The sequence below is a fragment of the Pseudomyrmex gracilis genome, unplaced genomic scaffold, assembly GCF_002006095.1.
Source record: "Pseudomyrmex gracilis isolate BER0280 unplaced genomic scaffold, ASM200609v1 scaffold_130, whole genome shotgun sequence".
Taxonomy (NCBI): Eukaryota; Metazoa; Arthropoda; class Insecta; order Hymenoptera; family Formicidae; genus Pseudomyrmex; species Pseudomyrmex gracilis.
This window is the reverse complement of record NW_018020714.1, coordinates 270,314-342,402: the sequence shown is the minus strand read 5'-3', so window position 1 is coordinate 342,402 and position 72,089 is coordinate 270,314. Positions and strand designations below refer to the sequence as shown.

General features: G+C 42.0%; 3 protein-coding genes and 1 pseudogene across 6 annotated transcripts in view; 1 reads left to right on the top strand and 3 right to left on the bottom strand.

The window, feature by feature from the left end:
* Nucleotides 1-3,895: 3,895 nt before the first annotated feature.
* On the bottom strand, nt 3,896-8,009 carry LOC109856676. Of its 4 annotated transcripts, none has more exons than XM_020432214.1 (7): nt 7,826-8,009; nt 7,605-7,727; nt 6,249-6,311; nt 6,048-6,110; nt 5,923-5,964; nt 5,750-5,824; nt 3,896-4,247 (listed from the first exon to the last, which is right to left on the bottom strand). In XM_020432214.1, exons 1-7 carry the CDS (start codon nt 7,886-7,888, stop codon nt 4,173-4,175), a joined length of 504 nt encoding a protein of 167 aa, XP_020287803.1. In that variant the 5' UTR covers nt 7,889-8,009; the 3' UTR covers nt 3,896-4,172. The 4 variants fall into 4 exon arrangements, with proteins under 4 accessions (XP_020287803.1, XP_020287804.1, XP_020287806.1 ...); XM_020432215.1 differs by having other exon boundaries at nt 7,804-7,884; XM_020432217.1 differs by lacking the exon at nt 5,750-5,824.
* A 13,028-nt stretch (nt 8,010-21,037) lies between these two features.
* On the bottom strand, nt 21,038-25,953 carry LOC109856678 (annotated as a pseudogene).
* A 2,225-nt stretch (nt 25,954-28,178) lies between these two features.
* Nucleotides 28,179-57,490, bottom strand: LOC109856664. The gene is made up of 13 exons (XM_020432193.1): nt 56,398-57,490; nt 55,939-56,164; nt 49,047-49,162; nt 44,802-45,038; nt 42,030-42,181; nt 35,677-35,893; nt 34,618-34,779; nt 34,085-34,282; nt 33,387-33,496; nt 31,741-32,105; nt 31,334-31,594; nt 30,834-31,140; nt 28,179-29,650 (listed from the first exon to the last, which is right to left on the bottom strand). Exons 1-13 carry the CDS (start codon nt 57,220-57,222, stop codon nt 29,470-29,472), a joined length of 3,357 nt encoding a protein of 1,118 aa, XP_020287782.1. The 5' UTR covers nt 57,223-57,490; the 3' UTR covers nt 28,179-29,469.
* Nucleotides 57,491-65,474: 7,984 nt separating this feature from the next.
* Nucleotides 65,475-72,089, top strand: part of LOC109856654 (icarapin-like) — a 32,635-nt gene continuing 26,020 nt past the window's right edge. Inside the window, exon 1 of the mRNA XM_020432177.1 lies at nt 65,475-65,722. Within this exon, the coding sequence (XP_020287766.1) occupies nt 65,662-65,722 (61 nt within the window). The 5' untranslated portion in view covers nt 65,475-65,661. The remainder of the gene's footprint in view (nt 65,723-72,089) is intronic.

The following is a 72,089-nucleotide window of genomic DNA, read 5'->3' as shown; positions in this document are numbered from 1 at the left end:
GCCGATCAGCATGTATACGGCTTTGCCGGGTATATAACCGATGCGCGGCAAAAGAAGCCGCGCCGGATCGTATTAGGAGCACAAACATCGATCAATCCGCGCCGCGCGCCCTTTTTCCCTCTCCCGGTCAATCGTTATCAATTTCGAGTTTGATATATACTCGACGTGCGTGTGTGTGACAAAAATGTCTCGCTCTTATAAATTTATAAGCACCGCGTTCGTATTATAGTTTTTCTTTTTTGGTTTTCACTCGTTCACTTTTATATTTACTAAATTCTGTGTGTTGCAAACTAGCTTTGGACTCTCTACACACAACGTTACCATTCCCTGGCTATACTAAACTTAATTACATAGACACGCGAGATTTTAGAGCGTACAGGAAGCATGCAAATTATACTTTTAGACAGCTATGCAACACGCGCGCGCGCTCGCGCGATAGCGTACGACGGGAGTTCTCCCCGTAAGGTTTCTTCTACTTTAAAAATTCTCCGCGCACGGTTCAGTGACCACGTAGTGTGTACGGGGAGATATAGAAGCTACTCTATACCCGATTCCCCAACGTCAACACTAGGGCTGCCATTTCACGAGGTTTAAAAATCCGGAGATCGTGGCGCACGGCGTTATAGAAATGGAGGGTGAGGAATTGAGGAGCGGTCGATTTTTCTTCCGAATTTTCCAGTCAAACATAAAAGGCAGAGACCGCGTCGTTATTTTTTTACAGGCAATATATTTCAAAAAGGAGATATTCTTCTCTCTCTCTCTCTCTCGATGCGCACATTACAGATGGTTAAAGAAATATTTACTCGTATGTACTTCCCGAAACGTGAAATGTTATACGCTTTGATAAATATTTCTTTGCAATATATGTTGGCCGCGTGATATGTGGCTCTCGCCGAATGTTTTCGCACGGAAGAATTAGCTCTAAGGTCGCTTCTGAACTTCATTCGCGCGAATATCATCCATTCATCACCATTATATTAAGCAGAGAGAACGCGGGAATACTCCCTCGCGCCGTCAGTTCCCACAAACATCAACACGACTCCATACATCACTACTTTAAAAACATCAAACCGTTCCGTTTCTCTTCGTCGAAGTACGAAGTACCTACCATCAATCGAAAGCTCGTCCGAGAATAACTTTTTTTATTCTCGTTTTTATTCGGCGTTTTTATTAAGAAATGCGGTACATCTCTCTGGGGGGGGGGGGAGAAAGAGAGAGAGAGAGAGATCAATTTATAAATCTAAGAAAACGATCAGCGCGAAGAAAACTCGACATTAAAACCAAAGTTTCTGAATTAGTTTCTCAGATTGCAGTTGATTTCGCGAGTTCTTTTTATTACCGCTCGCTCGATTGCATAAACATTGCCGAAGGGAAATCCGAGTTTAACGGATACGATATAACGATCTGACCATTTGTAACGAGGTCCCATCTCGAAGATCCATTTTCTCAGATCTCGGTCGGAATGCAACACTTTCCGAACCGTAGGCGGAAAGAGAAAAAAAAAGAGAGAGAGAGAGAGAGAGATAGATAGAGAATCCGGACGTGGCTCGATGGCCGCGACGCGGGGATCGATGACCGAATAAACAGACCGAGAACGCGCGCGGATCGATCCGTCTCATCCCCATATCGATATCGGACCGCTCCGCGTAGCGTATTCGTTGGATTACCCCCGGAGCTGAAAAGCCGGCCTGACGTAAACGAGGCGTGCGAGAGAACAGCGTCCGTTTCGAGCCGAGCCGAGCCGAGCCGAGCGGAGCGGAGCGGTGGAAAAGCGGGGCCGAAAGCCACCACCAGGGCGCATGTCGATGCCTCGAGCGGCAGCAGCCAATGGACTAGCTAAAATATTAAACGGGAGCAAAGACCCTAGTTCCCCGTATATGCCACGTATTCGCGACGGTGGTTCAATTTCTGAGCCAGTTCATCCTCCCCGCTGTGTGTGTTCGCGGGCGGGGAATGGAAGGGATGCGCGCAGCACCACACCAGTGAAAATAGACGTTCGCGAGCCAGACCTCGCCGCGACAGTCCGGATCGGCACCACTGGCGACATCCGTAAGCGCCGCGGCGAGAAAAGAAGATGGAACCGATCGGTTGGCGGTAAGTCGAATCTTGAGAGAATCGGGAATAGAAATGAGGGTATGTAAACGAAATATTTAATGGAAACCGAACCGTCTGATTTGAAAGTCATAGAGAGGTCTTTAGTACACAGTAATTCTCCTCAGTTTTTTGTCTTCGAAATTATTTCTCTCTCTCTCTCTTTTTCTGTGTGTAATAGTTCTATGTTTTTCCGAATCATTAGAGATTTAAATTTTAATTACATTGGAATATATATATATTTTTTACATTATTTATAATTTAATAATTTTTAAATGAATAAAAATGTAGAATGTTGATGAGCGAACTAGAATATTTTATTTTTCCGTTAGTATATATTTTTTCCTACTTCGTTTGTCTCGTAGGTGTTTTGGTCAGAACACAGATTTATTACTGCCTGATGATGTATCATATCTGACGAATGAGATAACGTCGCACAACAATACGATGTTAACAATCATGTGTGTGACACTAGCACGTGACATACGTCATGGTTAACATCGTCTTGAGACAACGGATGGTGGTATAGTTCAGTGGAGATTGCAATCATGCTAAATTGTCGTTTCTTATTTCCGAGTTGGATAATAGCGTTAAACTTTAACGGTCCTTGTCTCAAGACAATGGTGTGTTGTGCTCACAATGGCGCTTATTGTTGCGCACAACGCACATCCCATTTCCTCTATACATTCGAGCAACTTTTTGATCTCAATAGCTGTTTGGTTAATTTTACGTTCTCTCTCTCTTTCTATCTCTCTCTCTCTCTCTCACGAAATAATTTAAAACTGCAGAGAACAAAGGCCACATTAGAACAATCTATGAGATGTGACGTTTGACGTATTTTGCTAATTATTTTAATTCAAATTAAGGTCATTGCACGCTAAAACGTTTCGATCGCAGGCAATACTTTAGATTCGATTTAAAACACGAAATGCAGAGAAGCTTAACGTTGTCAATTATTCTGACACGCCGCAAGTGATACGGGATTTTGTCCATTTTCTGCATAACTTAAAGTTTTTTTTGCACAATCGAACAAAATATATATTCATATATCGTTGCACGATCGTGCGCGATGTGTGCGACATATTGAAAACGCGTCACGTCTTTCTGTACGTTCGACTTTAATTTCTTTCGCAATCTAGAAATGGAACTATCGGTATAGTTGTACCACCACGGCCAAAACATGGTAAAACTGCGTGAATGACGTTATGCTTTTTGCACACCGCGCGAGTATACTTGTCGTTCACGTGTGGTCAACCGCAAAAACGTTACCGCACTTTTTTTTCGGTGAATTTCGACACGCACAAGAGTTTAGCGCGCGCGCATACACGCGCTGCACGCCGACTATTTCGACGCAAAAGTTTTGTCGTAGAACCTGCGGCGCTTATACACGGCGCACAGTTCATTTAATAGGTCACGATTTATACCGTGGAGTGTGGTTTGCGTGTGACGGTGCGAAAATTACACGTGTTTGAACGAAGATACGGAATAACGTTAACGTCGATGACAAAACCCTCGTAGTTTCGTCGACGACAGTTTCTTCTTTTCTTTTTTTTTTCTGTCTCTGTTTTTCTGTTTCTCTCTCTTTCTCTCTGTTTCACTCGTCCGCAACGAGAACATTTTTTTCAACATTTCATCGAACGCGGTTGCAATTCATTACACCTCGTATATTAATTCATGTACGCGCGTGTACACACACGAGATGCGCGCGCCGCAGCGCTCTTTTCGCATATCGTCGCGTAACACACGACAACACAACAAAAACACACGCGAATGCGGACTTAATAAATTCAATTTAATTCCGAGACGTTTATCAAATCACAGCCATTATTTAATGCTACAATTAATGAGAATGTATGTAAATCTGTTACTTCGCTATATTTTGCGAGATTTATGCGGCCGTTTAAAACGTGACGCGCCGTCGTACAACGATTATTACATTTATACGGATCAATTAACGCGCAACGCTCCGACATTACCAGACAACAAAATCGCGTCGAATTTTAATGCTTGCTTTTTATTTTTGTTTTTGTTTTTCCGCGTGTGTTACACCGCCCCGCTCTCTTTTCCGTTTATTCGTATTCTTATTTGAACGTTTCCGCATTGATCGGTCGGTGGTACAATTTCGGCGATCTGCTGCGACGCCACTCGGATTGCTCCTGAAAAATAGTTTGTCAGCGCAGAATCGTAACGTAACATCCGACATAATTAATATATTATTATTAGCGACATAATCAGACGTAAATTATCATTAACAAATTTTCATGCCATTACAATATTCAATTAATTCAAGATATACGTATGTGCCATTATATAACTGTGTGTATAACTAAAACGAATTTATTGCCAAACGAGCTGATTCATAAACGACGACTCGTATATCTCTCAACGGAAAGATTCGTTACACGCACACACACACACGCACGCACGCACATATATACACACATATCGATTGAAAGAAACGAGGGCAAAAGCAGAAAGTTTTCTAAATTATCACAATTTAGAAAACTTTTGGCGATCCGCTGCCCGTGTGAATGGAATCCATTTTCGATTAAAATAGTCCAATAATTCTTTACTACGCTGTGAAGTTTGGAAACGTTTATAGTCCGTAATTTCTACAGCGATATCGCTTTTTGCCTCGTTTTGCGCCGTGCGCGCGTGCGCGCTCTCTACAATTTTCCTCGAGGACGTACTTCAAATAGAAACTTAACGCGAACACATCCAATATTAACTTCTTCTCGCGCCTCCCTTGCGAGAAATTGAAGCGCGCGCGATGTGTCGCGCTTAAATACCAACACGTCCGAAATATATACGTAGTCCGGAAATGGATTAGTCGAGAGAAAATAAAAATATCTCGTCCGGCGCGCGATATAAACCGCTCAAAGGTCCGAGCTAATAAGGGTCGCGCGCATGAATCTAATTTTACGTCTTGCCATTGAACGCGGTCAATCGGTATTTATTACGATGTCGGAGATCCAATTGTCCGACGCAACGACCGAAAGTCGTCAAGGGTATAATGAGCTTATATGTGACCTTTGGTAATTCATGGGGGTTATAGGTCGTCTCGTGCATATCGTGCATATATAAAAAAAAAATAGAGAGTGATAAAGAGAGAGAGAGAGAGAGAGAGAGAGTGAGAGAGAGAGAGAGAGAAAAGGAGAGAAGGAAAAGGAGGGAAGAGAAAGAGATAGGGAAAAAAGAGAAAGAGGGTATATATAGGATTTGCTTTTCGCTGCAACAGTATCCGGCGCGTATATACGCGGAAAATTGCGCTAATACGTTTTATTAAATCTCTCATTCTTCAACGGGTGATGAAATTTTAATTAAGAGCGAATTTTCGCGATCGACGCGCACGGTTTATATTCGTGACCTTTTTGTTATGAGTGCGCTCGCAGTTTCACGGCGTATAGTTCCATAGCGGCGGCGCGCGGACGGCCTGGGGGGGTATTAAATTATTTAGGGTCGATGATCGCGCGTAAATTCTGAATAGAGTTCTGTACACGCGAGTAGGCCACGGCTCGATGATTTTTATCCACGGTGCGTATATTGAATTAAAGCGCGACTGGCACAAAGGATATACACGCGCTCGCGTTCAAGTTGCGATATCGCCGCGGCTTTTTCACATTTCACGAGTAACGATCCGGCGCGGCAAATAATTTACCTCCGGCTTCAATAGCTTCTCGATGCACGACATCTTGCTGTTCATTATTTCCAGCTCGAGTTGCTCTTTGCATAACTAGCGAGGCAATAACAAGTTCTCCGGAAATCAGAAATATTTTAAGAAGTCCGCGCGCTAATAACCGCGAGCAGGAAATTGATTTATCGATACGTTACCGTTTTCTTTGTCTTCGTTTGGAACACGGTCATCCGCTGCAGCTGCACAAGATTCGACAGTTTTATCAGGACGCAATGAATTATCAATCGTATCTTTGACGGATCGGTAGTCAAGTTAAACTTACATGCTTGTGAATGCACTTGTACGGCGGCACGATGCTAACGACGCTCTCCATCCGCGGTAACTTCTATAAATTATTGATAGTCAGCGTGAGAGTGTGCGCACACTCTCTCTCTCTCTCTCTTTCACTCAAGCGGTTTCAATATCACACGAGCCAAACTTCATCCGGCTGTCTGCGCGCGCGTGTGTGTAATTGTCAACTTACCTTCTCCGCTCTCCGAAACAATTCGCGAAAAAGTGTGTCGTTGGACGTCACCGTATTTAAACTCTGAACGCCAGAATAAAAAAAAAGTCTTCGGTTATTCGGGGCAAATCAATAGCGATTAAATCAATCTCATTTGAATCGCGCATTTAGCTCTTTGTTGCCCTTCTCTACATTTCTGTATATTTTCCTGTGTGTGTTTGCGCCGCTCTTATTGCGAATAGTTTGAACTTTGCAAAGCAACATCTCTCTCTCTCTCTCTCTCTCTATATATATATATATATATATATTTCTTTCTTTCGCGCACGCTGTATAATCTGTTTTATCAGAAAATAAATCTCGCGGCTAAAGAAAACAGATTGAATCAATAAAAACTTTCTTCTCTTGCAAATTTGTTTGAAGTCCGAGATTGCAACTTCTCTCGAAATCTCGATAAGAATTAAAGGCGCGTGGCGTTTCGCATTTGCGCGGGAAAAATAGTTGAGATGTTCTTCGTCAAAATCGCCAAAGAATGGGAGAAGAAGGAGGAGAAGAAAGAGGAGGAGAAGACGCGGTATTTTTTTTAAGAGTCCGCGGGAATTATATTTGTTACAATGGCGCGCGCGAAAGAATCACATCGGTATTCAGACGATTACCTCGCAAAGTTGTTTACATTTTCTTTAAGCCGGCAAGAGAGTTTGGCACTGGCAAGATTTTCGGGACGATACGTGACTCGTTTTCTTTCGTATAACGATGTACGGGAAGTACGCACAAGTACACACATACAACACACACACACACACACACACACACACGCACACACACACACACACGCACATAAAACGCGGAGTGAGTATTACGTATTTAAATGCCCGAAACCACGTCGTTGACGAGGGACATGTATCGTTAATTCCGCGACTCTTCGCTTTACCGTCCCTTGATTAATTACAACGTCGAAATAATATTATTACGGTGGATTTAAAACAAACAATCAATTATAGAAACGTGTGCTCGCGTATTGTCAATGACGTTTTAATTATTGTACTGCGAGTCGGTACGGTATCATATGCAAATTAATTGCCGGAATAACAAGCTCACTTACATTTTCTCTATCGGGGACGACGTATTGTACTTACTCGGCTTTCCATGCTCGCGTGTTATGAATGAAATCAATTACACACATAAGATTCGCAAACGACTCTTTTGGTTAATTATCGCAATTTATTTGCTGTTAATTATACAATCGCGATTCAAATGACATCGAAGAGGGTGGAAATAAAAAAAAAAATGAAAAAGCTTTCCTTCTCTCTCTTCTCTTAGAGAGAAAGAGAGAGAGATCCAGAAGGAGAAGTATTACTTTCTACTCAATTCCGAACTCACCATGATCGAACAAACGGCCATAACCACCGCGAAGATGAACGTGGCGAATGTCACCGCACCGCAGTAAGCGTTCAAATTGAAGAGATGTTTGAGATGGTAATCGGCGATCAGGAATTTGTACATCTGTAACGGTTCGCAAGAAGAGAGAGAGAGTTCGTGAAAAATTGAGGCTCCGCGACGAACGGACGGATGAGATAACCTGATCGATTCGCATTTCTGACCAGCGAGTTTAAACCGTATCCGGACGCTCGATAGTACTTGTGCAGCAACCTCGTGTCGTCCATGATGGGACGGGGCGATAACCTGATAATTTGCCGAGATCGCGCGACACCACGTCGATATTTGGGGAGATAATCAGTGAAGGGAAAACGGCGAGAGAATTCACCGATTGAAACGAATATTTGACAGGCGGTCTTCCATTGGTGTGTGTGTGTGTGTACGTGTGCGCGCGATCGATCGACGACCAAGTGACGGTAAATAGGCAAATTGCTTTGACGTTGGTCAAACAATCGGACAGTTCGACACTCTTTCGTAAAGTACGGGTAATGGACATTTATCTTTGTCTATAATTGCGGTTCTTGCGTCTAACGCTTTTATCAACGACAACGGAGCTAACGATTGTAATTAAAGACCTGAAATTAATTATTGAGAATTTATGTCCAAAAGTACAATCTTTCTTTGTTCTAAATCGGAAAAATTGCGAAAATCTCGGACTTTTGAATTTTTTTTCTTTTTTATTTTTAATATAAACGTCTCTGTGTGTGTGTGTGTGAAAACAATGGAATTCTTTTTTCAAAGACGGATTAGTCTCTTTCACGGAGAGAAAAAAGTGTAATTAAAAAAATGTCAAACTTCCATATATTACGAGCCATCGTTCGCCATCAAGTATCAGTCAAAGATCCCCTCGACACGCTTCGGCATAATTAATTTTCGTACTCGACCACCCCTCTGCGCAATATCGCACCCCCTTCCCTATTTCCTTGCATTTCTCTCTGTTTCTTCAGTATTTACACGAGAGATCCGCCCCTCGCGTTTTCAAGTTGGAGCATAGTTCGTGTCAGCCGCGTTCGTTACGTGTCATTAGGATCCTCGTGAAAGGTTTGTTTAGTTTTGCGTGCACCTCCAATATTCTTCCCGCGCGCGTCGAAGTTTCCTGGCGTAATTTATAACCCCAAACGCGGCTTTTTCGGTTGCAACACGGAATGTGCTATTGAGTTATAAGAGCGCGATGTCGGACGGAAATACTTACTTACTTACTACTAACCCGTCGCTGAGCATCCTATCTGCTCTGATTACGTCAAGTTCTTTGAGAATTAAAAAACAAAATTGTTTATCTTGATTAAGAATTTCTTTTTTTTTATAAAAATCACTTTTTGTATACATGCAATATCTGATTTTTTGCAGTGTTGCAAAGAAAAATAATAAAACGTATTTTAAAATACTCGCAGAGTATACTTTAAAATAATCATATGTCTTTACATATTTACACGACATTCGAGTGGTTCTGATCTTATCAAGGTTAAAGATATATGTAGACTGAGAAAGACCTCATAAAATATAGATAACACGCGAACAAAATATCGCGAAGCACATCTGAAATGTTAATTACATCAGTTAAATATTAACAGCGTCTACTTCAAATCGACGTATGAAGATTACTTGTCACTAATACGTATAATTAAAATTTAGATATATGAAAAAATAAAACGTCAAACTGTCATAAGTTAATGCTTTTCAGTATTTTTCTAGTTGAATTTTGTATAGTCATTTATTCAACGTGCCACATACAGAGTCAAGTCAAGTAAAACTTGTAGATTTTCAAAAGCTTTTAACAAATCTATTAACTTCTGCAATTAAATATTATAACGGATTTATATATACATATACATATTAGATTACCATGTTTGATTGAAATATAATTCCGAGTAGTTTCTGAAATATAAATCGCGAATAATAAAGTTGTTATGATTGTTATTATTCATTAACAGCGGTCAAAATAACAAGTTATTTTAGAGACTTTCCATATTAATTTTTCATCGATTGTTCCAGATATGTCTGTTAATTATCTAATTATTAGCGACAAGAACTTTTGATTCTTTAATAACAAAATCTAATCGCGAACATTTTACGATCACAAGAAAACAGACATATTTTCGACCAGAAAAAATTCAATATTCCCTAAAACTAATATACAAGGTTTTTATTTCGTCCAATTTAATTACGCGAGAATTGTTTACTTTATTACGAGATAAGAAAAGAAGACGCGGAGAGAGATCGTACTTATATTGGCAAACACACGTATAAAAACCCTCGTATTCCCCTATATATATATCAAGATAATCGCGTTCGTAGACACGATCGCGTCGTGGGTCGCACGAAATTTTTCGCATATTCCTTCCCGCGCGAAGTGACTGCTGCGAATGTCAAGGAGGAGAAAGAGAGAACGAGAAGCACGTGAAAAAATATGTAATTAAAATCCAACGCCGTGGATGAGATGCATCTCGAGCACGAGCGAGTAAATCAGGGCGAGGAGACGAGAAAATTACCGGGATAGACGGAGGAAGAGATAGGATAGAGTGGCTGACGGGTTGGAGGAAGACGAGTGTGCGAAAAAGAATAAAAAAACCGAGAACCATGTTCAGGAAGGGAGAGAGACGGAGAAAAAAATGTGCGACCAGCGGTCGTGCGCTTGCCGAAAAAAGGCGAGCGCTGCCAGAGCGAACGATGACAAACTGAGAGCGAGAGAGAGAGAGAGAGAAAAAGAGAGAGAGAGAGAGAGAGAGAGAGAGGGAGAGAGAGGAAGAAGCTTACGTGAAGTTCATGCAGATGAAAGATCGAGTGGGTAGTACGAAGCATATTCTTCCTCCGGGTTTAAATTCGTCCGATATTATTATCCGACATTAAAAGAACGTGATCTCATGAAACCAAATTTTCGCGAGAGAAACTAAAAGAAAAAAAACGGTTTTTATTCGAAAATGGAAAGTTTTTCTTTTTTTTTTACTTCTTTGTGACGCTCGAAGCAAACGCTACGTATCGGAAATATGTGCGCACGACCGCGCACATATGTGTCAACCGTACATTTTATTAATAGCCGTGCACAAAAAAAGCGGTCGGTTCTAAAACGAGCGGACGAGGCATTGACACTTTTCGATTTAGAGACCGTTCGAATGCAAAAGCGCGAGAACCAAACGGTAAACGATACTTCACATTTGTATTAAGAGACACAAAACTGGTGCTTTATACTCGTTTTCTCTCACACACGAGGAGAAAAAGTTTTGCTTTTATACGACCGGCAAGAGAAATTTGCTGAGTCTACTGAAGTTTTTTGTTTCATCAATAAAACGTTTTCTTGGCAAAACAAAAGATCCAATAGGCTTGGCAAATTATTTTTGCTGTCCATATAGTAACTAATTTTCTTGCTGTTCTATCAAACTTTTTTTACTTTAACAATTGAAGACCACAGAAGAAGAACTTGATAAGTCAATTTTTTTCTTATTTTTTGTTTTTGATGTTACTTGATAATTAAAATGGAGTATTTGAATTATCCAAAGCGAGAAAGAGAAATTTTTGATAGATTTCGAAATATAAACATTTTTATAAAACGTGTAACACAGAAATACATATATCGAACTTTAAAATCGCTTTCCTCTAAAATTACGAAAATGTGACTTATCAAGTTCTTCCCCTATGGTCTTCAATTACAATATAAATCCCCGAAGAAAAAGTTCTTCATTTTATCTATACTCTATAATCACACACAAAAGTATATCCCCTTCACGACTTTCCGAGTTTTACATATATATCACCATAGAGTAGTTCAATTTCGTTTTCGAGCAACGACTGCTCCTTGTTCCGAAGACACGCGCGATCACTCGAGCTTAGCCCGCGGGCGATTCCACTTCGTTCTGAAGGATCCTGATTTTTCTCCCAAGCTTATAGACACGTTCGATCCCGCGGCTTACGACGTCCTCGCCCGAATTGTTCGATCGGCGATCGACGTAGTGCGGTTTCAAGGCCAACGATGGTCATTCCGATCCGAATTGGATCGAGTTGAAAAGAAAAAAACTGGATAATCTCGATTCCAGGGAGAGGCGCGTGATCTCGGATTCGTCGCGCAGAATTGATCAAGGATTATTCCGCTCAATCCCGTCGCGAAGGAGATTCACTATCGCGAGTTGAAGCGGAAAGCGAGAAGAAGACACGCAGCGGTGGATTTTTACAGAATCGAGTGCTCGGAACTCTTTGAGTCATTTATGTAAAATCGTAACTATATTTGTTTCTGTTTTACAAAAAAAAATTGCTCGCTAAAAATTGGGAAAAAAACTCGTTTTCTCTTTGTGAAAACTTGAAAATAAATTTTGTCTTATCTCGCGTCTCTTCGCTGTTCTTCGGAGAGGATAGGGAGTCGAACGAAAGACGGGTCCGTAAAATGTAATTTGTAAAATGTAAATGTCATCTCGAAGCACTAAATCCGCCACTGCGACAGAAGATGGGGACGCAGCTTATCTCAAGAAAATAATTTCTACAATTAGTTTTATATCGCTTAGTGGTGTGGCGAAAGGAGAATTAAAGCTACCATAAGAGTGAAGCTACAGAAGATGGCTTTTATAACGCGATTATCTTGTGTCTGTAGAAGAAAGAGAGAAAGGGAGGGAAGGAAAGAGGGAAGAAGATAGAGAGAAGGGCTTTAACTTCATTAAAGGAGAAGCTCAAAGGAACCTATTACACGCTCAGGAGCATTAGACAAACAGATCCCGGACAACAATTACTGGACGATCATTTTCCGTTCAAGGCAACGACGGGGATGGATTTCTAAAAGCGGCAAACGCGCGCCCAGATTTCAGTTTGCCAGTAAGCTTTTATACAATGTGTATATATATACATATATATAAATATATAATATATACACACACACACATACACATACAATAATATAAAATTAGATAACAGTAGAAATACAGTATATGTATATCGTATACAAGTGATTTTAGTCACGTGTTGTTTTTCCTCTTTTCTCTGTCACGTGACATTACTTTAGTCACGTGTCTTTAAAAACGTGACTTCAGTAAAATCACGCGAGAGAGAGAAGTGGAAAAACAACACGTGACTGTACTTTAATTACGTGTCTTTAAAAACGTGACTAAAGTACAGTCACGTGACTTTATAATATAATAATAACAACATTATCTTTTTTCTCTCTCGTTTAAACCTCGCCTATAATTAATTTCCACGTGACATTATTTCGCGTATATCAAATTGTGCCCAAAGTAAAATTTACAAAGTAAAATTATCTTATCCAAGGCTTTAGATACGTATACGTCTTCACGAACGAAATCGTACGATGTTTCGAAGTGTACTTCCATTTACGTTTACCGTTGCGCCAAGAGGCAACTTCGAGCCGACGTATTATACGGGGGGGTCAAACTTCGTATATCCCGAGCGTAGTTACTTCCGTTAAAACATTCAATTACAATGTCTTAAGTTCCTTTGGTCTGCTCGAAAACATTAATCCCCGGTAAGCCAAACGCCCCAAATCGAGGGTTTATGTTGAAACGAAGATTAAACCAAAACTTTGACCAAGATTAAAGCCAGCGCGCGCGCGCGCGCGCGCGCTAGCAATGCAGGGAAAACGAATAAGCGAAACGATTACGTCGGTCGGTCGAGAGCGAGCGGTTCCGATCCGCGAACCGCAGCGCGCATTTTTAAGCGGCTTCCTCGATCAAGGATTTTTATCCCGCGCGTTGCCAGGGTATGTTTTAAATCATTTAACTTACAAATCCGCGTGCCGAGGCGTTCCCCGTGTAAAACGATGTTCCGACGGAAATAACGTCTTATACGGCTGCTTGCCGTGCGGCATAAGGGCGGGTGAGTAGCTGATTAAGTGAATTTGCATTAATGATTTTCGTCACGATGGGGCCTCGAAGATCCCTTCGCCCTCAGGATTAGGAAGTTAAAAGGGTTAAGGGGTATTACCGGGCTTAGCGTTACGCTTACAGGAGAGGGTGTGGTGTGATGTGCGCGCACTTTCGGGAAAAAAGTTCGCGCGGAGATAGACGAATGTTTCGTTCGAATACTTTTTTCCTCTTCCCTTCTTTTTCGCGACGGGGGAAGTAACTTTGAAAAACTTGGCGCCTGCAAAATGCACACATACAAACGCTCGTGAATCATTGATTCCGCCATTGCGCAAAACGCGACGCGAAAGAATTTTGTTGGATTTTCCTCGAAAAATTTCGTCGGACTGTTTTTTTCGTCGGAGTCAATTAGCGAACAGAATTTTTAAATAACCACGAAGAAATAATTCAATACAGCTTCGCTGTACAAAGACTGAAGGGAGTGAACATGAAATATCTACCAACGCGGGAGAGCGGACAAAAATTTCGCTCTTTAATACTGCAGCCGAAGAAAGATTCTCGCGCGCGCGCGCATCCTCTGTCGCGCTAACGGCAAGAGCGCATTTGTAGTTACGCGTGTGTTTAATTAACGAAATTACAATTCCGTCGAATTCGCGCTGCTCTCTTCTTATCTCGTTTGTCTTGTTTTGTTTCTTTCTTTCTCTCTCTTTCTTTTGTATTTGACATTGTAAACTAATAATTAATTAAATGTGTAATGTACGGAAATGCGATTCGCCATGGGACGGGATATTGGGTTACTTCGTTTCTTCCATTGATCGCACATACGTGTGTGTGTGTATATGTGTGTATATATATTTCTCGCATTGTGTTTTTCCTTTTGCATTTGAAAAGTTTTTCCGCACATCTGCACTCTCGATGGAGATTACCCACGCTCCGGCTGTTTGTTATTCACGGATAATCAAAATCCCAGCTAGATCCATTTTTCCTTTTTAACAGAGATTCGCTTTCTCGGCCGATCGAATCAATGCGAACTAACCGGACGAGCGCAAGCACCGGGTAGATTAAAGTGCATACCGCTTGCTCTCTCTATCTCGGCTCGTATTTTCATCTCGAATCTTAGACTTGACGTTGCATATTTATATATCAACAAACTTTCTTGTGTACCTCGCGTTTTTGCGTATAAAAAAAAGCGCGGCAACAATTGCTCATTCTCTCTCTCTCTCTCTCTCTTTATTACATTGAATACTTCAATTAGTTAATTCAAAAGTCAACAAACTTGAAAACTGCTCAATATTCGACTATCTCGAGTTAATATTTGACTTTGATCTTTATTTAATTTCAGACACTCGGCGCGAATTTGCTCTCTTAACTAAATTCCGTAACGCTGTATTACTACGACTACTACTTGTGTGTTGCGCAATTTTATTGACAAAAAGATGAGGCACAAATCGCGAAAGTTGCGCTCGCAAGAGCGATTCTTACGAAATGCGAGTGAGATTAAACGGAGTTTATCTTTAAGACGCGCGAGACACATACTTGCTCTCCTCCGTCGAGATAAGGTCCTACGACCACATTTCGAGCACTTAACGTGATTATATAAACGTGCGCTAAGAAATACGGATTAAAATGTAAGAGATCGCGGCTTACCAACTTCCAGAACACGCGTCGCTGTGTGTTGTTGATGTCTCTTGAGTCTCTGTGGAAAATAAGACGATTTCACTTAAAAGGTCAAGCGAAGTCGCGCGCTGCCTCGCGATCTATCTTTTCTCTTTCTCTATATCTCTCTCTCTTCCACGATATTCGCCGTAATATTTATAACGAGTACAATAATGTAACAGCACCGCGACAACAAAAAACTTCCTGCTATACAAGCATCACCGCAACACCCGAGACATCACGACGTAATGAGGGACTTTTTTGCGATTAAAGGGAGAACGCGGCGGCTTTCCCTTCGGTTGAAAGTTCAAGGCATACAAAATCGCGTCGTGCGCTTGCATGTAAGCGCTGTTCTCTTTCTACTCCTAGAGTAGAAGGAAGATATTTTTTAACGAGGCGGAAAACTTTTCTTGTCTGGCGCAACGGAGAAGATCTCACACGCGTCCGATATCGAGGCGGAGGTTGCGGAACCTCGCGGCGGCGTACGAGAGACTCGTTAAAGCGGCACGAGAAGGAATCGAGAAGAAATTGGAATTCCTGTGGCAACGGAGACCTCCGGCTTCCTCGCATTCTGCCGCACGAATCTTGACACGACCATCCACTGAAGGAGAGGAGCTTTCACCGGTGTCTGTGTGCGGCACGTTCGCCTTACCGAAATTGAGCGCGGATTATCGGTGGTTCCAAGAGGATCGCAGTTATGCGCGCGCGATCTCTCGAGGTGAGAACGCGGAACGATATTATATCGGATGAGGTTCGATCGGCTGATCGGACGAATGAATATTACGATGAATGATTCCGATGGATATAGAGAAAAGATCAAGCTGTTTCGCGAATTCTGATTTTTGCGAAGTATATATGCGCGCGCTTTATTTATTCACATACTTATCGTAGCAAATGTGTGTTTTAAATTTTAATTGAATTTTTTAATTATTCTCTGAATTTTTTATTTTCGCTATTACTTATTTTTTACTCAGAGATTCATTAATCGATAAAGCTTATTAACAATTAAATCCTACACATCGTATTACATATTATCTTGCTCACATAAATATATGAATATTATTATAAATTTTGTACGTAGTTTCGCGCGCGCGCGCGCGCGCTGAAATTCAGAAATCGAAGAATAATAAATATCGAGGTGACATAATTTTTTTGAAAACTTTCGAATATACATATGTGTATATATTATATGTATGTATATATACATATATATATATATATATATATATATGTATAAACCGCGGCGGAGTCACTGACTTTGGTCACGTGCTTAAGTGATAGGTATATAATATAATATTCTATATTATATATATTATATAAATATTCTTTTTTTATTCTTTTTCCTGTCACGTGACTTTAGTCACGTGTTGTTTTTCCACTCCTTTCTCACTATTTTTCGAGTTTGATTTTCTTGCGTTATTTCTGACATCTCTCATATGTGTATTGTGTATGGTTTGTAAGACGTATATCTAGCTACCATCGCTGTGACAGGTTGTGTTCACTGACACAACACGTTAAAATAAAAATAATAATAGCGTGCGCGTAGCGCGCGCCTGTGTTGTGCTAGTATTTTAAATATCTTGATACTCTATACAGATTCGACGAAGAGGAAGAGCAATATCGAAGGTTGCTTATGACATCAGCAGCAAACGACGATCGGGATTGACGGGACGAAAAGCTCTTTGCAAAATGAGGAACGGAATTGATCGCGCAAATTGTTATCGAAAAACAATTGAAAAGATTATTAATATCATATAGCCAGTTAACATCGCGATCAGTTTTTAAAATATCAATTCATACAGCACAAAACTTGACACTATTGTACATTTGAGAGTTTATTTGGTAAAAATTGATAAAGAGAGAATAATTTTATTCCACATCGCGCGCATGCTGATATAAAAATATTTTGTGACACAATATTCTATTAATTTCATTTGATGCGTGGGAGATTATTCTTGAGAAAAAAGTCAAATAATATTCTGGAGACATACACGCACGATGTCATGATATACGAAAAACTTACAAGGGTTCGAATGGGCAAACATTGAAATAACGTCGATGTGACTGTTTACACAGTGAAAGGTCGTTTCATAAACGATGGCAGGTCCAAAAGCCGCCGAAAGTTGGGATCGATCGACGTTTTTCTCTTTCTACCGCGTATTTGTTTCTTCTCGGAGGGGTGACGGAAAGAAGAGAACAAAGTAATTCGTCAGGCAATTCTCAATTACGCTTTCTCATGTTTTTTTCCAGAGTTCATTTACTCTTATTAGCAACTTCCCTTTCGTCTTAATTTTAATTTTTTACACTCCGGTGAAAGAAAGTTTTACGCTCTGCGTAAAGTTAATCAGGTTTACACACCAGGTTTACATCATTTGTAACTATCGCGCGCGTTACGTGCGGATCACTTCGTATTAATCACTTCTTTGCCTATTACATTTCGCTGACGTTGGATTCAGTCATCCGTCCTAATAGATTTAGAATCCGAATATTTCAGACAGCAAAGCCCCGGCACATCCACCCACCCTTTTCGCTTTCCCGTCTTTTCCTCTTTTTCCGTCGCTCTCGCTTTTTGCTCGTCTGTGTCTCATTCACTTGTACTACTTCGATCATCGCTATCAGTAGTAATAGTCTTCTTCCTTTCATTCCGGCTGACGTTGAAATTCCTTTCCGCTGTTCAAACTCTTTTATATATATATATATCTCTCTCTCTTTCTCTCTCTCTTTCTTTCTTTCTCAGCGCTTGATTCCTTGATGTTTTTCCTCTTTGCTTTTCAGAAATATTTTCGAAAGAAATCAAGAATAATGCTTTTGCACTGTAGTCTGATTTCTATTAGACTTTCTCTTCTCGGGAGGATTGAAAATATCTTGCGGACTTCTGTGTAACTTGCACGTAACTCGATAGTACATCGATTCGTTCTCTCGCGAATGTCTTTGATGTTAATTGTTGCCGCTTTAAAAAAAGATAAGTCTCTTATAATTTGAACGTAATCGCATCTCGTTCTCGCAGTCATGGATTTAACACGAACTCGTTTTTTTATTCGCTTCAACGTACTTCGCTAACTCTTCTGGTCGCCGTCAGTTATCCCGTGTTTTCACCCTTCCGCTTTCTCTTTCTTTCTCTTGCAAGCGCGAAAGTGTTTTTAATCTTAATCCGATTAGACGTTCACCGATACCGTTCGGTCGAAACGTAAGTTTTGGTCGGGCAAAAATCGATGTTACAAGGTTTGTACAAGTGTGCTCTCTGATTTTGCACACGTTTCTCAGTAATTTCTTAGAAACACGCACAAAATTCGGCCGGATTACCGGCGAATTTTTATCCGTATCTAATAACATTAGAATATTGGCGTGCAACTCCCTATATCCAGTAAATTTTCCACCCTTCTTCACCTTTAAATAGTCGTCAATTTTCGTAATGTGCCATATTTACTCGCGCTTATCATATTTCCATAATTCATAAACTAATAATACGCTAAATCAGCGGCTACTTGTTATTGACAGTTTTAACAATTTACTCATGGCCGTGACAGTAATGTTATATTTACTCGGATTACAGTGATATCATTGCGTATTCAAATGCACACAACAAATGTGCATTGTAATTTAGATACATCTGACATCCGATATTATTACGCATAGCTATGGAACGTATACAACACCGACCGATGGTTCAATATTTTGGTTATCTTAAATAATGTTTAATCGTTTATCTGGCGGCGCGGGACACAATAGCCGTCATATCGTTAAGTACAACAATGATAACAGCCGACTCGGAGAAACAATACCGGGAAGCGGTGTGAAACGTATGATTGCTTATCTGTTGCTTGTTTGTTCATCTGCGATCCTCGACACGATTTACTCAGAAATATATATATATATAATATATATATATATTATATATATATATATATATATATATAATATATATANTATATATATATATAGAAAGAGAGAGAGAGAGAGAGAGAGAGAGAGAGAGAGAGAGGAAAAGAGAGAGAGAATTTTCCGGCGTTTCGTAAATGGAATAATACATGTCAGTTTCTCGGATAAAATCTTTTGGAATTAATATTATAACAATACTTCCTTCTCTCGCGTCTCTGAAACTCTTCAATTAACCCACATTGCGTACAATACACGAACGCTATGCTGACTTATGGCAAATTAAAATAAATTGTTCTTTCAGTTTGTCTTCTCTCTGTCAAATGTAGCTCGTTTGCTGAAAGAAAGAGAGAGAGAGAGAGAGAGAGAAACATTTATGTACTTATACTGTTTATTCGAAGGGATCGCTTTTCGAAGCGTATACGTTATGTATATGTATATACATATAACGAAGAATGGGAACGTCGAAACTATTATCGCGAAACGACCGATATGTCCTCTCTTTTTTTTTTTTTTTTTGGTGATGGTGATATTAATCCATCCATCATTCTTACGTCAGGTTCTTGGTTCACAAGAGAGGATGAATAATCGCTATACATCGTGTGACAAGAGCCGATCGTACGGGAAAAAAAGAGCGGCTATTCGTCCTTTTTACATTCTAATAAAGCAAGATTGCTCAGCATTAATTACACAGTTTCGTCGTCATTCTCTCGGCCTGTCAGCCAGGAATGAACACGAAAACACTGATCCGCATTGACGGACCTTAACCTGATTTCGTCCGGTTGACTAATGTAATCAACGCGAGGGCGGAAGATACCACGATAATGAAGGATAACAACTTCGTTCCCTCATTCCCGATAGCGTTAACTGCACTGCACACACTCACACACACACACACACATACAGAAATGTATCTTCGTACACGTCAGTACGCTCGCAAAAGAGATAAAATTAAAAATGAGATAAATACACGGACGTAAATAAATGTGTAACATTTTTCTATTTTTGTTCCGATTATACAAGAAATGCAAGAAATACATTTAACTATTTTTTCACGCGAAAAAAATATTATGAAAAGCTGTTTTTTCTATATACATGTACTTTTTTTAAATTTATACACGATATATTTATTATTCGATATCTCTCTTCCGCGTCTCTTTCTTTTAGCAAATTTTTTTTCAAAGCACATCGTGTATCCGGTTTATGTACTTCGATAACGCGCAAAATACATATATATAAAGAAAAGATTAACACATATGTACACAATATATGGCAATAAAAATATGATTGCGAAAGTGCGGACGGAATGAGGACAGGTCAGCGGGCATTAACGACGGGGGAAAGATTTCCCACTTTTGCCGACAAAGGTAATCTTCTTACACAAAAGTGCTCCCGGCATCCCCGAGGCTCAGAAACACCGATAAAGATAAACGAGCTTTCGTGCTTAAGGATTAACCGAGTGGTCGCGTGTTCTGTAACGATCGATGAAGCGGCGAAATCGATGACGGACGGACGGACAGGAGCCACCGCCGCCGCCGCCGTCGAGTTCGCTCGAGTGTCCGGTCGCTAAGTAAGTAGTAACGAACGTGCATGAGCGGACAACGTGACGACAGTAGAGTTGGCCCTCTCTCGCGCCATTAGTTGAGATCCGCAGACGAAAGACCGCCTGCTCGTTCCCAAGAATATCAGTGCGCGCGCGGGGCTTGCTAAGCTTTGTTATTACGAAGCCTGCGGGATAGTTTGCAAATGCAACAATCGGTAATAATGCACCATCGTTGCAACACACACACACACACACACACACATACACGTTGAAACCGAAAAGATGTCCGCGTATGTGTCTTTATTGAATTAGTCATCACGTATTAATATTAATATGGAAGAGTTACTCAAGATTTTTGCAATAAGAAAATTATCGAAGGATTTGAAAAGGAATCGCTTATAACGGCTACGCATGTTTCTAATTTTTTTTTTCCTTTTTTTTCTTCTTCTTTGTTATTTTTATTGGGAGATAAAAAAAACCCTCACAAATATCGCAAACATTTATATTCATTGCGGAGAGTAACGCCACTTCAGGGGGCGGGTTCTGGACGTACGTAGGCCTGGGTCGACCAAGGCTCGCGGAGCTGCCAGAATGCGGTGCGATCGACGGATCCGTAATTACACACGAGTATCTCGACCCGATTCCCCAAACCCCGCCGGGCGTGACTGCGTCACCGGGGCGCCGTTAACTCGCCGTGGTCTTGTTCAAGTCGAGCGTGTAAATCGGCGCGGCCGCAACCAACGTAAATGACCGTCGTCGAGATGCGAGGGGAGAGGAGGTTGCTACACCCGACGGAGTCGGAGTAGTTCGCTTCACTTTAGGTTTGAAAGGTACGATTATCTGGACTAAATGAAGGTGGACGCGCGAGAATCGGCCTCGGGCCTCGAGGACTACCTCTTCCCATTGACATGCGACTTGAATTCAAATTAGGACACGTGGCTCTTTAATAAATTCCTAGCTGCAAAATTCCGAGCGGTGAGAGGAAGATTAAGGTATGCCTTACACGTAGGTTCGCGTTGGAGTAGAAATTTGTTAATTGACTTTCAAGAATAGAGCTACGTGAAAGTAGTTTAGATTTGTGTAATAAATTTGTGCGTATACATCTATGTAGTTCTAAAATTAGATACTTGTTCATTGCCAAAAGAAAGAATGTTATAAAAATTGTACAAAAATATTCAAAGATTTTTATACGGGATGCTTAAAAAAAGAATGTTAACACTTGTGCACAAAAGTAATTTCTAAATATCACTTATGTAAAAATAATTTCTTTTTAGAGAAGTAAAACTGACAACACACAAAGTGCAGCAACAAATGTACTTTGTTATCAAAGAGTCTTCACTTGTTCACCGTCATTAATCAAATCAACAAAAATTCATCAGATAAACAAAATATATACAATAATACGCGCGTGCAAGTTTTTCCATATATGTTTTAACATTTTGTTTCAAGCATCCTGTATTTTCAAGGACCGAAATTCTCTATAAATATAAATTTCCACTGTTTCAAAGCGCGAATTCAAACGTTAACATCGCGCAACGAACATAAAAAATAAAGGTAATACGGTTTCGTTCACCTCTTTTGAACACACTTTACAGGGTTAAAGCTCGAAACTGATCGTATCACATTTTCATGTATCCTATAGGAAATTGAAACTTTTTTTTCTATCAGACCGGAAAAAAAAAAAAAAAAAAATACGACAGAGGCTTGTTCATAGCTGCTCTGAGGAGGGGAGGGGAATTCGTGTATACCAGACTATCGACGAGTAATTTGAGCTCGTACAATAGCACTCTCGATTTCCAATTTACCGAGAGAATACGCGATTTTGATTGTTCCCGGCGACAGAAGAAGAACACCATCCACTATTCCTCTATTTCCACCCCCTCGCCGCCCCCTTGAGCCATACAATCGGTCTTCGGTCATTTTCTCTGACGGTCAAGTCGTTGCTTCATCCCTCTCTTCCTTTTCTTCTTTACCGCCTATAAACCTACTTCAGTGCCGGCTTTAGGAATTGATCGACGAGACGAGTTCTTATTCAGACACACACACACACACACGCGCGAGAAAAAAATCCAGATGTTAATAATTAAGATGACGCGCGGTAAATAGAGTCGTCAGGTTTGTTGTAAAAATATCGAATTGAATTGAGTTGTGAAAATATCAAGTTCTTACCTGGCCGGATATATTCTTCTTCAAATTAACAATTATATATATATATATAATTCACAAACCTACTTTATAACTCGTCGATTTTCTACAAATATAAAAACTATAGAGAAGAAAATATTTTTTTAACATTTTATCAAATATTGATTTTTCTATATAATTTTATATTGTTTTATTTATCTGCAAATTTTATAAGTTTTTTTTTATATGTAAAAAAAACTCTAAATTATATACGCAAGAATTTCTATATTTTTTTTCTACGAGACAGAAGTATATATTCGAACTTGATATTTCTCTCTTTCTCAATCTCTGTCTCGAGTTTTTTTTACGGAAAACAATAAAAAGAAAAGCGTAAGCGTCTTGCTTAGGGCACCGAACGCGTCTAAAACCAGCACTGGGTCCCACGAGGGTGTTACGATCGCGGGCGAAAGCAGAAACGAGGGTGGATATATGTAGGTTGAAATGGAGAATCGCGAGAAAGCGAGAGGGAAAACGCGGAGGGTAGCGAAGAACAGAGCGCGGTGGCCGCAAACCTTTCCCCTAAAATTCGGGGTAGGAGGAGACCGAGTTAGCTGTGTCTACACGCCGGATCGAACATCGGCCATTCACAAAGGGGCGGCGGAGTCTCTCCGGCACAAAGGAGTCGTTCCGATCAACTCGGCACGGGCTATTGTACCTTCCTCTCGACACCATCGCGATTCGTGCACGCGTTACTATCGACCTACATACACGCACGTAAGGAGCGTGCCTGTTATTCGATGCCGATTCTTGGCTCACGATATTTGCATACACATAGAGAGTTGACCCTTCACGTTTCGCTTACCGCTTTGTTTTAATTGAAATTCGCGATATTAATTTGTTTCAATAAGCACAAAATTCTCTTCGGAAATCTGAGCAGCTGTTACGTGGCTTTTCGGAATCGATTCCGCTTTCCGCGGTGATTCCGACTGTTTTCTTCGTTTTTCTTTCTTCTCTTTCGTTCAAAAGAAAAAGAAAAATCTAGACAAGTCGATATTATTCCGATCGGAATATTGATTCCGAAAAGTTGCCCAATAATTGACCGACCCCGTCCGTGGTCTTTCAGAAATCCGCGTTATTGTAAAGCAATTAAGATATTGGACACAGAGAATGTTTCTTAAAGAAATTCAAACCTCTCTTACAACTGCGAGAACGAATAATAGCTTTCTTCGAATCGTTTCACATTTCATCGAAGTCTTATTGTTAGATCGACTGTTTTTTTCTGTCAGATTTTTTCAATTTAAAAATAGCCAAAAAAAAGACATTTATTTTCTCGAAAATTGAGAAACTCACGTCAAATGATAAATGATCATCTTCCCTCGACGTTCTTCTCTCGCCGAGAAAGAAATTGATCGAAGAATCAATATATAGATAGAAGCGGTGGTGGCGCGCTAAAAGTGGAACATCCTGTACACACATACGCTGCGCATTTTCGAACTTTACCCGACTTCCGATTTTATCGGACTCCCTCCCAGTTTGCAGGTCGTAATATAAAAGTGAATACTTTCCTACTCGTGCCACTTTCCACGCTGCCCATGTCGAGTGCATTTATGTTCTGCCGTATTCCAAATCGTTCTGCAACGGAGAGCGCCTCGTTTCGAGATATCCGTACACATTTCTCAGTACATATACAGCGTTTATCTTCAAGATGGCGATTGAGCCACAGAGGGGAGGATTTCGCTTTTTTTTTTTTTTTTTTTTTTTTTTTTTTTTTTTTTTTTTTTTTATCAACACCTGACCTTTATACAATTTTTATAATATCAATAACTTGTGTATTTTCGAGAAGTCTCTCTCCCTCATATTAATTTTCCTGAGACATCGGTGTTTGGTTGTTAAAAGTACGGATTTCATTATCGGCGAATAAATATTTTTGCGTGTTTTTTTTCGGACAAAGAATCTATTTGCGAAGCCTTGAATCTTTAATCAACAAAATCGTTTCGTCCAAAAGCGTTTCGCAATTAAAGAATCGAGATCCTTTTAGTTTTACGTATGTGCTTGACTCGATAAACACGCGCGTGTATTTCGGCGGCCGAAATTGGCGGAACAATTTCACGTCTGCACGGGTTATTGGATATTGAAAAATAACGGTGTGCGACGAGAGGAGACAGGAGGGATGAAAAATGGGATATATCCGTCGGAGTTACTTGCCGACGTCTCGGCGCTGATCCTTTCCAAAGAGCCTTGCACTGCAACGCCCATCGACGCTGCTATAACGGTGAGAGAGGAAGAGAGAGAGAGAGAGAGAGAGAGAGAGAGAGAGAGAGAGAGAGAGAGAGAGAGTATGTGTGTGGGTGTGGGTTCGTCGTCCCAGATCTGTCGAAACAAATGACGCTTCAGACGCCACCTCCGTCCTCCGCCGGGATAAATGATTAAATATCGCGCGCGCGTCGCGCGTGTTCCGTCGATTTTTCTACCAATTCCATCATGGACCTCTCCCCCGCGGCGGGATTTCCGCGAGGTCTTCCTTCCGTACGTAGCTCGCGCCTGCAAGACGATACCGCCATAAAAATTATGACTTGTCGAGAACGGGTCTTGATATCCCCGCCTCTCTCTCTCTCTCTTTCTCTCTCTCTTTCTCTCTCTCTTTCTTTCTCCGTCAAGATCGTTGGTACTTTGTATTGTCGCAATCCGTTCCCACCGACTGCAGACGATGAGTCTATGTATAGCGATGGGAGACTGAACACGCGCGATTTCTCCTCTTCTCGCGGAAGGAACAAATATAACGTTCCGCTGTTATAAAATATACAATATGTTGTTTTTTTCTCCCGTAACAGATAAAAATCAAACAGATTTCGGATGCTCCGAAAATCTCGAATCAAGCATGTTTCATCGCGATTGAAAACTGCGCGCAGGGGATGTGTGCGAGCGCCGACGTGTGCGAGCACGAATTGATAGCACGTGATATTTTCACCTCTTCGCGAAGGAACAATGATGATCATTTTAAGATATACAATAATATTTATATACCCGCATTGTTTTTTTCTCTCTCTTTCTCTTTCTCATGAAAAGATAAAAAAACAAATATCTATTCGTAGCGTGTGTCAAAAATTTCGCCAATTGGCATTAAGCGTATTTTATCACGATTGAAAACATCGGCTTTTATGAATAGCATATTGAATGTTGAATATTGACTTGATGTGTGTTCTGATCGATTAAATGTAATTTACATATGCACAAACAATATTATATACACGCTAGTAATTTCTATAAATATTTACCATAAAATATAAGCACCTGACATAATTGAAACAAATACGATAATAATTTTCATTATTTCATTGAGATACGCGGTAAGCGATGTGTACATTCTCTCTCTCTCTCTCTCTCTCTCTCTTTCTCTTCTTTTGTTATCGTGACGCGCAGAGAAAAAAAACAGAAGGTGTAAATTGTCATCCGGTGGAACTTTATCGTCAACGTGAGATTAGTCACGCGCGTCAGCTGCAATTGCGCTTCAAACCGCAGCTCGCGCGCGCGCGCGCGCCGCGTCCTTAATCGCGATGGAAGTTTTTCTTTTCCCTTCTCTCCCTCTTTTTTTCCTTCCTCCACGAGGTGGCCAACTTCAAACCGCCGCGAATCAATTTAGCGACTTCGACAGTTCGAGATGCCCGGATTGGTAAGGAAATTTATCGCGCAACGTAACGGAAATTCATATCGCCGCTCGGTATATACGCGGGCAAATCGGCTTCGGCGCAAAAGACCGACGACCTCTCGCGGGTCTTGCGCGCTTGATCGATGCGCGAAACGGGAAATGAGACGTATACCTAAGCAACGCGTAAAAGTATTTCAATTCCGCATTTATTACGACGCCGAGAGAATTTCGCCGTCGCTGCGTGTAAAGAAAACGAAATTCGCCACGTATTGCGAGAAGGGCGGGGCGCCGATCTCTCTCTCTCTCTTTCTCTCTCTTTCTTTCTCTCCCTCTGATAAATCGTTCGGCGCTCGGAATGCTCGGCACTCAGGTATACAGAGGTTCCGATATTTTTATTTGTGCTCGCGTGGCACATTGCTTTATATATCCAAATTTATCCTCTTCTCCCTCTTTTTTTTTCCGCGTTGCGAAAAATACAGCCGGTTATATTTCCCGGTTATATTTCATCTCACTTAATTTGCGCGTATCTGCTCGGCATAAAATTACCCCACGTAATTTCGACGTTTCCGAAATCTTTGCGATCCGAATCTCATCTCGCGATGAATTGTACATATCCCGTGTATTTAGACGTGTATATCTGTAATAAAGTTTTACTTCATCGCGGGCGTAACTTTGCACATATATACACAATGGCGAATTTTTCAAAGTGAAAACACCTGCTGCGTGTGGGTGAGGAGAACAAAATACAACTCTTTAACTCGAGATTTTCATTAGGACGCGAAAAAAAAAAAGAGCGAGGATAAAATATATAAACGATTTTCTCTTCCAGGTAAGATACGATCCGTGGAACTATTTGGCAAGCGCGTAGTACCGCTACCTAAGTGCGATTTATAAAGCTCTCGATAGTAATATCACGGCGAATTTCCGGCGTGGTGGTGCCTTCGAAATTTGTTTGTTCGATCGTTCCCTCGCGGGAGATGTTATAGCGTATAAACGTGCTTGTTCGGCAAGTTGTTCGTTGCTTGCACGTGTTTTCATTTCGGTGTATCGCAGCCGCCGAGGCCGCCTCTCATATCATTACTGTTTCAATACGCGGGAGGTAAAGAGAACTTTCTCAAGTTCTCCGCCGAACGTTTCGCCGTCTCCTTCGCAACTCCTTTTCGCCGCTATATCGCGACAACAGATGGAAATTGTCGACGAGAAACTAACACATATCGTAGCCGCCGGTGAATTGTATACTTATGAGCAATTCAAATTTTCGAGTGGTTTTCTCTCTCTCTCTTTCTCTTTGTTTTTCCGTTTCTCTCTCTCTTTCTCGACATGCTCATTTCTCGATAATTTCACCGATTTACCATTTAATACACTTTCAAACATGTTACTCTCGCGAATAATTTTGTGCGAAGAGAAATAAATGTAGCTAAATACATTTTCTCTCTCTCTCTCTCTCTCTCTCTCTCTCTAATAACACACACACACACGCGCGCGCGCGCGCGCACGTTACACACAAAATGATTTTATGAAAGAAGCAAATTTCGGGAGCGAAGACTGTATGACGTGTTTAACGACATATAGTAAATTTGCTTAACGCATTAACGTAAAACAGAGAGAGAGAGAGAGAGTATGTATATGCGACAACTCAATTTTGTATGAGTTGATTGTTTTGTCAGTAACGCAATTTACATTTCCGAGTAATGGCATGTCAAACAGTTTGATTGAAAGTGCCGTATGGCCAATGAAACGCAGAAGAAAATAAAATTAATATTGAAGGGAGAGGAGAAAAAGGTCAGTTTATAAAAATTACAATTCACAGTACAGAAAAAACTTGAAAAATCATCGTTAAAACTTAAAAATAGTTTATTTCGCGTACGCACACACACACACACACACACACTTCTCACTTGTATATACAAATAGAATTTATATGCAGAGAGATACAATATTTACAGAAAGGAATCTCTCTGGATAAAAGTATCTAATATGTACATATATATGTATGTGTAGAACGTGACAAATTTTCAATTCGGAGCAAAATATTATCGCACCTTCAAACTTACAACTAATACAAAAACTGCAATTGATTTAGAGACAAACCACACTTGTATAATTATATTACAGCCAGCGGAGAAGTGACCTCACGTCTCTGCAGCTCGCAAATAATAACTCGTCGAGAGAGTGTTTTAGTTGCGTATAATATAATCAGTGAATCTCGCGTAAGAGGAGAGCAAAATGTGGAAATTTCCCTCAAAGTCGGAAGCGTCTTCCATAGTGAGGCAATGGTATGTTGCGTTTCGCTACATAGATACGTACACTCTACTATCTTTGAGAAATTCCACAGTGGCTCGTTTTAATAGACATGCGCGCGCGCGCCCGCACGCGAAAATTTCTCATCGCGAGAGAGAGGCCAACCCGTTCTTCAGAAGTTACGTAACGGTGAGTTAACGTCACATCGTTTGGTCCCTGGCATGTGTGTTTGCTTTTATAATTATCGTTATGCAGAGAAACCTGTTACTTGACGGCGTGCTTTCTATAATGAGATACGCGCGCCGAGTGAGATTGAGTAATATACCTACGTTAACAGAGTACTTGTACACACAACAATGCCGCTATGTATGCAAATCGGCTCGCGAATCGATCGAAAAAGCACTCTTTTGCAAACCGCTCAGCTCGCTCTCGAGTTACCCGAACGAAGGCTCAAGCTCCTTTCAAGCGATATCGGCGTTCCAAAAAACTAATTTATGCGCTTCTAATCCGCGCCTTCAAACTTCCGGAGATACGATAAGCCAATCTTCTTTAACGCGTATAAAAAGACGTTTTCGATTAAAATATATCTTGCGCTCTTTAAAATACATACATGTTTATTTATTATTCACATTTTAAAAAAATCCCTGATTTTTATATTTCTAAGAGTTCTCTATCTTGGATAGGATCAAAATCGCATTTTCCGCGCCTCTCGAGCGAAAGACGCGTAGAAAAATCCGCATCGCACAAAACTGTGTGTATCATTTTGCAATTTTTCCTCTTACGCAATGTTTCCGAGATAAACGGCTCGTTCGAGCGGCAAATTTCTTTATGCGCGATCGGTACGTACCACACGTGTACGACCCGACATGTCCTCTGACCGATCCCGCAGGGATCCAGAGGCGCATCGCAAAATGTCATAAAGTCATATTAAGGACTGTCCGGTGCGTTCTCCTGCCAGGCCAATAACGTGTTCATGTCGGTGATACCACGCGTGCTCCACGGCTCGAGCGGATCCGAGGGCGACGTCGGCGGCGAACAGGTCGCTCTGCTTCGCTCAATCGATTCCCTTCTCCTCGCCTGCGGCTCGTCCATTTCCTTAGGCGATACCCTGTGCATATATGTCGTGAAAAAAAAGCGCGATTAAGGAAGCACAGTCGATCGATTGTCGATATCGGACAGTACGTCGCCGGATATTCGTTGAACCATATGTAGATTCTTTAATCTGCCGGAAGACAAGGTCTTTTTTTAACGAAAATGTCAAACGTCGTCGATTTTCCGTTCTCGAAGATAGCGTTGTTTTAATTGAATGAATTAGTAATTGAAACGAAACTCTTCGAAGGTGACAATTGAAACTTGGTAGAAGTAAGCAAGCTCTCGACAAAGTCGACGCGGATGTTTCGATGAGACGCGCAATATTATTTCAGAGTGTAAATTTACGCAAATTGAATTAATTCGAAAGTTGTTTGCATTTCTTTTTTCCTCAGCAAATTCTCGTGTCGCTTATCAAGTTGACTTATCCGTTAACAAAGCGAATAGCCGTTTCAAATAAACCGAAGGTAATTTTGTGGCGTGTTATTTTGTTGTTGACAACAATGTCGAGAGCGTAACTGGATTTCAATTCGGCTAAGAATCTATCTCCGTAGCGTTTGATTTGATTTGCGTATATACATATATGTATATATATATATATGTATATATACGCAAATCGCGCGGCTAATGTTGTGAGATAATTATTGCGTGGAATTTAATTAATGCGTCAGTAAAATCGTGTGTCAGTTTAACGCGTCGTTTGATCATTATACACTCGGAAGTGTCAGATCTCCCGCGCTGTCCACTATCGCGGCTAGATACGATTACTCTTCGATAAATATCGACTTTCTAGTTCGGATATCCAGTTCGTACATTTGTACGTTCCGCAGAATTTAAATCTGTTCCGCGCCCCGCTCGCGGCGAACAGCACTTTCCGGTGCCGCGCAACGAAAGTTATTTAAAAAAAAAAAAAAAAAAAAAAAAAACCATATAATGTAATATTTATTTTTAGCAGTTTTCGCTTTTACTTCAAACTTGTAAAACGCACGGCTCTACGCGCGCTCGGTGTATGCACAAGATATTTCAGAAAAATCATTTAACTCCTGTGTGTTTCGCGCAAATACAAAAATATATATTTCGCGCTTTATCTCTCTGTCTATAACGCGCGTCTCCGTCTCTCTTTTAGAGAATAAATGATGCATGATTTGTCGCGAAATTTGTGTCGAAGGACACACGTCGCGTTTTGTCGACCTTGTTATTACCTGTTCTTGGCCGTTTTTGGCCGACGTTTTTGGAACTTGTCCGACAGTTTCGCGGGAACGCCGCCGTTCTGCTTGATCTCCGACTTGATCGTTTCGACGGAAGCCTTTCGTCCTTCGATGTGGTTCGTCAGTTTCTCTTCCGGATCATTCAGCAGCGGTCGATAGCGCTGCTGGCTACGCTCGACGGACGTGGCGGACGAGGAACTGTCGTCGTCGTTATCGCGGCGCGACCGTTTCGACGTGATGAATCTGTTATTCGCTGATTTTATTCTTCGCAGACGAGCCTCGGTGCCGAGCAAATTGTCACCTGCAAAGAGAGACATAAATCTCTCTGATTTTTATTGGAGACGTGTAACATTTGTATAAAATATAAATTGTTAATATAAAATAAATACTATTAATTCAAACATAATAAAATAATAATAATTGTTAATATATTACGTATAGACCAATTTTTCGATATTTTTGTCGCAAAGTTTTTAATAAGATCTTTTATTTACCGCCAAGATCATTGTCGCTGGATTCCACGAAGTATTGCTTCTTAATGACAATGGATTTCTCAGCGGTCGGCGGGGCGATCATGCCGAGGTGTGCCAGAATTTGTGGGTCGACCGTGGTTTTCATCGAAGCTTCGCTCGTGGCCAGAGCGGACTTTGCTATTCGCAATAGAGTTTCGTAATCTGTCGTGGTCTCGGAAGCGATAGCGAGTTCCAGAAATGGATCTTCGACAGCTTCTTCGACAGCTTCGAGCGCATTCGTATCTGCATTTTAACGCGCGCGGGTGTCATTTAATGCCATCGCGTGTCGAATTGCGTTTTTACAGGAAGCGCGCGACCAAAAGCGGGAGATATCATCATTTATACGTCGCTCTTACATATCGATAAAACGTCATTGGGTTTTTACTTACGATTTGTATTCTTCGTGTTCGTCGCTTCAACGTTCTTAACCGGATCGTTGGAGATGTCGATTAACTCCGTGAGACCCGACAATCTACTCGGTTCCCCGATGGGTTGTTTATACGGTTGAGCACTCATCGCCGTTCCCGGATTATTCTGGGCCGTCGTCTTCGTCTGTTGTTGGTCACTCGGGGCGGCGGCTTTGTTCGGCTGCGCCGTCGTTTTCGTCTGCTTCGCGTCGATATTGGTGGGTATACCCTCCGTCGCGGTGGATAAGTCGAAGTCATGTGCAAAGGCCATTACGTCCAAAGCTGCGGTTAGCGCATCACCAAAACCTGCAGTAACTGCCGACACTTGCGGCTGCCCGGCATTGGGACTGTAATGCACGGTAAAATTATTGCGCGGCCACAATGTTCCACGGGGCGGATTGATGTACCGCGCAAAATCTGTCTCGTCGCGTTTTACTATCTCCGTATACGGGAACGGGAACAGAATTATTCTCAACCCACGCGATATTATAAATAATCTCAATATATTTCTCGAATGCGAGAGGAAATTAGACTAATTTCGCTAAATGGATTCAGTGAGCGAGAAAGAAATAATTGAAATATTATAACATTAAAAAGAGTATATCTGTTTTACAAACGCATATAAATATGAGACTTTAACGGAGACTCACTTTGGAGGAAGAGAAAGGGAGAAAATCTAGTATAATTAATAATGCTTAACAAAAAGAGTTGAATATAATTAATTTAAGCTAAATTAATGATAAACAAAAAAAAACCAGTTATTCCGTGGCACGTTTAACATACCATTAATTTTACAGGACGTTAAGTGATTGATGCTCCCGGGAAATAGCTGATTTTTTTGCTTAGATATGCGACCTGTTCATGTTGTTCATCTTACATCCTGCTGCAAGGTATTATGTAACGCATCGCGCGCGCGCGCGCGCGCGCTCACACACACGTCTCGGAGCTTCATAAATATTTAATAGAATCGAGATACGGTCACATTCACGCGGCTGTTACGCGCGCGTTCGTTCGTTCGTTTGTTACAAACGTGGCGCATGGCCGATCCCCGTGAAGGCCTCCGACGTTTCTAGACAGAGCTGGACGCGCGACGGACGTTGGGGCTACATCCGGATTGTGACAGTTGCACGGCGGAATTATACGAGAGAGAGGTGATAAAAAGTATCGTCCGGGTGCTGTCTCACTGACAGTGAGTCACTTCGCCGCAAGGGCGACCGTAAATCTATGCACGCCGCGGAACGCTCGTGAAACGCGCGTGACGTAAGCGGATAATTGAAACAGATTTGCTCATTCTTGTCGCGAACTCTGTTATATATACGTTCAATGCGGCGAGAATTCCACAGTTGCGCTTGAAATTTGTGCGCGCCGTTGTAGGCGACACGAAACGATACAAAATAATACAAGGAAATTAACGTAATTAGGGGAAAAAAATAAAACGGAATAAAATATCATTATGTAGGCGGTAACATAAACGCGGGATGCAACAACAACAAAAAAAAAAAGAGGAAAAAGACTCAACATATATTCCGACATAATACTGAGAGTAATATATATATATATATATATATAACAACCGGGTGGCTCTAGGAGAAATACGGTATGATGAGATACGATAAAAGTATCATTACCTGGCTCGCACAGGAGTAGAAAAGGACGCGCGACCCCACATTATACGTCGCAGTTCCTCACCAGTCATACCTCGTTTTCTCAGCTCGTTTATCGTGACTTTTCCGACTCGCTGCAAAAATGCAATATACAGTGGGACAAAATTATAACGGAGGTCTCTCTCCTCCCAGCGATCGTTCGTACATCAATGAAAGATCACTCGTGTTACGATATTTCCGTAGGCGAAAATGGAAATTCGAATAACGATATTATTAGCCTCCATTGCTGATAATCGATATATCTGGTTTCATAACATCGGGGACACTTTATTTTTATTACCGCCGGCGCAACTTGCATCGCTAATTACTATTGATATTTTTGTCGACTTGCGACAAGTGGGAGTTGTAAAAAAAAGTCACCAAAAAGTTTCAGTCGAAAACAGAAATCAGTTTTAAAACAGAAATTTCGCGTGATTTTTTTTTTTAATTTTTTTTTCTAAGTTTTATTTAACGCGATGCAGCACACATCTCGGAATTTTCTGCGGGAAATGAGTTCCACGCGGGAGAAAGAGTTCAAAATTCGCGTCAGTCAGATCGACCGACAATGATAAATTATAAATTTTTGACGTTTGACGCACACGAGCGCGGAATAAATCTTCGGATGCGCATCGCAACGCGCGCGTGTCCAAAACAAAAGTTAAATATAAGTATAAATAAATTACCTTCCAATTAGCTAAGGCGCCCTTGCGCTGTTTCGCTCTGGTTTTCGATTTGCTTTTGATGATCAACACGCCTCTCTGCTCCGACGCGGGGTTGTTCGGATCGTCGCCGGGTCCCAGCTTGATACTGTACTCCTGAAGATACGTATGAGCTTTTTCCTGAGACACCGCGCGTTCCAGAGACACCACGATTTTCGCCCACTTGATACAGAAAATTTTCAGACGTGAATGTTCAATAAGCTTAAATTATACTTATTTAAAACATTTATTCGCGCAAAAGTTTCAGCATAGCGTGTGTTAATATACAAGTTTGCAAACGTTTCTCTTTCAATCAATACTCCAAATACGATAATTTTTGTTCGTCAATTTTAATATTAACAAGAGTAGCTCGAAATTCTCACATCAAAATTTATTAGGATTTTATTTTATCACGCTCAGGAAAATAATTCTTAAAAGCTGTAACGAAAAAGCTGTAATAACGAAATTGTCGCGGAAATTACATCGTAAGAAACTTGGCAAATTTCTTCGATACCAACCTGCTTGACGAATTCCTTCTCGCTCTGCTCGATAACGTGCGCGTACGTATTACCCATCATCGCGATTAACATGTTGAGGAGCAGTATCGGCACGAGCACCATAAAAATCGCAAAGACGGCCTTGCTCAGGTTCGGATAAGTCGTGTAACTCAGATCGGCGTACTGCAAAAATAGGTACACAACAAAACCGGAGGGGAAACGATAAACGCGACGATAAATCGTCTCGCGGGCGAACAACGACGCGATACAATTAAAATACGTGCTGATAAATTAAGCTACGCGGGTGTAGTATCGGTCGATGTTGCGTGCGCGCGGCGACGGCGGAAACACGCGGAATTTTCAAACGGAAACTCGTATTTTCCGTGCTCGAGAACCCCCCTTTTAATTCGCGAGCGCAACGAGTTAATCGTTATACGAACTGCGAAACCGAGCAATGATTTTTACCCGGACAGGCGGTATTTCACGGGCGGTCCCGTTCTGTCCGTTGATGCGAGCGCGCGCGCGCTAAATCTTTAATTTCGTCAGGAAACCATATTGTAGTGTATTTTGTGCGACGTGAAATTGTCCGTGATTGAAATTCAAGATTCATGAGGCCGCACGTCCTGACGCGCCCGCCCGCCCGGCGACCGACCGGAAAAACGTTCGGACTGATGTAAACGCGCGAGCGTTAAATCGCACAATTCTGACGTTTACAATAATTAAACTAATATTCCGTAATACGATATAACACCTACAAATTTTATTTGCGCTGCAGAAAAAAGCCGGATTAAACAATGTAAATGAATTATCCCGATGAAAGAGGGCGCGGATGAGGAAAACGTTGTTTTAATATCCGCAAAGTAAGTTATTTATTTATAAATATATATATATATATATATATATATATTTTATCTTCTATTCGTTCAAAGAGCAAATTCGTGCAAGAGCAAAAAGACAAAAAAAAAAAAAAGGGAAAAGGGGTGGAACACGGGTGCACACACGCGTGCGAGATAAGGCGGCCTTGCATAGTGGGAAACTGCCGTGCCGTGCCAATAAAGCGGTAATTTATAGCGAGCTTACGTTATAATCGCCAAGGGTTATCTGAAACAGCGCCATCCAGGTCGAAGGATAGGAATGATAGAGCGATGATTTTACGCCTGGAAATCCTTTATAGAGAACGTAAAACGATTGCGAGAATCCAAAGAGCATGACCGTGTAGATGATACCAAAGGTCAGCATATCGCCCGTTATCATGCTGTATATCATCGTCACGAACGGCCCGGTCAGCCGAATAGCTCTGTGAAAAATTAATGTGCAATATATATATATATATATTATCGAATCAACGCACGCGTGAAAAATCAAAATATACATGTATCGCACGCACATCGGTAGTGAGAAACACGCAGCATTTTCAAATAAAATACAAATGTGTTCAAAAGGGTGAAACTTTTGTTTTGAAAATTGTTTGGGAAAAGAGACGCGAAAATCATTTAGAAAGTTTTTTGTTCTCATCTATTTTCAGTTTATAGGTTGGATTTAATCATGCAGTCCATATATTAGCGGCTCCAACAAAATTATCACCGTCACTATCGCGCGTGTGAATGAGGTGTCGCGTTTCATTCAGCGGTATTCGCGCATCAAAGGTCCGGCGTAAATCAGTCTATTAACGTCACCGACATCGATTTCACTCGTGTGACACGAATACGCGCAATATTATGCATACAAAATCCACGGTAAAACATTTCGCCACGGTGGTGCGTCGCGTTGTGTGTGGAGCGGACACATTATAATTGCATCTCTCTAATCCGCCCAAATGATGCGTCTTTTAGCTCGACACGCGCCGACCGGCAAAAGCCAAATTGAAATAATATTATCGCGCCGCAAAACAAATTAATATGGCGTGTCTTCTTTGCCGCGCGCGCGCGCTCGAGCAATTATGCTTAATAATAATAACAATTATGTTGTAATGTCGTAATCGCGAGCGTCAGCTTCTCTTTGCGAATAACGCGGACGTAATTATTTAAAAATTAGAAATGTTTATAGAAATTAGAACGTTGCATTTTTTTTATTTAAAATCACGCGCGCAAACATCAGTCCGAATGTCGTGTTCGTATTTATTATCAGTAGAATTATGTGGCGCTCGCTCACAGCGAGGACACTTTTGATAACGAAACGATCGGTTAACAAGTTAGAAAGTGCATGGCTTTGAACACTTGATATCGGAGTTCGCTGTATAACGCACGTTATCGCGTTTCCTGTAAGCCGCGATAACACGAAATATGTCAGGCACGAAAAGTGCCAGTGCAGCAATTCGGCGCGCATATGTAAACCACTCTTCTTACACGCAGCTCGAATTTATAGCGAGCAGAATAATTAAATGCTAATAACTCTGAAGAGCAGGGAAAGTTTAATACTTTATTGATTAATCGCGGTGATCGTAATCGCCGATATAATACGCCTGTACAGTAAGCAGTTTTTTTTTGTTTACATCGTGGAATTGTGCAAGAGCGATTTAAAAATATAGTAAAATTGTATATTGTGTGTACGTGTGTGTGTGTGTGTATGTGTGTGTGCGTTATTTGTGAAAAACATCGTGTTAACACTTGTGACTTTTGATTGTAAAAAAGTCATTGAAAAGTATTACAAAAATAATTCAGATTATTCGTGGCGCGCGCGCGTGAATTTTGATAACGATATTATGAAAATTAAATTGGAGAGAGAGATAGATAAAGAGAGAGAGAGAGAGAGATAGATAGATAGATAGATAGATAAAGAGAGAAAGAGAGAGGAAGAAGGAAAATTTCATTACGTAATATGTAGAACATTAGAAATGCGCGTTTAAAGGTCTTTTTACCCGATCATATGCTCATAGCGAGAGAAAATTCGATTTTAAGTTAGCGTATTACCGATTGCATTAACTTTGTAATACTCTAGCGTAAGTAAGTTACGACTCTTTCGTTATCACAAAGTTGGAATCGTTACTAATATAAAGCAGACTTTCGAATAAAGTATTAACGTGTTACATCTCGTCGGTATTGAAGCAATTTGCTGAAAAGATTTGCTTCAATATTGTCGATACCGCGTGCAATACGAACTGAACTGTGCGCGTGCGTGCGCGCGCGCGTATGTGTGTCGTATATCGTTAAATCAATTTTTTTAACATGAAAAACACGTATGAGCAATTCATATGCGCATAAAGATATATTGCTTTCAATTATAAAATTACATATTTAATATAAACATACGCATGTATATATATAAATTAAATTTATTACGCAATTTCAGAGATTGTTATATATTTAACTATGCGCGATAATTGTATAAGAGTTTAAAATGATTCGTGAATTAAACATCGGTTTGAGACTGATTTATAAATTGTTCATTTGTGTGAAGAATTAAATTCAAAATGAATTTTTTGTTAAATGTGTGTGTGTTTCACAAAAGAACGCGCGCGCGCGCGCGTACGCACGCACGTTGTGCACGCGGTTCACTCGTTTGTTTTTTTACGCTTTGGAGAACCATTTGCGTTTCACGGCTACACACGATTATAACGACGGTACGCGTCGATAAAATCAAAACGATTCGTAATCCGAATCTCGCGGTATCGTGTGCCGAGCGGAGCAGCACAATGGTAACGCGAGTCGGAACTCAGATCGGAATCGAAGGAATCGTAGCGATTAAAATCGATGCCGCCGCCGTTGTCGGACGGGAACGGCTACGGGAAACAAAAGCTTTTTAATCCCGAACGTCGTATCCGCGCGTCCATCGACAGGCCGACAAATTTTTCAGATTCGTCATTCGGTCGGGATTAAGATTGAAGAGACTCACCTGGCGCGCACATACACACACACACACACACACACACCAACATCTACCGCGAATGAACGAACGAACGAACGATACGATACGATACGAACGGCAGTGATCGACGAATAACGGCGGAAGAGAGAAGCATCGATCGAGTCTCCATTAACTACGACGACAACGACGTCGTCGTCGCTCGATCGGTCCTACCCTCTTCCGCTAATCGATGAGTGACCTTATCTTGTCATGGGTTACCGGTGCCCATAAATCTTCAGTCTTTTTCCCCCGAAGTAAGTTCAAGGGAGGGTACAGCTGTGCGATAGAAAAGACACAGCGACGCGAACGCTCTAGGGCGACCCCTACGGTATATAACATTGCCGATATAGCGAGCGAACGCTCTCGGTATAAGCGATGCAACTTGGATGAGGGATATAACATCGTTGTCCCGGGTATCGCGTATACGTTGTCCCGGGAAAATCAATAGGGACGCCGACTTCCGCTCGGCAAACAAGTTTCCGCTCTCTCTTACGCGAGTCTTCCTCCACGCTATACTTTCAGCGAAGTTAGAGAGAAGTAAAAGAGAGAGAGAGAGAGAGAGAGAGAGAGATTGTGCTGCGTTTTTTTCCTTTCTTTTCCGATCTTCTCTCTTCCCGTACATAACACCGGTAATTATGCCGGATTAGCTGCCGCGTATCGACATGCCGCTGTGATAGATCGCGAACGAATTATTTCCGATTATTATCGTTTTCGCAAATCGATATCCAAGTAAGAATCAATTACGACGAAGAAACACGATTAAAATTCAGAATTATTCCGATTATTATTATTATATCAATTTCTTTGTGCGAAATAATTAATTTAAGACGCCATTGGAAAATGTTTTTTCGCGAAATTCGAAGATCGAATCCATTCTTTATACAAGCGACAGTAATATCTTGTGACAGGAGGTTTACTTGGATTTACGGTGGCTCAATCGGTGATATTTCTCATTAAAATATACGCGATCAATAACGCGAAATCCCCTGTAATTATATTTGCCAAAGAAACGCAGATTTAATTTTCCGCGCGATAATAAAAATTTTAAAGCGGAGAGTACACACTCACACACACATACATACACACATACACAGAGGAGGAAGATAATCCCGAATGATGAGTATTACCGCGTGAAAGAATTACGATCCCTCGCTTTTGACGCCATAATTCGACTCCCGTCCGAAGCTTTCGAAAGTAAAGCGCTAACTCGATATGTCGTATATACGGACCCTTTGCGCAGGCTGCAATTTTATCTATTTAGAGGATGCGGTGTAAGAGAATCACCCGCTCTCTCTCCTTCCGCGCGACATTTCCCCGTAATTACTGTCCATCAGGGTCCCTCTTTAGACGCTTCCGCCCCCCCCCTTCCTCCTTCTCGGCGTCACTTCGTTTAAGTACATATACGTGCAGTAATTCCTCAAAGGCTTCCGCGCACTCGGCGCCACCGTGTTTCTTGTCTTCCATCACGGCTGTCGTTCGCTTGGCAATAAGCCACGCAGTCACGCCCGAGATTAATTTCGCACAAAATTTAACGGGGGTGGTCTCTCTCTCCTCTACTCCCGCTCTCTCTCTCTCTCTCTCTCTCTCTCGCTTTCCCTCTCCGCCTGTAAAGTTACGGCCTAAGTGCTTTACGATGTACCATTTACGAGGTACCCCGCCGTTTTACGTCTGTTTAAATTCAATATGTACTCTTTGCGCCTGGGCGCAAGGAGAGAGTTCCGTGGAGAACCTTCTTCTGTATACCTTACCGGCGCGCGCGCGCTTCTCAGACGCAGCTTGAGGGCACGCAGGAAGAGGGAACACAGAAGCCCGAACATAATACGCTCTCCTCTGGTACTCGTCGGCGGCGCGTTTTAGTTATCGCGTTATAAGCATCGACTTTGATCCGAAGTTGCACATATTTCGTAGTGGAAATTTTGTTATCTTTTGTGCTTTTGTCATTTTTTTTCTTTTATACACGATACACACGAGATATATTACGAGAAAAGAACGAGATTACGATTAATAATAAAAAAGCGAAGAAACTCGCGCGGTAAAGAAAAAGAATCAGAAAGAGGAATATACATTCGTTGTTTTTTTTTTTTTTTTTTTTTTTTTTTTTTTTTTTTTTTTACTTTTTTGCTAGAAGGGGTAAGGGAAGAAAGAGGAAAAATTCGTTGAAAAATATCAAAAGGATAACCGCACGGGCAACGATCATTGTTCGATTTTCAGGAAAGTGGACGAGCGGCATCCGCCAGCTGACACTCCACATATCGAGATGTGGCGTCTCTCAGTGATGTTTACGTGCAGCCGCCGGACTGCAGCGGGTCTCGAAAGCTGGAAGAAGTTTGCCGAAAGGAGCAGCTGCAATCCGACCGTTCCCGTTTTCTATATGTCGGTCACGTAGCTCTGATATCACGTATTAAGAAAACGTATAGGTAAGTACAATGCGAGTTGCACGTCCTCGCCACTCGATAAACCATTTGTCCCGTTCTTCGCGGGGAGCGGTAGGTAGGTATGTGTACGTCCGACAGGAGGCGTCGACATTCGTCAAAGTGTCGTTAAGCGCAAGAGAATGTTCGTCTGAAACATGTGTGTGTGTGTGTGTGTGTGTGTGTGTGTCATTTTGGGCGCAACAGACGAAGATAAGGACGAAAGTTTTCCAAGTGAAAAGTCTTGCCAGTGAGGAGTGCAGGTAATGATTTTCTGTTATTAGTTACGATGATTTACGATATCTCCAAGTTTCCGTTTCCAGAATGAAACAAACGTACTTTGCGTTGACGAGAATTACGACGCGCATGACAAATTGTATAGGAGATAATAATTGAAGATAATATATGCTGTTAAGTAACAAAACACTTCAACTCTTGTTTTCTCTCTTAAAATTAAAAATATTATAATTATTATTATCATTCCGCGTGACACAACCATGTGTGTATTTTTATGTCGGCCTATAATTAGATGTTATTAAACATTTTTCTGTGCCGTTTTCGCGCTGCGGAGAATCCTTCGTAAAAATAGAAGTACGCGTAATTGTTTTCAGCTTTTTGCCCTCGAAACTTCAACGGGTTTTCCTCCCTCGTCACTCTACCGTGTTTAACACCTGTTTTTTTTTTTTTTTTTTTTTTTTTTTTTTTTTTTTTTTTTTTTTTTTTTTACGAAGGATTACACAAAAATAACCGATCGTGATTATTTTATTCGCAAGCGCTCGTGCATAGAACAAATAAACGAACGCATAAACAAACACACACACACACACACACACAAATTCAAAAAGTGTCTTAAATTTACTCGAAAAAAATTCGGTTCGATATTCAATCCAACAAATTGCGAGACGATACGACGTGTGTTACGTGCGTGGATGGTTGCGCAGCGAACACATCGCCGGCTGTAAAACGTCGTCTCGTGTGTTGGTGGCGCTAAAATGATGCGTAAAACAAACAGGACGGCGAAAGAGGGATGTAACGAGTGCAATCTAGTTGCGTCGCTCCAGTAAATTGCGGCCACTTTAATTTCGCGGCCCCGTGTGTGTCTCACCCGTCCTCTCACTCACCCTCTCACTCTCTCTCTCTCTCTCTCTCTCTCTCTGTGTCTCTTTGTGTATTACTTACCCGGCGAAAAACATGAGAAGAAACCACGAGCCCGGCACGGCGAACACCAGTATCGCATCCTCCGCGTGCCGATTGCCGGCGATACGACATGGAATGCACGCGAGAATGAGCAGATTGCTGATCACGAATATCAACTTGGCCGGTTCGTGGCTCTGAAATGCAAATGCGCGCAGGCGGAACGTTAGTGCGGCAGCATGCACTCTTGCAACGTTTCAGGAACGTCCGCAGGGGAATCGATATTTTCGTGCAATTTCGATACCTCCTCTCCGATGTTATAACGACGACGACGACGACGACGACGTCGACGACGACGACTAATGAAGACGACGCACATTGTGAAATTTGCTCGGCGCGTGTGACGCGATGAAAATATTTTCTACGTGTATCCGATTGTATTTCTTCGCTATTGAAAAAAGTGTTTTTTACACATCTGAATTTCAAAAATTTCAAGATTTAACTCTTGCGTCTGTCAACTTCTCAATTTAATACGTTTGCTTGCGGCTCGCGGCTAGTCAAGTGACGTTACGCGGCGGACGAGCACCGTATCAAAGAGTAAAGTTAAACAGCTAATCTATTTTTTTTTCGCGAGAAAATATACGTGCGCGATAAATACGCGTATATTATATCTGTTGGAATTTCCTTTAGAGAGTCTCTCGATTCGCACACACGCGCGCGTGTGTGTGTGTGTGTGTGTATATATGTGCAACATTTATATTTATTTCTACGCGCGATCAGATAAAACATTTTGCCCATTTAGTCGGGCAAATTACACATTGTGCGACGACGAGACTCCCGCGCGGGCCGGCGCGGCTCGCGGCGCGCGTTAACGTTTTTGAATTGTCACCGGTATTAATTACCCGCAAATCGAAGCGCACGCTCAAACTGAAACTCGCGTTTAATAATGCAACGATATAGCTTATGTCGTTTCGATTGTGCCGGAGCGTGCGTGCGTGCGCGCGCGTGTGCGTGTGTGTATATATTTTTGTAATAAATGCATGTATATATATATACGCGTACGTGCGCGCGCTATTGATCGCGAGAGCGCGAGCAATAGCTAACGGTATGTGTGTATGTATATTCTCTTCTAATTGATAGATGTGGATAGATAACCGATAGGCACGCTAATGCGCCGATATTTTCTACACTTCCGCGAAAATTCCTCGAAAAATACTTGGGAAAATATACGGACGGTAACATGTATTTATTTTTATGTATATATTTTTTTTTGCACACACACGCGCACACACACACACACATCGCGGCTTGGTTTTATTTTTCACGAATTAAAAAATAAAATGTTCTTTTCCACGAGGAGAGAAAAGATTTTAATTAGCAATTTGTACGCGCAACCGTATGTTTATATTCCGCTCGCCCGTTGGGAAAGAGAATCCATCTTTACTATCGAGGACATACGCGATATCGAAATATCGACTCTGTGCCGAAAAATGCTCTCAACGTAATCAATCATGCGGCGGAGTGTCTTTTCTGAGGTTTTATTTTTCTACCTTTATAGTTCCACTCTGTGACGCAAAGTCGCGCGAAACAATCCAATTATTAAATCCGACGTAGCGACGCTAATCTCGCGTAAGGGGTAAGAAATTTTGCTGTCGTGTCTTTGTACAAAAATAAACGTTTGTATTCTTCTGTAAAACAAAGATTCTTATAAAACAGGAGACAGAGAGCGGCGATATATATACATGCAAATAATTATTTTCTATCGCGTTTGATATTAAATTTAATTTACTTGCACACAAACGCACAGAGGAGCGTAAAAAAGTGAAACAAAAATTAAGTCATCTTTTCTGTAATTTAATTAAATACTTCGAGAATTTCTTGGTACACCGCGAACGGGGTTTCCTTATCTCTTACAAGTTAAGAAAGTTGATAAGGAAAAGAGACAGAAAAAGAAAGAGGGGTCCGCGCGATCGTTAATAATCCCGCGCTGTTGCTTTATACCGCTATACGTAATGCCGCCCCATCGCAATCATCGACCCATCTTTCTCTTATTCTCCGGGCTCATTAATGCGTGAAAGATTAGTGCCGCAGCTTCCTACGGCGGAATATACATCTCGCCGCGCGCATCCGTCGTGATCCGTTACAGTTCACTAGCCTCGGGATTTGCGCAACCGGCTGCACTTAGCCGGCGTTGCCGCACCGAAATTGCACCGTCGAGTATCGACATCGCGAGCCATCACGAAACAACGGGACATTTCGCGATCGGTAGAAACGACAACAACGATGACGCAGCCGGAGCGAAGCAGGAACGTTTACGCTTACCCAACGGGCCCCGAGTCGCATTACATAATCGATCGGGAGAAATAGATGCCACCGTTCGTGACCTCCGAACAAAGAGAGAGAGAGAGAGACACCTGATTCTTTATCGAATACACGTTCATTATCGATTTGCAATTTTGTTTTTCACAAAAAAGTTTTTACAGAATGATCTTTCTCAACGAAACATGTAAAACAAACTACATTACACATTTCAGAGATTTTAAAATTATTATTTGTTTTTGTAAACTTTTTTTACATTTCTGTCTACTCGAGCGTATATTTTATACTACTTCGCGATCTAATTTACAAAAGCTATAAATTTATTAAATCGCATCGTTTATTCCTGTCTGTTTTTTCCACACGATGTTTATTTTGGAGCTGTGAGTTCAGTGGCTTTCCGATTCGTCGGGAAACCCGAGCGGCGAAACGAGCGTTCCTGCGAGCGCGGCGAGGTCATCCGCGGGGTGACGGAAAAATAAAATGTTCAGTCCAACCTACCAGTTGCTTCAGAAACGACAGCGGACCCACGTTGATCATCTCCCCGCCCAACTGCAGCAGAATGTAGAACAGCACGCCTATCATGGTGAAGACCTCGGCGGAGGTACGGACGATGTCCGTTATCTCCGTGGGCATCCGCAGCGGCAAGGGGTCCATGTCCGCGGGTCTGCTGTACACGGCCAGGGACAGGCAGACCAGATGGAGCACCAGGATAATCAGTCGGTTCCTGAACTGCGCCTTTTCAAAAACAGTATAGAAACGGATATAAATGTGCACACAAGCGTCCCGTGCACTTTCCGTCGGTCGCGAACGGCGCACAACTTGGCGCGCATCGATTGCCCGGAACGTAAGAGCAAAGTTTCGCAGACGGTAATATACAAGGCCGATCTCGAAAATATTGCCTTGGTCCCGCCGGGCTAAGCTTCAGGGATGCGAACTTTCGACGAACATATGTACGTACGAAAGGATTTCTCGATTTCTGAGGGAATTTTATTTTTCTCTTAGAGTGTGTGTGTGAGTGTGTAAATTGACGAGAACAAATTATATATATATATATATAATCCAAATTAAATTTAATTCAAAAAAACAATCGGATGTTTGGTTCGCGTCTCGTTGATTTTCTCGCGCTGCTTTTTCCGCAAAGTAAGTTGGCACGTCTACGTTCGTTATCGCGAGATTCGAGTAGCGGCGGAAATTGCTGCGGTCCAGCGTGCATTTCTATTTCCGAGATGTATTTTGTGCGAAGTACGATATAAAAAAACGGTGTATTCTTATATCCGAAACACTTGTATTTATTCACACGAACGACATCGGATTGTGTACATATGTGATTATGCAATAAAATTTCTTTGGGAGCGCGCACATGGCCGCGAAACGCGGCTAATCATCTTTCTCGTCTCTCCCCCCACTCTTCTCCATCGTCGTCGGAAAATTCCCCGTGTTACGCCCGCGTCGCGTCATGTTATTATATCGGTGGCGATAATCCAATTGCTCAACGCGACGTTTAACATCTCTCTCGTTTTATCTGCCGCGCGTCCCGGCGCGCTTTCCAAAGCGGCCGCTGTTGTGCGCGTCGCGCTAAACGGATAAAATCGTTCTAACGAAGTGCTTTCCCGGATTGACTCCGACGCTATGATCCGATAATAGGAAAATCATAGTCCGAATCCCGGGCTACAGTAACACTGCATATTGTAGTCTACATGCGGTCCGAATGTGGTCCGTGATTAGCGCAATAAATGGGACGTTACGCGAGGCCGGTTATAATATGCGCGATACGCGCAGCGAGTCTACGTCTCCCTTTCCCCTTTCCATCTCTCGCTTTCTCTCTGTCTCTCTGTTTCTCTGTTGATGGTCGCCGACGAAGCTTTCGGCGTGCCGTACGAAAGCTCGTTTGCGATGCGATCGTAATTGCAATCAGCCTGCCCGTATAACTTCGATAGCCATCGTTTCGAAATCACTGAGCCACCATGGCCTCGCGACGGGGGTGACTTGAAATAACCGACGCAATTATACCGCCATCGCCGGAAGCCCCATCGACGTCACTCGACCGGTCGGCCTCCGGTGTTAATCGTTCCAAGTCACTCGACAGGCGGATGGAAGATGAGAAAGAGAAAGAGAGGAAGAGAAAAAAAAACAGAAAGAAGATATGACCAGCACAAAATTCCGAATTACCTGACGCGTCCGCGTCAAAATCGCGTGAAAATTTAATCGCTACTTTATTTCGTCAAAAATTCATTCACATTTTTCCAAAAATGTCGTCGTTTGCGAGGCGAGTAGCAATTTTCATAAAACATTACAAGTTTAAAAATTTGTGCGCTCGCGATGATAAGAGAGCCAAGCTGTTCGACAATGTTATATAACATTTGATCTTTCTCTCTCGTGACTTAAGCAGCTTTGTAACGTATTATTTATCGATATTTGTGCCCAGGCGGCTCGTGTCATCGCCTACATAAAAGATATACAAGTATACGATGTCAGGAAAAGCGCATCGCGACAGCGTAACGGTGTGAGCTGCTTTTCGCGATGTAAGCCGATATTTTCCTTCTCGGAAAATGGCCGCGTGATGTTATTCCAAAAATATATAGCTTGATTTGTCTAAAATTATCGCCCGAGGTATGAGGTGAAATATCATCCGATAAAACACGATAAAATGATCGGCAAGCTGTAATCCCTCGCGATCTTCGATTATTTAATAAGAAATCTATTTACGATCTTTTTTATATCAGAGAGAATTTCCGTCTTTTCGGGAATGAAATTGAACGGAATAATTTTTCCTCCTGATATCGTATTGTTCACACGCGCGCTTCTAATAACACATTAGTTAAGTTTTATTTAAAAAAATCCCTTTTATCCTGAAATCGGTAGATAAAATCTTCTCCTTCTCCTCCTACATAAAAAAATCCATGTGTACTGTGAAGTGCGCGTTTCGGAATCGAATCTATCGCATCTATTGTTGCCTCTTTTCCGCGTTGCCGATTGGTTAGTTGATCGAGTCGAGTCGAGTCGAATCGAATCGGTAAGATCGAGAGTAAATAATGATAGAAAAGCGATTTTGACAGTTTGTCGTTTACGTGGAGAAAATTAAAAACGTGACTAAAGTAAAGTCATGTGACAGGAAAGAATAGAAAAACAATACGTGAATAAAGTAACGTAACTGTAATTTATATTATATATAACATTTTTTTAAATAATATATATTATACATGTATTTTATTATATATTTATAATATTATACTTTATATTGTATTATATGTATTATATGTATTATATACATACTACATCAAGATCACTGACCCCGGCCGCGCGACCTTCGCGGGGTCACTGACTCCGGCTGCGCAACCGCAGCGGAGTCACTGACTTTGGTCACGTGCTTAAGTAATAGTATATAATATAATATTCTATATATAATATAGAATATTATATATAATAGAGGAGACTGGGGCTGAATGTGACACGGGTAAAAAGTTACAAGCTTTGATTAGTAATGAAAAATAAGTGCTACATTAAAGCTAAAAAGAAACAAACGCGACAACTGTCACGCGTCACACGCGTCAGTAACATCATCGTTGTTGCAATTGTTTTTCATCGCTAATTTAAGGTTGTAACTTTTTACCCGTGTGTCACAACCAGCCCCAGTCTCCCTTATATATAATATTCTCTTTTTTATTCTTTTTCCTGTCACGTGACTTTAGTCACATGGTGTTTTCCTACTTCTCCTTGTCACTATTTTTCGAGTTTGATTATCACGCGTTATTTCTGACATCTTTCATATGTGTATTATGTTTGTAACTTATTATAGGTTTGCAAGACGTGTGTACTAGCTACATCGCGGTGACAGGTTGTGTTTACTGACACAACACGTTAAGATAAAAATAATCATAGCGCGCGCCTGTGTTGTGCTAGTCATGTGAAAAAGTGTCATCTTATTCGAAGACTAAGCATTTAATTATTACGCCGATTCATGAAGCGCTGCTCACACACACACACACACACACACACACACACACACACACACACNCACACACACACACACACACACACACACACACACACACACACACGCACACACACACACGCACACACACACACCACGCGACACATAAAAAGCGTGGTAATGTATATAAGTGCGTACGGTAAAGAATAAATAACCGAAGAAGACGCGCAACACTCTCCCGTTTTGCGCATTGAGTTATGCACGGTACACGAGGAGAAAAGGAATTCCCTCTTTTGTTCGATGTAAGTCGCGGGTAGTCCTATGAATAGCCAATAGAGTTACACGCGCTGAAAGGAGTTGCCTGTATCTGGTGGTGAAGGTACAAGATAAATCCTGAATATCGTAATGTCACGAAGAATGAGGCAATTTCAGCTTCTTAGCGTACAAAAGCGATCGTATAGAAAATTTTTTTTCTCTCCCGCCGGATGTGCAATATTCGATCTGTCTCCGCGGGAAAAGAAAAGCGCCGTCGCGTTTCGCTCCTTTTGTGCCAATGGATTATAAGCTCTGTTATAAAATTTAAGAACACAGAACGAGATCGGAATTGAATCTCGTCGTGTACATACACACACGAACGCAAAATGTTCGAGTTTGCGGCGTCGCGAAGTCGGGCGGCACAAAAGAGCGAGGAAGAGGAAGAGAATAATAATAAAAAAAATAAAAAAAAAAAAAAAACTCCCTCGATGTGGTGTAGCAGCATCTTATAATTCAGCGAGAAACGAGCGGGAACGCCATCACGTGGACGCACTTACTTGCGCGAAGGTCTTCCATTTTTCCTCAAGTAATCGCTGAATAATACCACCGTCCAGCATGTCCAAGTGCTCCTCCTTCGTACCGTTCAGAATGATAAATAGCGCGGAGTTCCAGTCTGAAATAGAAATTCGGAGAGAGCCATTTGCGGTTAATGGAACATCGCTTTAGGGTTTGCGCCGCGATAATTATGGGTTTTGCATTAGTGAGGGTGCACACTGGGCGTCGGTGTGTGTATAGATGCACCATGCGCAAGGGGAAAAAGGGAAAAGGGAAGGAGAAGGGAAGAGAGAGAGAGAGAGAGCGAGTAAGGGGATTGCGCGTCCTTTTTGGCATTTCATCCCCTTCTTCCGTCGCGTATCCGGCACGAAAGTTTGTCCGCCGTGTGGAAGCGGAAATTTTCCAGCGTCGTCGTCGTCGTCGTCGTCGTCGTCGCCACCCGGACTTCGCACCGTCGAGAATAAGGGAAGAACTCTCGCGCTATTAACGTTTCATTCGCAGAATGCCCGCAATCGCCGGGGGATGTTTCGGCAAAAAAAAAAAAAGCGCGACGGACGTTTAACCGGTGTGTAACAGAGCTGTGTGTACGTCGGCCCGACGAAGAGACAGAAAAAAATTTTGCAAGCAGACCCGACAGTGCGCGCGCGCGTTTGCGAGGGGGATTTTAAATATTTGAATCACGCTTACCGACTTTTAAACATTTTAACGCGCGATCGATACTCCGCCGCCTTTCGGCCCTGTCGAATCTCGTCGTGCAATATTAAGCGCAACGTTCATGTGCAAGAGACTCTTGCCGAGAGCGACAGACTATTCCGCTTGCGTATCGATCGCATGCATCTGTCGTCGCGCGCGCTTCGCTCCGGCTTTGGCGCGAGTGCTAAAGTAATTGGAACTTGGAGGATTGTATCCTCGGGAGTCCTTAATTACCGCTCGACACAGCGGCGGGCGAAAGGTGCGCGCACACGGTAGCTTGACCCGTCAAAAACATTGTTCCCCGTCTTTGGAGCGTGTAAACCTCGGCGCTATTATTTCGAGCCGGTTATATATATACATATATATATATATACATTTTGACCACTTTATACATATATATATATATATCTGTTAATTGCTCCTTCCTTTTATTCCACGGTAAAACTTCGGAAGGAAGATAAATTAACAGAGAAACTCCGCGCGCCCGAATTTTTTTTCACAATCTTGGCACTTTGATAAAAAAAGTAGCACGCAGCGGCGACCTTTCCGCAGCGCGGCGGATTTCGCATCGGTCAAGACCTTCCGAATGGAATTACGCATTTATAATTGCGGAGGATGCGCAACCTGGATTTCCACGGTAAACCCACAACGCGGCGAAACATCGTCTAATGTCTAATACCGATATTTACATATATAACTTCGATCGTCCGGTCGTCAATTTTGCATCTGACGACCGTCGGATCTTCCGGCTGCGAACCAGTATCCGCGCGATGGTGGAAGTTACTCGGTGGAACGCGCGCGCGTGTCCGTTAGCCGCGTAATTATATCTGACTTCGGTGCAGCGAAGCCGCACCGATAGTTTTCCCCGAGATTCTCTCCTTCGACGGAGGAGGTGTACCGCCGTCTAAGTAACCTCCTCGCGCGGCCGGACGTTGAACCGAACTTAAATAACGAACTACCACTTTGGCCGCTCCATTTCCTCCGATCGGCGGCAATTATTTCGGGGAACCGATCGCAAAGTTAATCGTAGAACGTGGCGCGTTCCTCCCTCTTTCCCTTCACCCCTTTGTCTAGTAGATAAACTTTCAGCTGTGATGGATTTATATCTGTGTTGCGACATTGTGTTGCGACATTGTGTTAACGCGGGATGAGAGAGAATCGTCGAGGAATAATGTATAATGAGCATAAAGTATATACATAAATTGAAAATCAATTATGCACAAGTTGGTATTATTAAAGACTTTCGCGAGATTGTAAACTATATAAAGTTATCTTAGTATCCATTAGCTGAACAGTTTGGCTTTAATTCTTCCGCTTTGGAAAACAAGCGGAAGCTTTGGTTTGTTAACGGTTTATTATCAAATCCTCGCGATATCGTCTCTTGTATAAAACATATATATATATGTACAGTTTATTTATTTATTTCGCTTTTATATAGATTTTGCACCGTGTCTTTTCTAAGATACCCTTCTATTATTGTCGTCGCGATAAACTCCACGATATGCGAGTCTATGTCGAATGCTCTCGAAATAGACTTTAGCACACCTCGACATTTTTCTCGGGTCGACAAGTCGATAGCTTCTGGTATTGAAGTTAAATAATAGAAGAGAAAGACTTCGTGACAGCTCAACGGATAATTAAAATCGCGTTGGCGTCTACCGGGTGTCGTCAAGATTAAAGATACTTTTTCTTATCGTTGAAAAACTAATTTATATTCTCTCCATGTTTGATGTTTAATATATACGTCATAAATTGCATTTTGAAAGCGTAAACAAAGTAATGAAAAATTTTCTATTATTCTAATTGTGATCGCGAGGATATTGATAAAAAGTTTAACGCCCTTTCAAAGTCAAAGAATAACGAAAAACGTCGGAACGTTATTTGTGCGAATTATAAAAATTTACATTCGTTAAAAAAATGTACATTATTCTTTTGATAATTGTGTACATTGTTAATTTAATAACTTTTATTAATTACGTGTAGGCGGGATACTCCGTGCACACAATTGTTATCGTTGTATTGTGTTTACTCTTTTCAGTCTTTATAATAATCCCCACAGTATCCACAAATATAATATCAATAAAAAATATCTGTTAATATCCTTCGCACGGAATAATTTTATATTTTGCAGAAAATAACTTATCTTTATTTATACACACTGAACATATATCATATCATTGCGTGTATCTTTTTGCAGTATATCCATAAAATTTAAATTAAAATTTAAATATAAGCCAGCATGTGCTACTTAACATATTAATATTAGTATAAAATTTTATTAAACATAACATATATATATATATATATATTTCAGAGACTCAAAGTAAAGAGAGAGAGAGAGAGAGAGAGAGAATATTTTTGCGCGCGCATTTGGGAAAAATATTTTCGTCCCTGGTACACGTCGAGCAACTTTTACATCGCGGATCGTTTCCACTCAACCTCGAAAACTGCCGGAGTCCTCTTATGTGACGTCGCTTACGTGCGAAGGAAAAGTCTGAAATAGGAGGTTGTGTAACGTTGAAAGAGGGCAAGTGTCTTAACGATCGCGCGCGTCGCGTCGTTGAGAATCTGTCTCCGGCCAAGAATACCGTAAAGCTTGCTCAAACGGTGTGACATCGTCGTTGCATTCATATGGCGACCAACACACACACCACCATGTGTTCGCGCACTCTCGCGACGCGATTACTCGCGGGTTAATCCTGTGTCGCGCGCAAATTTACATAAGAGTATACAAGTGCGGCACATAAATGTCCCGACCAACAGAACGTTCAACGTAAACTGTCCGCGATAAAAGTTCTCGGGGCGCAGTTATTTTTTTTGTTTTTTTTTTGTTTTTTTTTTTTGGAAGCGTTTATTTTGGAAATTTTAGTTGAAACATTTCACGCACCCGGGGCGTCTGTGCTCTTACATATTTATATACGCGACAGGATTATCCCGCGAATGGTCGCGAAAAAATGATGGCGTTGATCGCACCGCCGCGCCGCCACGGAACAAGTTGCGACGGTCCGCAGCGCGAAGATGATACCCGGAAGTTGGGAGAATAACATTTTGCGCGCGCACAACGTGCGACTGCCTGAATTAAAGCGGAGAAAAAACACCGACGATCTGGACAGGAAAGGGCGGGAACGGCGGCGGCTTTCTCGCGCTAAAAGCTCCGACCTCTGACCGCCGTCACCGAGGTTGGCTCTTTTGGCCAACCGCCACCATCCTGCCATCCTCACCCTTCCGACTTGGTCCGACTCTTCCTCGCCCTCTTTCTCTCCCTTTCTCCTTCCCGGTCTTGGTTTAGAGTAATTAAGCGTACCCGTAGAAGAGACGTGCCGAAAGTTCGGCCTGCCTCGCTATATAACGCCCTGTCCTCTCGACGTTACTTTCCTCCATCCGGATGTTCCAGCCGCCATCCCCTTTGCGAAGTCGGGCCGACGCTCGGTGGGCGCCTCGCCGGAGACGCCCGGTGTCGCGAAGAGGAAGGAGGTGGATGGTAAAGGTAGGTAGGTGGGTAAAGGGCGGCGGCCAACGAAGGATCGAAGGGATAATGGATTTCGAAACTAAATGAAACGCGAGCTAGCGACGTCGCGTCGCGCCGCGTCGCGTCCGCGGCTAATCTCGAAACTTCGTTAAATGCCCGTAATTGCATCCTGCGACGACCTGTCTGTCCCGCCGCTCCGCGCGCTCCCTCAGGCATCCGCATCGCGCGCGAAAACCCGCAACGACGACGAACGCATCCATTTCTCGGAGCAACCCTCTCTCTCCACCCCGACGCGAACTTCGATACAATTTCACGCAAGTTCGCGATCGGCGGTTCCCTCTTAAAATGCGAACGGCGAAACGCGCGCGAAACTTTCTCCCGCTCCCCATTCATTGCGGTTCTTTGTCGGAAATTTCGGTGACGTGACAAACGCCCGCGGGATAAAATTGAACTTTTTGGAGAGAATATTCCTGGGAGGATATCATGACACGGTTGATTCGAATTTCGATCGTGGACGCGCATTTTTTATTCGAAGGACACCGGTCACTTTGACAAAATCGAATCAATTTCGGTCAACTAAGTCCAAAATTGTGTTTTGTAATGCAGAAATTTGAGAAGTCGAGGAAAACAGAAAGTGGTAAAACTCGTGTTGAAAATTTAAATACCATATAAGATTACATTTTTACACAAAGTTTTATGAACCCAATATAAAGACAATCAGAATCAAATGGAAATATAATATGATAATTAATTAAATATCATAAGATAATTAAATATTTTATTACATTAAATTGATAAATTTAATATTAAATTGAAAAGAAATAAAATATAAGTTTTTTTCGTATCTTTCGTATCGAATTGCCGCTATTTAAATTATTTAGTTTAATGTGCTGCCGGCTTTTTTTTGTAACAAATAGAATTAGTATCACGAACGCGTTCAATTGGAAACATACTAATGAGGTTTAATAATGTACGAATCTTTTGGCAAACTCCACCCTTTCCATTGCAACCCCTTTATATACATAATTAAACGTACAATCGTGTATAAACTATCGACCTCTGAAATTACGCAAATGTCGCTACAGCAATTCGCATGATTTCTAAAACGGTTCCGTTTATCTCGTCGGATTCCAATTAAATGAGAGAAATCGACTTTCGATTCTAAATTACCGTCAAAACAGGGAAAATATCGACGCGATAACGACATGGCGCGAGTTGCGACGATAACGAGCCAATATCAGATAGTTTTTTTTTTTTTACTGCGAGCACGGCATGTTATTCGGCGGGCGCTACTTGTTTGAGGAAAGAGAAAGAGAAAGAGAGAGAGAGAGAGAGAGAGAGAGAGAGAGAGAGAGAGAGAGAGAGAGAGAGAGAGAAGCTGCTATAGTTTACTATCCGTCCGCTACGTTCGCGGATGTACGAAAACTTCGTAAATTTCTTTTTTTTTCCGGAAGAACTTCGCAAACCCGATTTTGCTCCCGTATCCAATTTTACAGGAGAAGATAGTCCCTTCTTGTTCTATATATTGGTCCTCTCTCGCCCTTTCCTATCTCTCTCTCTTTCTCTCTCTCTCTCTTTCTCTCTTTATCTTCATTCTCTTTCTCGCCTTTCCTGTCGTCGACACTCGCGTCGCAATTTTTGCTCTGTCCCCACCTTCTTCTTGTTGGGACGCTTACACAGGAGGAGGTGGAGGAGGAGGAGGAGGAGGAGGAGGAGGAAAAAGGGTGAGAGGGCAAGCCGTACGGCGGAAACCGTGAGGACAATTTTACATAAGCCGCACATATGACACAGCGCAAAAAACGCCCAGCGCGGAATAATTTACCGAATATTCCGAAAACGTCCCCGGCGAGATACCTCGTTCCCGACTTGAAGTATGTTGTAATATTCGAAATTGGAGAGCGCGCTCACGCTCATAGAGAAGAGAACGCGAGAGTGAAGCAGAATGGAGCAGAGAAGCTTTATTTTTTTTTTTTTTTTTGTTTTTGGTTTTTGTTTTATGAGAATGTGCGTCCCCCGGAGCATACATTTAAAGTTACACGCGACAATAAAGAAATAAAGAAAGAAGGAGGTGAATGCAAAGTGTATGCGCAACCACAGATTAAATCAACAAATTTGTTATTAGAAATAAAAAGAAACAATCGTACCAAAAATACTCCTTTTTCTTCGAAGTAAAAAGAAAAAAAACACTTCTGCGGAATTGACGATAAAATTCTGCTTCGTGTTCAGAGATTCTTTTCGTTAAAGAAATGCTGCGCGAGCGGGCGAAGTTCGATAACGCGCTTCTTCACCGCGAACTAGAGCAAACTGGATTTTTAGAGGAGAGCTCAAGAGCGAGACACACACAAACAGAGAAACGAGATGTTTTCGCAGGAAAGGCGAGAAAAAAAAGAGGGAGAGAGAGAGAGAGACAGAGACAGAGACAGAGAGAAGATCCTTCGTTCTCTCTTTTTCTCTTTCTCTCTCTCTCTCTCTCTCTCTCTCTCTCTCTCTCTCTCTCTCGCTCCTTTTGTCTCTCTCGATCTAGTGGTGCCATGTCGCACTATGTGTGTCACACTACTACTATTCGAGAACATCCCCGGCCTTGACTCGTCGCAATTAGTCGGGGAACACGCGACACAAAGTGAGGGTCCACTTGAAGTCGCACGATCCGGCGAATTGCGGATGACGATTCTCTCGTCGAGGCTTACGAGCCACGGGGCACCGGCGTAATTCGATTAAGCTTTACGACGTACTTGTTCTGCCGTCCGGTAGCAGCGTGTCGAGAGCATTGAGAGGGTACGCCGAGCAGGTGATATTACTGTAACGCCAGAACTCCCGCGCGGACAGCTCCAGCATCTCACGGAAGACCTCGGCACGCCCCAGCTGGCAGGCGAGTGTTAGCGGGGTCAGACCCGCGGCGTTCACAATTCCATTGCGAGCGGGTAGTTTCGGATGTCGCAGAGCGTAGCCGAACATGTCCTGATAAATAACAGTTCTCACGTGCGCGAGTCGTTCGACTTGTGCGGCGTAAAATGCCGATTTTCGCGTTCACTCGAGAACGAAATGAGAGTCTTTCAGTAAATTGTTTTCGAAAACTCCGTAAAATAATTGCAAAACAATTATGTTAATTTGATCATTTTTTTTTTTTTATTATTTTTTTTATTTTTCAGATATAAATGGTCTTTGGGATCTCACGTTTATTACCTACGTACCAATTTATCGCCAACCACAACCATGTGCAGAATCATATTCCCAAACGAGTCCTGCTCGTTGGGATCCGCGCCGATGTCGAGCAGGAGGTTGTAGACGCTCTCGTTGGCGCAGCAGGCCGCCCAGGCGAGCGGATACTCGCCTAGATACGCGAGTCCCTCGTAATCGGTGTTCCTCGCGGGATTCATACGCTGCTGATCGCGCGGCAAAAAGAAGCTGCCGGTCGCCCGCTGCGACATGATCGCTCCCGCGTCGACCAGGTCCTGCACAAGCTCGTTGTTGTCGTAAGCGATCGCGAGATGGAGAGCGCTCGCGCCGAGGTACTCCTCGCCCTCGACCACGTCGATCGCCAACCGCGGGAAGCACTTGAGAAGGATACGCGCGATTCTGGTGTGCATCCGCGTGTCGCATATGATGAGTACGTGCAGCAGGGTCTCGCCCAGCGAGCCCCGGTACTGCATCTGCCAGCAGGCCTCGTGATCGTGCCACTTCGCGAGCGGATCGAAGCGCGACAGCGAGGCCTCGATCGGCAGCACGACTTGCTCGAGATCGCGAAACTTCCAGCGCAGATACTCGGCGCGATTGATCACCTGACCCTTGCCGTCCGCGTACATCAGGACGCCGAACTGCTCGCGCACCAGCTTCTCCACCTCGGGCTGACCGCCTTGGTTGTACGCCTCGATCAGCTCGCCACCCTTCTTGTAGTTAGCCAGTCTGTAGAGCAGACACTGATCCTCGTTACTTGCCTGGCTGATCACGCGGTCGAGAATTGAGCCAGCGTTGACCTGGCTGCCGCGACCAACGCGGCACGAGCAAACACCACCCATTCAGACATATCCACCACGGCTGTCGGTCACGGGGAAAATTGCGGCTGAAAGCTCCCGCGCGTCGTTAAGCTCTCCTTGAGCTCTCTCTCTCTCTCTCTCTCTCTCTCTCTTTCTCTCTCTTTCTCTATCACTGTCGCACCTCTTCTGACTTTTTCTGATTGTCGGCTCTTATCAGCCGACGTCGACTTCCGAACAGAGTCCCTCTTGAGTGTCTTCAGATGTTCTCAAGGTCGAGCGACGCGCCATTTCCGTCTTGACGATAAAGCGAAAAGCCACTTCGTCGTATGGCTACTCGCGGCCGACTCCATTGATATAACACTCGAGATTCTCTCTTACCCTCCTTCGACGAGAAAGGTGGCATGACGCGGGGCAAAAAGAGAGAGAGAGACGGAGAAAGCATACGAAAGTGCTGGTATTCGCGCTATAGCAACCGGCCGATCCATAAGCGGTGCCTGGTGCGGACGAACACGACAGGGTCACCACCACTACCACTCGCACGTGTTCTGTGCCGTGAAATTGGAAGTATTTTTACGGAAACAAATTTATCAGAGATACCGCGTAAGATTAACTCGTGTTGCGAGACTTGGATTTGGAACAAGGATTTTATTAGCGCAAATTTTATTTGCGTTTTGTTTCAGCGTTTCAACTCGAAACGCGCGCATTTTGGCAACGTGGCGAAGACCATGACTTACTCGTAGCCCGCATGTCGATATCGCTCGACCTTAACACACTTTCCGGCGGGTTGAATATATGCGCAAATCCGTTCATGAGGTAGTCTACAAGGACGCGTGAGATAAAAATATAGAAAAAAATATGCCTGAATAAATATCGGAGATAGACTTTTATGATTGCGTGTTCGACACGAAAAAAAAAAAAACTTGAACTGCTAACTGAGCAAACTTGTTAAATGAAATAAGTATAGAAGAGAAGAATCCCAATTAGCATCTCGGGAAAGGGGGAAAACAGCAAACTAAGTACTTAGATCTTTTGTTGTTTTTATTCCTTTTATTAAAGAGAAATATACTTAGGTGAGCAAATTGATCGGACGTACTTTGTTCGTTTTCATTAATTTAATCGAGATAAAAAAAAAAAAAAAAAAAAAATATTAATCGCAGTTTTTTTCCTCGCACGCAGCCACTCCTGATTTCCAGACCTGGTTTCGCGCTTCATTACACCCATATTTACAACGAGAAATGTTGAAATCAATTTCCCATCCTCCCCTCCTTCCCCGAATAAAACAGTTAAGCGCGACGTATGTCTGTGTTTAAAGTGCGCACGTATTTGACCGGAACGCAACGAACATTCCCGTTGAATTGGAGCGCTGCAATAATACGTATATTGTTACATCGTTGGCATCCAGAATTAGCATCGACGTCGATGCCTGTTCCAAATATTGAGCTATCGAGTGATTACGATGCGGCGCGATGCGAGCGCGTTAACAGGTGCGAGCGCGCACGTTATCGACTCCAAACGAGAGACGGGAGGGGCAAAAAACTCGCAGGAGTTGCGTTGTTTTAAGGAAATAGATCCCTCTTTTATATTTATTCGTTCGTGAAAAATTGCTCGCGATTTCGCGCATCGAAAAACGCGACTTTCCATACAACGCGTATACATACATACATATATATATGTACATATATATATATATGTATATATACATACATACATACATATATATGTATATATATATATTTCATCGCGGCAGCAGACAAATCATCGTTGTCCTCGTTCGACGAATGGTATATGTATACGCAGTACATATTGTCGGCAGTATTATACGCGTCACGCTATTGTAAATTGATGCCTCGTCATTCCTCAAATGACTTTGGTGAAAAAAAAACAACTACGTACTTTCAATTCGACATTCCACCGCACGACTGCGCCGCGCGTTCAACAGATCGAATGTAAACGCCGTCCGCGCGCGATTGTGGCGCAATTGCAGGATAAACGGAAATGCGGGATTGCAGGTTGCACCGTATTATAATTTGTCGCGCGCGCACACAAGCGAGCGTCAAAATTCGTTGTGTGCGCGCGGATTAAGCGCCCAAGTGGACACTCTCAACGCTTTTACAATCGCAGGATCTCGGATAGCGCGAAAGTTTGAGAAGCGCGATGTAAGCTATTATCAAGTTGAATTAGTTCCTCGTGGATGAGTCATATTTTTTTTTTTTTTTTTNTTTTGTTTTTGATATTGGATATACTTCAGTATATCCGACACCAAATCCAACACCTTTCAGCTGAAACAGCACGAGATTTTTTGCGAAACAGTATAATTTTTTTATTGCAATCAGCAACCTCCATTTAAAATCAAAAAGCTTAACGCTGAAACAATAACGCGCTACACGCGAAACCATTCGGATACAACGTTTTTCAAATAATATTTCGGAGCGTTTTTATACGTGCGATTGTTTTGTCTATATAAACGTTCTTTCCCACTATTTTTATTCTTATAAATATTTGTTAGCTTACAAAAAAAAAGCGTAGAAAAAAAAAAAAAAAAAAAAAAGATTTTTCGTTCCGTCACACGCGCACACACAGACACCACCGGTGTGGAAATTCACCGTAACTGGATTAAAATATTTTCCGAAATATTGTTAAACTATGCGCTTTCATTCAACGGCCCTTTCAATTAATACATTGTTTATGCAATTCGATATGCAAACTCACTTTTTTTCCCACCCCGTTCGTTGCGCGCGGAGCGACCGCAACAATACCGTGAGTTTGCCCAACGTGATAAACTTCCAAATTTACACAGGCACGGTGGGAATCCTAGGGAAAAGAGATAACAGCTCTCGCGAGCGAGCGCGCGCGCGCGCTGGTATCTCACGCGCCGTAATATATACAATAAAATGTATTTCCACAAACTGTCACGCGCCTGACAAACGCTCCCGTAATGTATTCAATATCTGTACGTACATACGTGAACGAGAGGATTATTCGTCGAATGTCAGCTCGAATTGGCGTCGAGTTACCGCTCGTAGTAATTTATGCGTGTGTACAATATCTACCTTGCTACGTATATGTATATATGTATATGTGTGTGTGTGTGTGTGTGTGTGTATATATATATATATATAATATGTGTGTGTGTATATATATATATATATATTATATATACGCGATCATATGCCGGCGAAGAAGAAGAAACGAGTCTCTTCCAATGTGCCGTTAGCGGTCGCGTGCGAATATAGCATAACACGAGTGCAGTCGTCGGATTTCGAAAGACGTAGAAAGATTGTCAATGAGAATCTTCTAGATGCGTCATTGTCGTCTCATGCGACGCAAAAAAATGATATTTATGTGCTCGCATGTGTGTGCGTGCATGTTTGTACGGACGTGGCAAATTATATTTCCAGCACGGATGACTCAACACCTGCGTCGATTATGCCGGTACCAGTCGCGACAAGGAAAAACTACTTGTCTGACTAATTCATGTCGCGCGAGTTCTGTCCCTCTCCGCGTGCGAAGAGCTAATATGACTTTAAAGAGGGCAAATATGACGGGAGATAACGTTACGGGGTTAACAGCGTTTAAATGCGACCCTAACGTGCGCGCGCGCGTGTAAATTTGGAGAAGGGTATAATCTTCTTCCCCCCTTGTCTCTCTCTTCATCGAACTGTAGTTAGTAATTTTGTTTTCTCAACTTGCGAGTTTCAACGCCGCAACAAACACACCGTTCGCGAAATCCGTTCGCGGTGTATATACACTTTTCGCAACGTCATCACAGTTCTTCATAACGATCCGTCGTCGTTAACGTCGCATTTACTTTCTCCGATTGCGCAGTTTTCTCTCGCTGTGGAACTTTTGCACCGCGACGCGATCCAGTTATCCTTAATCGACTACGTCTCGAGCATTTCAAAGACGAATTACAAAGTCTAATACCGCGAAGTCTCTAGCCGCTAACGAGCTAATGCGTTTGTCAAATCCCGGAAGAGGGAGGACACGTGATGTGTACAAGAAAAAGAGGAAGAAGCAAGATTTCCATTCTCGCTTTCTTTGAAGAAAAGAGTCGTCACCGCGCGTTTATCGCAAAATTGTGCAGTCGGCAACTTTTTTCTGCGTGGCATCTCTTACGCGCGCGCGCGCGCGCAGAAGAAAATCACATAGTTTGAAATTACAAAAGTAAGCGCGCAGTAAAGTAAGATATACATCTTAACGCGGACATATTGAGAATTATACGCGATGAAGGATCTCTCTCGGCTTATCTTATTTATGTAAATTGCCATTCTTACGTAAACAAACACGCATCATAAAAAAAAAAAAAAAAAAGATTACAGAGCGCTCTTATCTCTCAACGTTGACGTATCACTTCAGACACGAAAATATGAATATCGTATAATAAGCTGTATGTGTCACCGCTTATTAGAAATTTGCGTCACGACGCAAAATACATTTCTGCGTGCTTCTACATGATAAGATTTGCATTAAATAAACAAAGTTGACGGCACAGTAAAAGATTAGTCGATGTGCACGCACATCTGCATTTCATGATCGAAATGTGTGTGTACGTGTGTGTGTGTGCACTTGCGCCGAGCAAAAAATAAATACTTTGCATACATATATACATATATATATATATATATATATATACACACGGTAGTTGCGCGATCGGGATTTCTGTAAGCATAATATCGCGGACACACTGTAAACATTTCTTATGCTAAATGCACCGCGACGCGATTTCTCGGTGCTTTTGCGCAGAAACGGCTAAATCTACCGTGAAGATTAAACACAAACTAATAAAATCATTTCCGACTAGCTGAGTAGAAAATGTTGATGATATTCAGCTCCGATCGTGTGTATTCTCTGTTTCATTTACAACAATTCCAATAAGAGATGATTTTAATGAGATGAAGCGTTCGCGAACGGATGAGAGGCACGGCTGTGCCTCTGCGGCAACACACGTGTTGCCATTAACACGATATGCCTGTCGAGACGTTAAATTATCGAAGAATATGCGATGTATAATTAGAACGCAAATTGACGCGTGGGGACTCTCACATCCGCTGTGTATACGCCCTATCTTTTCCTTCTCGGATAATCATGTCAAGTTTGTTATTCCGCCCAGAGTCTTTTTCATAATTAAGGCACCAAAGTATAGGCGTGTCGCGCCTGTAACGTCGATACGGAAACTCTCGACGGGAAGTTCGACGCTCCGAGCTCTCGAAATGCTCTCGAAAATGGGAGAGGAAAACTCGGAATTTAAATTATGCACACCCGACCCTTTCCGCCCGCCGTTAAATACATTTAACCGATTGCTGTACCCTTTGCCTCTCTCGCTTTCGCCGTTGAACAAGAGTTCCACGGCGACGGCGACGACGACGACAACGACGACGACGACGACGACGACGACAACGGTCGCCTTCGGCCATTATACCCGGCGCTCTTCCGCGTCATAAATTATAGCGGCCTGGTAACGCCGCCGTCCGCCCGGTCCGGAAGGATCGCAGGAAGCGGGCACGAAGCCGAAAACAACAGCGTGATCCACATTGCAATCGACCCGTGAAATGCATTTTCGCGAAATTACCAGCGGCCTGTGAATGAACACTCCGCGTCGCAACGCGGCGGACGCAACGGGAACAGGCAGAGGGGAAGGAGGCGAGGCGCAGCCGATCCGAAAATTCGTTCAAAATCCCGAATACATCGGACATACGCAATTACTTTTAATCAAACTGTCTGTTGTTTGCAGGCCGCCGTGTGTGTCGATGCGGTCACTGAACGCACGACTTAACGGCATTCGAACCCAGGTCCGGGTCTCGCTCTATCTATCTATCTATCTGCCTCTCTCTCTCTCTATCTCTCTCTCTAGTTATTATTAACCCATCGCACACTTGCACGCTTGTGACTAAACGCACCGGTGAACAATAGCTGACGCAGTTGTATCGCGAGGACGCTCATTTCGATTCAATGTGACGCAGTGGAGAGAGATGATATTGCGGTTGAACGAAAAAAACATTTTCAAATATATACGTAGATCGACGATTGTGTGTCATCTTCGCAACATTGAATTCCGAGAGATCTGAAATTGGAAAAAATAAAACAAAAAAACGTTGTCGAAATTTAATAAGCGCAGCGCTGATAAAAAAAAAAAACTCCATAATTCGCGTTCCCGAGATTTTTAGGAAGAGATTTTGTTAATGTCTATTGTTTATTTTCGTTGACAAGTTCTCTGAAATGTTTTTTTTTCCGAAAGTTTTTAACGGATATAAGTCAAGCAAATAAGTTCTCGAGGCACGATTTTTTTTTTTTTTTTTTTATTGTAAATAACATCGATTTCTCGAAATCGCGTTTGTTATGCTCGTTGCAACTTCCGCCGCAACCACATCGCGTCACGGACGACGCGTATATGTCGCGATACACAGGTATACGAACGCGGAAGTTACCTAGAGCGATAATAGGCGCAAGGTTAAATTCATATGCGGTAGGATGGCAAAACGGACGTCGCGCAATAACGCTTTTATCTGTTACAATGAATCGCTTGTCCCTATTGTGTTGTTGCCGGGTTTTTATGTATGTACGCAGAACACTCGCACGTATGAATCGCGTGCGCGGAAAAAAATCCGTGCTAGTAACAAGGCGTGAGTGGTGTATCCTTATATATACCTTATTCAAGACGATGGAAAAAAAAAATTGCGTTGCATTACGTGATTCCATCTACAAACACACACACACACACGAACTATCGAAGACTATTCTGAGAAAACGACATTGTTACATAAATTTGCACAGCATCAACACAGCCGATCAATGATCACAAGGTAATCATAATGAGGGGTTATATATCTTGCTGCTGCGACGCTCTTTTGCTTTATCAACACTTTTTTGCACGGTAGAAAAAAAAATTACAGGTATCTTCTTCTCCAGGATGCAAAACTGCTGCGAAGATGTAAGTTGAAGATCTAGATGTATATTCTTTTCCTTTGGTTGAAAAACTCTTCTTTCACAATGCGCAAGTCTTTGCGAGATTATTTTTTTTTTTTACTGATACTATATAGAGATTCTTCGCAAGTTTTACAACCGTCGTAAGAGTTAAAAAATTACAGAGAGACAGAGCGAGAGAGAGAGAAAGAGAGAGAGAGAAAGAGAGAGAGAAAGAGAGAGAGAAAGAGAGAGAGAGAGAGAGAGAGAGAGAGAGAGGAGAAAACACGTTTCCGCGGAAGCGCTCTCTTGCATAATTACTGAAATTACGCGAAAGTAATTATGCAAAATAATTGGTTGCAAAAGTAGTCTGTTCGTGTCTCTCAGGGTTAAGCATCTCGTCAAACGGGTCTCGTCTGTTTCCAAAGTTTCCGGTGCGGCATAGCGGACTTTCTTACGCGAAACCGAGCATCATGCACACCGATGCGTACATCGAACCGCGCGTTGCAATTACAACGTGTGTGTGTGTGTGTACGTGTGTACGAGACGCACGATAATTATCGTGTTCCGCTGCGCCAGTTTGCAGCCCGCGCCTCTCCCTACGGCATCGCGCGGTTTCTGGAATAATAATAATAATAATAATAACAACAATAATCGCTTACACACAAGCGCGTGTACTCCTCATGTATACACCGCGTATCACCCTCGCATACGATAAGGCTCTTCTGACCCGATTCGCGATTATGAAATTTTACAATTACTTTAACCCATACATTGAAAACGCGACTTGTGCGTCACATTTATTCTTTTATATTTTTTTTTTCCGATAAGTCTTGACGAATAATGATTTCTCGAATATACGAATTGAGGCAAGTGAACGAGAGAGAAAGATGAACGCGATAACGTTTAGAGCGTTTACTCGGAACAGCGTGTTATTCACGACAGTTAATAACACATTAACCCTCGTCTGACATTTGCGTAATTATCAGTTTACGGTTTCGCGGTAAGTATAATATACATCGCGAGAGACACCGAAGTCTCACGTGTGCAACGCGACGACATATAGGTGTTCACAAACGTGATTAACGACGAGTCACAAGTACGCGAGTGACTGATCGTTATAATTGCGTTCCGCGAAAAATCCGGTAACAATCACAGACGTTGTTGTTTCGTTAAGTCGCGCTTTGTTCGCGATATATTATTACACTTACGCGACAAGGCGACGTTACTTGGAAAAATCTTCGATACCAAGAAAAGTCTCGCGGTGTGACTTAAAGCTGCGCGCCGCCGTCGGTCACGTGATATCACGCGTCACGTGGCCGGTTGCGCGACCGCTTATTGGCTCGGTCGCGATCGGGGGATCGCATATAGTCGCGTCAAAAGCCGCGGGGCAAAGCGGTGCTTTCCTACGCGAGCCGGTTCGTGGCGGAGTAACCTTGATCCTTTCGAGAGTCCGTCGTACGTGACAGCCGGTCGGTCGGTTTAAACCAGTCAGTGTTGATCGGTGCATCGTCCAGGCAGCAACCGAGACTTTAACTGTTTCCGGAGACCTTTAACTGTTGTTCGAGTTTCTTCGACAGCATGAAGGCGTACGTTTTCCTAGCCGCGGCGTGTCTCATTGCGTGCGCGCACGGACTTCCGGGTGAGTGACATCTATTTCTCTATTAACGTAGTTTTTTTCACCAAATCTTTTCTGCATATAAAGATCAAATTTTGATCATGTCAAGCAAAAAAAAAAAAAAACTGCAAGCATCGTGATAGATGTTTCACGATGGATACTTACGCGCAGCGCAGTATTAACGCTCGCTTGTATATTTTTTTTGAAACGTAGCGCAAACTTTTTAATTTTCTAAAAAAAGTTTTTTTCATTTAACTCAAATCATGCTGAAGACACGCGAATGTAGAGTTTTTGAATTACATTTTATTGGTTCTTCTCCGCGTGGAAAAATTCTTTCTAGAAAATAGTGGAAGTTTTTCATCTGACAATCATTATGATCATAGGTCGACCTATTTTGATCTAATTGATCTATTAATCATCAAAAATACACTTTTGAGGGAAAAGCTAAATAGAGATAACAGTCAAACATTTTTCAAAAGTCAATATTCATCTACCATCTTTATCACAACGTGATATTTTTAATACAAAAATGTGGTCGATCTCTTTGCTTTTGCACGAGCTAAATGCAATTCTCGAAATAGGTTTTCTATTCATAGTTTTTCTATTATATTTGTTTTCTGTAATCGGATATATATTTCTCCGCTAATAATAACACTTCTCTTTGGCGACGGATCGATGTCTCGAATGTTGAATTATCTCTGTTAACGCAATAAAACCGGATTCTACGTAAATCAAGTAGCGAATTAATAGCGGCTATAATTATCCGGCAATCGTTCAGTTATCAATTTGCACGCCTTCGTCTATTTACAATTTTTGCCAGAGAAGTGTTAATCATTGAAATCTATTTTTTTGTTTTTATTGCTTGAAAATAAGCCGATCTCGATAAATATTAAGCGCCGATTGCTTTTGTAGACTCGAGTCTCGGAATTATCTTTCTTTCCGTGCAGTTTGTTTTTTTTTTTTTTTTTTTATATTTATATATATATATATATATATATATATATATATATATATAAACGAATAAATTATCGGAGTTTCTTCTCGGAATTCAAACCTTCACGCATCTCGAGTCGCAATAAAACGCGCGATCTATGTTCCCGTGCTTTGCTCCGCATGCATTTCGAGAAAGATTCCGTCTCGTTTTATCACAACTCCATTCGTCGGGGCACCGAGAGCGATTCTTCGGGATTATTTGCATTCGGTTCACGACATTTATGCGTCGTTATAAAAGGCGAAAACAGAGGGAGGGGCAAAGAGAGAGAGAGAGAGAGATATATATATACCCAGATGAATATCTCGATTGAATGTCAGGTCACGAAGAAATCGTGGAAGCAGATAGCACGCTCGAACTACTTAAGGCTGTTGTTTACTCGATTACAACTCGATATGAAATTCACTTCCAGCGTAGACTTTGCTAATTAGCATCGGAGCCCGTTTTTGTCCGAGACGGGAACGGCAGGAAGCTCGTTTAATTGAAGCTGCTTCGTCCCCAAGATAATTGTCCAAGCGAATTCCCGTCGAACTCCAATTTATTCCTCTTGATTTTAATGTAACTTTATCTCTATCGGTCTGACGTTTGTGTGTCTCAACCGTGCGGAAATCTTTACAAAAATAACACGACTCTCCTTTTCCTCTCTCTCTCTCTCTCTCTCTCTCTCTCTCTCTCTCTCTCTCTCTCTCTCTCTCTCTTTTTGATTTTTCCGGCAAATTATTTATTGGTAATTTATCAGCACGATATTTGCAGATAGAGAGATTGAAAAGTTCAGTCATATTTGTTTTGCGTTGCATTCGCGAAACGCTCGATGTACACTAGTTTGTGACGCGTTGAATATAATAATTGTTTAGACAACTAAAAAACGAGACTTTTTGATTACAAAAAAAAACGCAATTTACGTGTGATGCCGCGTTATTGATAAAAACTCGTTTCATGTATTTACATATATTAACAAACTTTTTTATTTCATCCGCTTATTAACATCCGCTTCTCTGTATCTAGACGTGTAATAAATATATATATGTATTCCTTTACGGCATCTGTTTAAAAAATATCATTTAATTAATTTTTCTATCAGGTAAAGAGCAACTTCTCTTCGCGTCTAAAGAAGATTAACGAGTTTGCATTCAAATAATTGTGCATGCATAAATGCATGCCGCGTTATTGCTGCAACCAACATTTGTAAAACAGTCTCGGAACTTTGCGCATATTCGTTGGAGCGCACCGAATGATATACGAATATTTTAACGAGTGGCATCGCGCGACTCCGCCGTCGCGTATATTATTGCACAATACGCACTAAATAACTCGGATGGTGGGGAAGGAACGGGAGCAGAGAACTGACGAAATCAAAGTCAATAGTTTTAGATCGGCATCGATTGTATTGTTGAAACCCTATCGAAGAATTATGTGTATAATGTACATCCATATATATATCTAAAAATATAATACATCTCAACAACTAGAAAACGTAATGGTTGGAACGTACACACATTAGGTTGTTGAACCATTACCGATCAAGCGCAGAGATAGGCACCGGCGAGCGCGATGAAACAATCATACAATTAAATTTCTTTCGTCATATACAATATATATATATATATCATACAATTAAATTTCTTTTGTCATATACAATATATATATATATATATATATCATACAATTAAATTTCTTTCGTCATATACAATATATATATATATATATATAGAAGATGATGAAACAGCAACTTGTGTCATTACTTTGACTGAAGAAGTGCGACGACTCCGGGGAACCGAAGAGTTTCTCTCGTAACACGATGTGCACTTGCCAGTCTCAGTGTCGCGGAATTTCGTCCCTGTTACAACAACGTCCCAGTCTCTTCGCGTGGATACAGGAGAAAACGTCTGCTTTCATTACGCCCGCTGACAAGCTGTGTGACAGCGGGATAATAATGTAATTTTTGAGACGCGAGGTGGGGGAAGAGAAAGAGAGAGAGAGAGAGAAAGAGAGAAAGAGAGAGAGAGAGAGAGAGAGAGAGAGAGAGAGAGAGAGAGAGAGAGACCAATGTAGGACGGCGGCCAACATGCCGCGCGAAAATCGAGTTTCGGCGAGTTTCGATCCTCGTCGCGGCGCGGCTCGGCGTTTCGTCTCGTTGCTCGTTCATCGTGTTTGTATCGCGCGCTGTATATACGCAAAGTAGCAGTTTGTCAGCGTCAAACGGCACGAGCCCTGCTACGTAGTGTATAAGCAGATTGCCGCTTAATCCTATTAAGAATACGTAATCGTCGTTGCTTGCTCGCTGGGTAATCGTGCGCGCGCGCGCGTCGTCTTTGAGGCGGGTTTGCGTAATCATCTGCAATCGTAAATCTCTTTCGTGCAACAAACATGGCCGTCGCGACCGTGACTCTCTACGAAGCGCGATTCGTTTACGAATAATTGCACTTTATGCAGAAATCGATACACGGTAATGGTCAAATTCACGAAAAAAAAGAAAAAGGAAGAGGGGGAATGTGTGTATATTAACGTTTGGGTACGCGGAGCGGCGCATATTTGTGTTTCCTGATAAAGAGAAATTCGCGCTCTCTCGTTAATGATCAATTATATATTAACACTCAGTTTATACATTAAAGAATAATTATCTGAGATATGAATGCGCAATTTGCAAATATCGTGATATGTAATTTCCGCAAAATGCTAAATATAAGCTGTATACGTTTATATATTTTATATATTTATATGTGTATATGTTTACACACACACGCACACACAACAATATAAAATATATGTATATATTAACCTATGATACGCGATTGAATAATTCCGATAACGTTCGACCAGTTTACTAAAAGTTTATTATCGAAGGCACGTCTCGTTGAAATTATGAGTTAGCTTTCGCGGCGCTGATATCAATATGTATTTTATTGTTACACGTGTAACGGCCTCACACAATCGATTGTATTAATAAGTTCGCGTACGTATTATTTTCGTTCTTATACCCCAGTTTTTATCACATGTGTGTACGTGACCGCGCATTTGGCACATAAAAATGCATCACGCAAATCAGTCGGGAGCCCAACTCGGACGCCAATTACAGCTGGAAAGAAGTCGTGACTAATTGCTTCCGATATATCGCTCGGAACCTCTGATTAGCCGATTCACACAGTCGTCGCGCGCGCACGCGCGCAGAGCGCGCGGTTTGCACAATCCGGTAATGTCATTCCTTCTTCCTATGTTCCGCATCGCGATCGGCGAGCCTCCCGCGTCGACATACGGGAAGGTCTTCCCTTTCACCCGCAAACGTTGTGGTTCACACGTGTGTGCGATATCACACAGGTGCGCGCGCACGTGTGTACGCGTCCCGCAACACTCGCGCGCGTGTAATGCGGATGTGTGACGTACAACATACTCGATACACGTGTGGTGCACGATCACGCAGCGGGAGAGCAATAATACAGTCTGGTAGGATATTTCATGTCCGTTTATTACAGAGCTAAATATGTCTTTCTTTCTCCGAACAGTGTGTTTCATTTTCGTAATTCGTTGTAACTTTTTTTTATTTGCGTGTAAATGTATAAAATTGAAGAATTATAACATGGAAAAGAATCAGTCATTAAGTACGCAAGGAAAGAGAGAGAAAAATTAAAAGTATATTTACAGGACTGCGGCGATCAATTCTAATTTTCGCAATTTTTCGCGGATAAATATTTTTTTTACGAAGTTCTCTTCTTATTAGGAAGTTTTTTTTTTAAAAGCAAAAGTTAATCAAGAGAAAGGCGGAGGAGGTATTTCCGACGTGGCGTTATTATTACCCTTCGTCGTCGTGTGTACAACGTCGCGCGCGATTCCATATGTGGAGTGTCCTTGCGACAGCTTAGTTTGTTGTGCACCTCCGTATCTGGAAGCGAAGTGCGCGCGGATTATGACCAACTCATATTATTTTCCTGTCGCGAACAGCCTGACCCCGTTGACGTAGTGGTGGGCTTGCCTTGAGTGGCAGTGGCACTGCAGAATATGCCGCCATTAAGTATGCAGTCCGCGTCCCGCCGCTGCCGCCGCCGCCGCCTTGCGGCCATTTAAATGAAAAAAGGCGGTACGCCGCAAACGTTTTGTCAGCGCATCTCTTGTTATTTTTTTTTTCTTTGTTCCGCTTCCTTTTTCGTAGTCGTGGGGTCAATAGCTCGATTGTGAAGTCGCTTATGCACAATTAACTCCGCGTGGAGAGCAAAATACCTGTCGAGCACGTATACAATTCCCTGTAATCGCAAGCGGTAATTTGTGATTGTGTGATCAGCAAGGAAAATAACTATTACATATAGAGAGAGAAAGAGAGCGAGAGAGAGAGAGAGAGAGAGAGAGAGAGCACGAAGTAAAATTGCTGACGTAGAGACGTGGATGTAAAATAACTCTTGTCGTTAAATTTTTACAATGCATTTGTGATAGCTATAAAATAAACGATGTGCTTTATTTATATTTATTTCGGAATATATAATTAAAATATGTATTGAATATGATTGAGATATATATTAAAGCGGCTCGCGCGTCGCGCAAAGTGTTATTTTAGACGTTTCACCTTCGTCCGTACATTTTTTTCCCATATAGCTGATAAAGCGAATAATTTCGGTATGTAGGTCAATGAAGCGCATATCAAAAGATCGTAGAGTGTCCGCCTCGCCGCTTAATATTTCTACATACCTTAGAGCGCAGATAATAAAAAAAAAAAAAAAAGAGTGTTACAATATACTTTCAGTTTAAATATTTCGTAATACCGCTTAGCGATGGAAAAAAAATAAGTCGAGGAAAACGTAGACGAGAATGATAAGATGAAAGAATATAGAGTGTCTGTTTTTTAAGAAGATAACCTTTTGAAATTATTTATGAGAAAAAAAAAGATATTTTTTTTTCTTCTTTAAATGAAAACTGAGAGTAGGAGAGTAGCAGATTTAAATTTAACTATTTATTTAAAGTAAATTAGCAGCTTTTTCTCGGCGATCCTTTTATTCTCGTGCAAAAGGTCTTTTTCTGTGCGATTTGTTAGAAGGATGTGTACTTTCTGAGAGGCGTACACACACAACGTGAGATGGAACGAGTATATACATTTTAGGATTAAAGTAAAGCATATCCTTAGCTTCAACTCGTGCGCGACTTTTGTCCCGACGATGCATTTTGCTACGTGTGCACGTTGTGTAATTCGTTTAAGCAACACGCTCTTACGACTTTTACACAAGTGCGTGATATATCGTTCCTTATATAGCATTTTCTCTCTCTTTCTCTCTTTCTCTCTCAGCATAATTGCAATTTAATATTTAATATTCGTATTAAAAAAATCTGCAAAATTAAAAATCGAATTTTTAGAACTATTTATTTGCAAAAACATCGGGAAAGAAAAATTTCTGAAAAATTACCATTATCGTCAATAGA

Bases quoted from the DNA above. Each gene is read 5' to 3' on its own strand.
- LOC109856676 (XM_020432214.1), bottom strand. From the start codon at position 7,888: ATGGACGACACGAGGTTGCTGCACAAGTACTATCGAGCGTCCGGATAC. The intron at 5,825-5,922 runs GTAACGTATCGA...TTGCCTCGCTAG, and splicing joins AAACGAAGACAAAGAAAACG to TTATGCAAAGAGCAACTCGA. The intron at 4,248-5,749 runs GTAAATTATTTG...ACTATTTTTCAG, and splicing joins AGAAGCTATTGAAGCCGGAG to GAGCAATCCGAGTGGCGTCG.
- LOC109856664 (XM_020432193.1), bottom strand. From the start codon at position 57,222: ATGGGTGGTGTTTGCTCGTGCCGCGTTGGTCGCGGCAGCCAGGTCAAC. The intron at 35,894-42,029 runs GTAAGTAATACA...AATTTTTCACAG, and splicing joins CTTCTCATGTTTTTCGCCGG to AGCTATTCGGCTGACCGGGC. The intron at 32,106-33,386 runs GTAATGATACTT...CGTGCATTACAG, and splicing joins TCTACTCCTGTGCGAGCCAG to TCCCAATGCCGGGCAGCCGC.